The sequence below is a fragment of the Castanea sativa genome, chromosome 11, assembly GCF_040712315.1.
Source record: "Castanea sativa cultivar Marrone di Chiusa Pesio chromosome 11, ASM4071231v1".
Classification (NCBI taxonomy): Eukaryota; Viridiplantae; Streptophyta; class Magnoliopsida; order Fagales; family Fagaceae; genus Castanea; species Castanea sativa.
The window spans coordinates 54,539,178-54,611,266 of NC_134023.1; the positions used below are offsets into that span (position 1 = coordinate 54,539,178).

The 72,089-nt window shown below is 34.2% G+C and overlaps 6 protein-coding genes across 10 annotated transcripts in view; 3 read left to right on the forward strand and 3 right to left on the reverse strand.

Annotated features, from left to right (window-relative positions):
* LOC142614771 (putative ABC transporter C family member 15) overlaps positions 1-1,918 on the forward strand; it is a 10,512-nt gene extending 8,594 nt beyond the window's left edge. For 4 of the 5 annotated variants that reach the window (XM_075787400.1, XM_075787403.1, XM_075787401.1 and 1 more), the window contains 5 exons: positions 1-16; positions 244-549; positions 814-877; positions 961-1,204; positions 1,313-1,918. The exon at positions 1-16 is cut by the window's left edge and continues 199 nt beyond it. In XM_075787400.1, coding sequence (XP_075643515.1) covers positions 1-16; positions 244-549; positions 814-877; positions 961-1,204; positions 1,313-1,436 — 754 coding nt within the window. In that variant the 3' untranslated portion in view covers positions 1,437-1,918. Of the gene's footprint in view, positions 17-243; positions 550-813; positions 878-960; positions 1,205-1,308 lie in introns of all 5 variants that reach the window. The other variant, XM_075787402.1, reaches the window with a different exon arrangement.
* Positions 1,919-3,387: 1,469 nt separating this feature from the next.
* LOC142617375 (uncharacterized) lies at positions 3,388-6,428 on the forward strand. The gene is made up of 4 exons (XM_075790202.1): positions 3,388-3,568; positions 5,202-5,298; positions 5,849-5,903; positions 5,994-6,428. Exons 1-4 carry the CDS (start codon positions 3,410-3,412, stop codon positions 6,184-6,186), a joined length of 504 nt encoding a protein of 167 aa, XP_075646317.1. The 5' UTR covers positions 3,388-3,409; the 3' UTR covers positions 6,187-6,428.
* A 1,345-nt stretch (positions 6,429-7,773) lies between these two features.
* On the reverse strand, positions 7,774-8,232 carry LOC142616737 (putative mitochondrial protein AtMg00310). The gene has a single exon (XM_075789527.1). The coding sequence runs from the start codon at positions 8,230-8,232 to the stop codon at positions 7,774-7,776; it is 459 nt and encodes a 152-aa protein (XP_075645642.1).
* Positions 8,233-11,123: 2,891 nt separating this feature from the next.
* On the forward strand, positions 11,124-16,907 carry LOC142617212 (histone-binding protein MSI1). Its single transcript, XM_075789978.1, has 6 exons — positions 11,124-11,693; positions 11,968-12,294; positions 12,691-12,843; positions 15,382-15,506; positions 15,649-15,744; positions 16,394-16,907. Exons 1-6 carry the CDS (start codon positions 11,349-11,351, stop codon positions 16,617-16,619), a joined length of 1,272 nt encoding a protein of 423 aa, XP_075646093.1. The 5' UTR covers positions 11,124-11,348; the 3' UTR covers positions 16,620-16,907.
* Positions 16,908-29,407: 12,500 nt separating this feature from the next.
* On the reverse strand, positions 29,408-36,500 carry LOC142617666 (ent-kaurenoic acid oxidase 2-like). The gene is made up of 8 exons (XM_075790620.1): positions 36,060-36,500; positions 32,676-33,153; positions 32,141-32,404; positions 31,040-31,129; positions 30,870-30,948; positions 30,476-30,582; positions 30,264-30,385; positions 29,408-29,668 (listed from the first exon to the last, which is right to left on the reverse strand). Exons 1-8 carry the CDS (start codon positions 36,290-36,292, stop codon positions 29,563-29,565), a joined length of 1,479 nt encoding a protein of 492 aa, XP_075646735.1. The 5' UTR covers positions 36,293-36,500; the 3' UTR covers positions 29,408-29,562.
* Positions 36,501-63,764: 27,264 nt separating this feature from the next.
* Positions 63,765-72,089, reverse strand: part of LOC142617257 (serine/threonine-protein kinase BSK2-like) — a 10,495-nt gene continuing 2,170 nt past the window's right edge. Inside the window, exons 3-11 of the mRNA XM_075790036.1 lie at positions 71,884-72,089; positions 71,652-71,787; positions 70,278-70,411; positions 67,461-67,566; positions 66,594-66,679; positions 65,521-65,709; positions 65,240-65,398; positions 64,744-64,857; positions 63,765-64,284 (exon numbers count right to left, since the gene is read on the reverse strand). The exon at positions 71,884-72,089 is cut by the window's right edge and continues 30 nt beyond it. Of these exons, the coding sequence (XP_075646151.1) occupies positions 64,033-64,284; positions 64,744-64,857; positions 65,240-65,398; positions 65,521-65,709; positions 66,594-66,679; positions 67,461-67,566; positions 70,278-70,411; positions 71,652-71,787; positions 71,884-72,089 (1,382 nt within the window). The 3' untranslated portion in view covers positions 63,765-64,032. The remainder of the gene's footprint in view (positions 64,285-64,743; positions 64,858-65,239; positions 65,399-65,520; positions 65,710-66,593; positions 66,680-67,460; positions 67,567-70,277; positions 70,412-71,651; positions 71,788-71,883) is intronic.

Consider the following 72,089-nt stretch of genomic DNA (forward strand, 5'->3'; position numbering starts at 1 on the left):
CTTTAAAAATTTGCAGGTGAGCCTCTATAGCAAGGTTATAAACTATGAAGAAAGGTCTGAAATTTTTATATTGTTTTAGATATCAAAATACTTTTATGAACACTTCATTTTTTTTCATCCATAGTACACATAATTACAAGAAGTAACAATATTGTATCCATTGCCTCAAAGTGGATGTAATGAAAGTCCTTAGCCTAACATAACAAGTTGTTGCAACATACAACTGACTTGACTGTATTGCAGGTCCGTTATGCTGAACATCTGCCATCTGTCCTGAAAAACATTACTTGCACATTTCCGGGAAGGAAGAAAGTTGGTGTTGTAGGAAGGACGGGGAGTGGTAAATCAACCCTCATACAGGCCATTTTCAGGGTTGTTGAGCCCAGAGGGGGAAGCATTATAATTGATGATGTGGATATTTGCAAGATAGGACTTCATGACTTAAGATCAAGGCTTAGCATCATACCACAGGACCCAGCAATGTTTGAGGGAACCGTTAGAACAAACTTAGACCCACTACATCAGTATTCTGACAGTGAAATATGGGAGGTAAATATTCTTATCAAACACCTCTTATAGGGAAATATTGGTGGTGAAACCTTATATCCAATTAATACCACCAAGAACCTAACCCCATTCAAGAAGGGTAGTAGATTATGTGTCAAAGACCAAAAAGGAAAATGCAAAATTTCCATACTAAGTTACATGAGATAATTTTATCATTTATAAATCTAAATTACCTAGAAGTACAGAGTCATCATTACCATTTTTTTTCTATCCGACATGTGCTCATTTAAATTCCAAAATTTTCAGGCTCTGGATAAATATCAACTAGGTCATTTAGTGCATGATAAGGAAGAGAAGTTGGATTCCACAGGTCAGGTTTATCAACTTGTTGTATTGACATAATTGATTGAATGCCCTTTTCTTTACTATCAGTAACATGCATGCGTCTAACAGTGGTTGAAAATGGAGAAAATTGGAGTGTGGGCCAAAGACAATTATTTTGTCTTGGAAGAGCCTTGTTGAAGAAGAGTAGCATTCTTGTACTAGATGAAGCGACAGCCTCAGTTGATTCCGCAACTGATGGAGTATTACAGAAGATCATTAGTCAAGAGTTCACAAATCGGACAGTTGTCACTATAGCTCACAGAATCCACACGGTTATAGATAGTGATCTTGTTTTGGTTCTCAGTGAAGGCATGTATCTCTCTCTGTCTCTCTTTCACACACACACACACACACACACACATGAAAATTTATCATGAAAGTATTGAAAGAAAGACTGAAGCGCACTTGCTGGAACAGGAAGAATCGCAGAATATGACACGCCAGGAAAGCTACTAGAACGACCAGATTCATTCTTCTCTAAACTCATAAAGGAGTATTCCTCAAGATCACAAGGTTTCAACAACTTAGCAAATACTCATAATTAACTCCTACTTCAAAGATTCTTCAGATATTAAACTTGGTGGAGCATAAATGCATTGAATATTCTCTCGGTCATGACTTAGGAGGACAAGCGATGCAAAAGAGTTGCGACTCCGAAGATTATTTTAATTTAGTTTTGTTTTATTTTTCAAGTCAATTGTATTTTTCTTGATTAATTGTATTTTAATTAGGTCCTAGTATTTAATTAGGTCGATTAGTATTTTTATTTATAGTTAAGTTTATTTTTGTAATGAGTCATTTAGCGTATCCTATGGTAGTTTTTTATTTTTTGATAGGTCTATCCTATGGTAATTAGAATTAGAATTTCTCTTAGAATTTAGTACTCCTAGTCTCCTATTAGAGGAAGATTATTTTGATGTAATAAATTTTCTATGAAAATTGTCTCCATGGTCTGTGTCGACTACGGCCAACCCTATGTACCAACTTCGAGTGATTTTTCTTATGCTTAATGCTATTTTCCAAGCAAGACTAAGTGCTGATTCCTAAGCTCCTTATCTTTATTTTCCTATCTTTTAATCTTATTGCTGCATTGTTCTGGCTTAACCAAACGGCAATGCATCAACAAGGATCAACTGCCTTAGGTGTTAGTAATTCTATAACTATAAATTGTACGATTAACAAACAGCACTAGTGAAGGCATTCTTGTTATTCTTCTATTTGTAATGTAGCATTCCCAAACACTGGAAAATATGCAAGAACATGTAAGCTTATTAAGAAGTAGCATAAATTTAGAATCGTCTAGAATTTGGAATTTAGCTCCATTGTGCTTAATATGGTGTCTTAGGAGGGAGCGAAATATGAGAATGTTTGAGGACATGGAAAGTTCGGATGACCAGTCATTGGCTTCTTTCAGTGGCTCTCTGTTTGACTGGTCTTAAGCTTGGGAACTCACCTCTAGTGATTCTCTCCCCATGTTCCTTAGCTTTCTCCTTTATAATTAGTTTCTTTTCCTTCTCTTTTTCTCTCTTGTGTTTCTTATCTCTATGTAATTTTCTCTCTGCCTTATGTTTTTTTGCATAAAGTAGTGTTTTTTTAATATACTTCTTTATTACTTATCAAAAAAAAAAAGAAGCATAAATTTAACTATCACTTGGTCTAAAATGGGTTTTTTTCTTCTGCCCATTAAGCTAATTTTGCAAACATATTAGTATTGTGGCCACTTTTGGTCCTTTGGAACTCAGAGACTCGAATTTCATGGAGAAAAATCATGAGATGATTTTTTTTTTTTTTTTAAGTTTTTAGTAAAACTTAAGTTTCAAAGACTCGAATTCTTCACATTCAAACTAAAGTCTTAAATACTCGAGTTTTTAAAGTGGTAACATAACTAATATATTTGCAAAATTAGCTTAAAGGGCAAAAAAACCCAGCTTAATTAAACAAATACTAATAATGAAAAATACAAGAGTCTTGTAGTTCAATGTCATTTTACTGATCTCACTTATGGTAAGAGCTTCAGGATTCGAATCTTCATTTCCTGACATAAGCAACAATACAAGAGTGGATGATATGACTACTAATAGTAGTTTTTTGAAAGCAGTTGCATCTTCCTATAACCATGTGTTAATATGACCTTATGTCCAAATATGATCCACATTTCCATCACTGATTAAAAAAACGCTACTAAATCAAAATAAAAAGAAGGAAAAGTAAATGACAGAACATGAAAAATTAACACAAAAATTAGCAATCTGGGTTATGTATAGAGAGAGAGATTGTACCTAATTTTTTTTTTTTTTTTTTTTTTTGAAGCTCAGCTCTTCCCTCAACTGTATGAAAAATGAAGTCTTGGATGATACGAGTAATAACGGCGGCTCGTATATAAAGGGAATAGTTAAACGACACGTCGTTTTTTTAATTAAAAAATAAAATGCAATTGTGGTGGAGTTGTTGTTACTTTAAAACTCAAAAACCCATAACAGAAAAAAAAAAAACATTGTTTTGATAGGAGAAAGAAAGAATGGCAGGGAGAGCGGTGGGTTCAATAGCAGCCGCCGTCCGATTGGAGGCGGCGAAATCCAACGGCGCACCAGCTCCTCCTCCTCCACGGAATCCGAAACCCTCGCCGCACTTGCCTTATCTCTCCTTCACTAAGCCATCTTTGGTCGTCACAACTGAGGCAAGTTCTCTTATCCTAACGCCCCTGTTGGGTTGCCCTGTTTCCTTTCTGTGCTGCTTTTCAAACGAAAATAAAGAGTAATTTTTTTTTTTTGAAATTCAAGTTTCAAGGTATTAACCAAACAGTATATCAAAAAAAATAATAAAAAGATGGCTCATATTAAATTTTTTTTTTATGCGAGAATTTCTACTCTAACCAATTTAAGCACGTGTGTAAAACTTCTTTTTGGAAACTTAAATTTTAGTTTTTGCCCCATATTTCACAAGCAGTTGTACTTATGAAGTAACCATCGTACCATATAAGTAATCATCATACCAAATAATGCGGTGGTAAATTTTATTTTTGAATTGAGCAATGTTTGTTTAGTTAATTTGCCACGTACCCGTTTATCTTTTATTAAATACAAAATGATGCCTGGTCTTCCAAAACTATGAACTCAGTTGAGCAGGTTCAGATAACTCAACGGTTAACTTTCTTGTCATTAAATAAGAAAGCTAGGGCTAGAGATTAAGTCATTTTTCATGCATACTCTCTTTGTTTGGAGTGTTGTTCTGTCGCATTTTTCTTGTTTTTTCTTTCTATTTTACTTGATTATTGTAATTTTGATTTTTGATTATTGTCCCTACAGTACAGTACATCCCAATGTACTTGGTTGGCTAGTTTTTTTATTAATAACTTTTTTTTTGTTACCTATAAAACAAACAAAAAATAAATAAATAAAGAGAGATTTGAGGTTAGAGCGGATGCCATAGGTTGAACATCTGTAACCAATTATGTCATTATCTACCACCCTTGCAGTCACTTCTCCTTTTTAAGTATATCAAAGCAGTAGCCATATCTGACTGTTTAAGTGTTAACTTGTTTACACAATCCAAACTGAGATAACAACATCCTGTCCTAGCTTGGAAACAATTACACCCTTACTTAGAACAAGCCACCCAGACACATATCTATCTTGCACTCAGGCTTCTTTTTGGAGTATTGAACTTCAAATTATCTAGACATTGTCCACAAAGGTGTAATTTATTGACTCCTGAAAAGTATTCATTTCTTGATAATTGACGAGCACGAATGCTCTACCTTTTAATGGAGTTTAAGTGTAGCTTATTTATATCAGAATGAGATATATAAAGGATATATGTTTTGATTAATTCAATATTTACAACAAGGGAGGGGGAATTTGAACCTTAAATGTCTTTATTGAAAATAACAAAAGATACTAGTTGAGCTACAAGGCTCTCGGTAGAGTTGTAAATTAACGTAAATTTTCACCTATATTAAGTAATTGCTCTATGTTGTTTGGGATTGCGGGAGTGGTAAGTTCTACTCTGTTATATCTTGGACAGACGTGCAATATGTGTACATTTTCCTTATCCTCAAGTCTTTTAAGATAACTACATTTCATCTCAATAAGACCTTAGTCCCTACAATTTCAAGAGCCTATGTTATGATAAATTCAGTATTTATTGTAGAATACTGACTAGGAAGTTTCTAATTCAGCCTGTTAATATTTCAATTCTTGTTGAAATGGTGTTTTCCGTGATTCATCCTAAGGTATTGATTATTGAATGCCTCTTGGCTATTGCCTTAAAGTTATGTCACTAATCGTTTATATGCATCTTGGTTGTTGCAGTCAAATGTTCGTAAAGAAAAAAGAAAGAAGCCAGATCCACCTTGTGTCGTCTGCCAAGGGAGCGGAAGGGTTGATTGCCACCATTGTTGTGGAAGAGGTCTCTCTCTCATGCACAAACACATACATTAATTCAGTTATAGGTCCATTTCAAACATTAACTCATCTTGCCTTTGAACAAGGACAATTCCAAAATTATCATTTAAACATCTCAATTCCCTGATTTTAATTTGACATGAGAAATGCTGACTTGGCTCAGCTAGTGTTGCTTAGGTGCTTGTGCGGCTGTGCCTATTAACAGTGTGCTTAGCTTTTATTTTTTCTTCAGACTAGTGTTTGTTGGAATTAGTCCATAAAGTCATTGTTTGATCTCAACTAGGGACTAGAACATAGGTTTGCATTGTTATGCCATTATGCTTTATTAGTTCTTGGAATCTCAAGTTATAGATAGTGAACATTTTTAATTGGAACCTGAACTCTCATAGCACAACAAGAACCTTGAGTTTTTTGAAATTTAGGTTACATAAATCATGTTGAAAGTGTGCCATTGAGTTTTTACATCTCAACTCATCAGCAATTTTTTTTTTTTTTTTTCATTCTTTTCTTTTTTCCTAAGCTGCTAATTTTATTCTTTTCTTTGGATATCACAGGAAGGACAAACCATGTTCGTTTAGCAATGCTTCCTAAAGGGGAATGGCCAAAATGGTGACATATGTAACTCTTTTTATGAGTGCATTTGATGATTACTTCATCCAATTTTGGCCTTCCATCAACTGTCTTGAATCACTATTGCAGGTGCAGGACTTGTGGTGGAAGTGGTCTCGGCTACTGCTCTCGCTGCCTTGGGACAGGAGAGTATAGGTATATAATGGGCTTCCATTTTATGAAGACGGATAATGATAACACCCAAGATCAGAAAAAGTGTGAGGTCCAAGGTGACCAGAAACGCCGTAGTGCAGCTGATTTACTTCTAAATGAAGAAGAATAACCAAATTGATTTCACAAAATCTGATGACTAAATGGACAGTTTTATTCCAGCTCTTCTTTCCAAAAGGAAGTTCAATTTCAAGCTTGTAAGGTTATGTTTGTAACCTTGCTGTAAATATGTATTATCATAAAATTTTCTAGAATTCAAGAAGCCCATTTTATAGCATGAGTGAAGAGAATTTTGCACAGAAAAATGTGTGCTATTTCTATTGATATAATTACAACTTGAGAAACACTCTGCCCTCTTCTCTCTTTAATGCAAATCTCTCAACTGACTAGTTGAGCACCAGATAAATCCATAAAATCCTTCGCTTCACGATGTATCTATTTCAAAATTTTATTGTTATAAAATTTTTTCTTGTTATAAAGGTAGTTTTGCAAGAAAATTCCATCGTAATGAGTGTAAAATTTTTTCCATGCATCAATTTCTTGAGCTTATAAAATTTATTACCATCACTTTTTTTTTTTATGGTGAAAAACTCAGCATTTTCATTACTTAGGACAAATTGTCCTCACAATTTACATCCAACTGAACTTGGGTTGCTATTACAGGGGGGGGTGTCTTCCACCCAAATATGACAATCATGTATTCGTCTAGCTTCCCTAGCCAAAATATGTGCTACAATGTTAGTCTGTCTGCTAGCATGGCTTACCGACCAATGCTTGAAGGAACCCAGCCCCATTTTTATCCCTTCCACCACCTTCAGGATAGAGATTGGCCTCAATACTGCATCTGCGATTGCTTTGACTACCACTTGAGCATCAATCTCTATCTCCACCTCCCACAAACCCAAGTCACGAGCCAAGTTAATCCCCTCTTCCATTGCATTCGCTTCCACCTCCAAAGCTTCTAAAGGAAGGGGCAAATTTCTGCTCAACGCGCCCATAATCTGTCCGTCCTCCTTCCTAATGACCACCTCGATTCCACAGCTTTTCAGGCTTGTGAACACTACCCCATCAACGTTAACTTTGAAGCTCCCATGTCGAGGTGGACACCATTTAGTTCTGGCAGGGCTTGGCCGCAGCTAGGGGGCAGTGACTCGTCTGCTACTTTCTTCGCATACTCCCTGGCATCCAGTGCAATTCTCTTAGGATCCTTGCATATCCCCTCATGCTTGAACGTGTTTCAATTGTTCCATACCATCCACGATGTTATGGCAAATAGCTCCCAATCCAAGCCACCCTCCCTCTCTTTTAGCGACCACACCACATCAATAAAATTCTTCATGGGTTGCTTCAGTTTGGGCAAGTTGATGCCTACTTCCTTCCAAACTTTCCCCGCAACAATGCAATCCCATAATGCATGGCCAGACGATTCATAGCCACCACAAAAACCACAACTACTGTCCAAGGTCACTTTCCTTGATGCTAGGCAGAAGTTTGTCGGAATTATGTTCTTACACGCCTTCCATAGGAAATGCTTAATTTTGTTTAGGCATCTAAGCTGCCAAACCAACTTCCATAACCCTGCAATCTTCCCCTTATTTGAGCATTCTCTACCTTCTTTAGCCGAGTGTTCTTTTTTAAGCACCTTGAGGGCCATATTGTATGCACTCTTCACTGTGAAGTCGTCGTTCTTTGACCAAGCTCAAATCAAGGAGTCCTCTGGCATTCTTGGACTTAATGGAATTTTGAGAATAACTTCAGCTTCATAGGGAAAGAAAGTCTTCTTGATTAGGTCCACCTTCCACATTCTAGTATCCCCGTCAATAAGTTGCGCCACCTTTACCAGCTCCACATTCAGTCCTTGGGGGCTAATTACCTTAAAGTTGTCTGGGGTTGGAATCCACCTATTCTGCCAAATCTCTACTGTTCTGCCATTGCCTATACACCACCTTGAACCCATTTCAACCGTCTCCCTTGTTGCCAATATACTTCTCCACACATAGGAAGACTTTCTCCCTACTTGTGCTTCCATAAAAGAATAGCCCGCAAAGTACTTTGCTTTAAACACTCTATGGGTGAGAGAAGTCGGGTTTTTACTTAGCCGCCAACCTTGCTTTGCTAGAAGAGCCAAGTTGAGCACTTTTAGGTCCTTAAACCCCATTCCCCATTCCCCCTTTCGATTTGGGTTGGCACAGATTTTCCTATGAAGTCCATGCCATCTTTCACTCCTTCTCTTACTGCCCCCACCAAAATTGACTCACCATTGAATTAAGATCATGGCAAAGGGAATTCGGGAGTTTGAAACAGCTCATAGAATAGGTTGTAGTCGCTTGTGCTACTGCCTTAATCAAGTTCTCATCCCACATTCGACAAAAGTTTTCCTTTCCATCCCGCAATTCTCCTCCCAACTTGGTCCTTAATGCGACTGAAGGCCTTTTTTTTCCATTTCCCCACTAGAGTAGGCAGCCCCAAATACCTTTCATGCTTGTGGATAATCTAAGCCCCAAAGATTCCTTTGATTTCCTCCCTTATTTCCTTGTTGGTATTCCTACTAAAGAAAAGTGACGTCTTCTCTTTATTCAATTTTTGACCTGATTCTTTTTCATAATCAGCCAACACCTTTAATACTCTATTGCCTTCATCAATATTAGCTTTTCCAAAAATCATGCAGTCATCGACAAACAAAAGATGAGAAATTTGTGATGCCCCTCTACAGACCGAAACTCCACTGATCATTCCCTCACTTTCCTCCTTTCTAAGCAGGGCTGTCAACCCCTCTCCGCACACAAAAGGAAGATGTAAGGCGATATAGGATCGCCTTGCCACAATCCCCTTGTTGGTATGATCTTTCCTTTTGGCTCCCCATTTATAAGCACTGAATAGTAAACTATCTTTACACACATTATCATCAGCCCAATCCATCTGTCACTGAAGCCCAATTTCCTCATCATCACCTCCAAAAAAGCCCACTCCACTCTATCGTATGCTTTACTCATGTTGAGTTTTATAGCCATTAGCCCTTTCTTTCCTTTCCGCCTTTGATCTATGCAATGCATTGTCTCAAACACCACTAACACATTGTCTTTAATTTGCCTACTGAGAACAAAAGCACTTTGGGACTCACTAATCACCTTAGGCATAATTTTCTTCAACCTATTTGCTAGTAATTTTGACACTATCTTGTATACTACATTGCATAAGCTAATTGGGCGAAACTTCGTAATCTTTTGTGGGCAATTCACCTTAGGGATAAGGCATATGAATGTCTCGTTTAGACTATCAGGCATCACTCCGGTTCTAAGGGTTTGGAACACTTTGTTTACTACACTCAAGCCGACTATATCCCAATACTTTTGGAAGAAAATGAAAGACATACCGTTCGGGCCGAGGGCTTTGGTAGGGTGCATCTGGTTCAAGGCAAGCCTAACTTCCTCCACTCTGAACTCACATAGCAAAGCTTCATTCATTCTTGGCATCACCATCTGCCTCACTGCCCCTAGACTTGCTTCAAATAACGTTGGGTGGTCAGAACTGTATATGTTAGTGAAATAATCCAGAATTACCCTTTCAATGTCCTCTTGACTGTCCAACCAAACCCCTTCATCATCTAGCGCTTCTACCTTGTTCGTTCTCCGTCCATACCATCACTTTTGGTGATTACTTCTTCACCTTAATTGCCAAATTTACAAGGCTAAGGAAATGATTTTTATAACCTAGCAGTTGGAAACTATTGCTACTTGTGGCTTGCAAATTATCCTTCAGTTGCAGACAACTAAGAAATTGCACATTGCAATCTCCCCTTTAACTGATGCATGGAAAAAGAATCTGTTAGTCCATTTTGTTCTTTACAGTTGCAATTAGACCTAAGACATCAATTTTTTCAAACAATGTATTGAATTGAAAATTTATATATATTAAATATATAGAATTATGTATTTTTTATGAAAAAAATGAGTACTTTGAATATATAAAATTGTGTACATTTTTTGATAAATTATATGCATTGAATGCACAAAATTGAAAATTTGTGTATATTAAATGTACAACAGAATTGTATATTCTTTGAAAAATTAGACACATTGAAAGCATAAAATTGAAAATTTGTGCACTTTGAATATACAAAATTGTATACATTTTTTGAAATTTTTTTTACGTTAAGTGTGCAGAATTGTGTATATTCTTTGAAAATTTACATATATTGAATATACATACTTGTATACATTCTTTGACAAATAGTCTATATTGAATGCATACAACTAAAAAATTGTGAACATTTAACATATAGAATTGTGTATATTTTTTAAAATTATGTGAATATTGATTATACATAATTGTATATATTTTTTGAAAATGAGTGTACTTTGAATATACAAAATAGTGTACATTATTTGAAAAATTATGTACATCAAATGAATAAAATTGAAAAATTATGTACATTGAATACACAAAAACGTGTACAATCTTTAAAAATTGTGTACATTGAATATACAAAATTGAAAAATTGTGTCCGTCGAGTGTATGCAATTATATACATTCTTTGAAAATTTATCTACTTTGACTATTCAAAATTCTGAACATTCTTAGAAAAATTTTGCATATTAAATATACGCAATGGTATACATTTTTTGAAAGATTGTGTACTTTGAATATGCAAAATTATGTAAATTGAAAGCATAGAATTGAAAAATTATGTACATTTTTTTTTTGAAAATTATGTATATCGAATATACAAAATTGCATATATTCTTTAAAAACTCGTGTAAGTTAACTGTACTTTTTTATTTTGAAAGATTTTTTATATAAATATACAAATTATATATGCTATTTGAAATTTTGTATTAATTATTAATTTTTTTTTTTCAATTTCTGGTGCCAAAGATAATGAAAACTTTATTTATTCATTTTTTAATTTAAAAAAAAAATATTGTAGTTTGTTTACTTTGTTACGTTATCTGAAAATCGGGTTACATTTGACCCGACCCAAATCACCATTAATTCTCCAAATTCCAAGACTATAAACAAAAGTAAGAATTATTTTTAAAATAAAAAAAAGAAGCTCGCACTCCGGATTGTACTACAACAACTCAAAGCTCTAGGGTTTCACTCACTCACAACTCAATCCATCTCCTCAACCCCCCGCTCAATCTTTGGCGGGAACCCTCCTCACCCCAAAAAAAAAAAAAAAAAACACAAAACACAAAACCCCCAAAACAGAGAGAGAAGAGATAATTCACAATTCCAACACAAAAACGCAGAGAGAGAGAGAGAGAGGGAAAAATGGGGAAAGACGAAGAGGAGATGAGGGGAGAGATAGAGGAGAGGCTGATAAACGAAGAGTACAAGATCTGGAAAAAGAACACGCCTTTTCTCTACGATCTCGTCATTACGCACGCCTTGGAGTGGCCTTCTCTCACTGTCGAGTGGTTGCCCGACCGCGAGGAGCCTCCCGGCAAGGATTATTCCGTTCAGAAGATGATTCTCGGCACTCATACTTCCGAGAATGAGCCCAATTACCTCATGCTTGCTCAGCTCCAGCTCCCTTTAGACGATGCCGAGAACGACGCCCGCCATTATGATGACGACCGCTCTGATTTCGGCGGTTTTGGCTGCGCTAATGGCAAGGCAAGCGCCTCTCCTCCTTTTTGTCTTTTAATTAATTATTATTTAATGTTCGATTTTAATTTATGTGATTTTAATCAATAAAAGACCTGAAATTTAAAATTTTTTTTTAAAAAGCATAAAAAAGAAGTGAAATGAGGTTTTTTCAATTTATTTAATCATGCTCATGGATTGAGGCGATCTGCAGGTGCATTTCTTTGTATACTGTGTTGTTGGAATTGGTTAGTTATTTTGTGGTTGTTTAAATTGGATTTTTTTTTTTTTTTTGGGCTTGCAGGTGCAAATAATTCAGCAAATAAATCATGATGGGGAGGTTAATCGGGCACGATATATGCCTCAAAACCCGTTTATTATTGCTACTAAGACAGTTAGTGCAGAAGTTTATGTTTTTGATTATAGCAAACACCCATCTAAGCCTCCGCTAGATGGTGCATGCAGTCCCGACTTACGATTAAGGGGCCATAACACTGAAGGATATGGTTTGTCATGGAGTAAGTTCAAGCAGGGTCATTTACTGAGTGGCTCTGATGATGCTCAGATATGCTTGTGGGATATTAATGCGAATCCTAAGAACAAGACCCTTGATGCCTCGCAAATTTTTAAGGTGATTCTTTCATTTCTATGTGAATTGTTCAGGAAAAAAAAAAAAAAAAATCTAGCTAAGCCTGCGTGCACCCCTGTATGTAAAATTAGTTTGACGAAATCTTTTTAAGGGTTTAAAGCATGATTTGGAGCTGCACCATATTCACATGGAGCCAATAATCTCATGCTTTGGTACATTTTCAATTTAGAAGCACTTTATTGACAGACTGAAAGTATATTATATGATGGATGCAAAGAACTGTTTTGGTAGTTTGAAGTTGGACAACTTCTTAGACAGAATATATCCTATATCTTTTACTTCTTTTCAAATTTTTATCAAACATCTGTAGTAAAAATTTTACAGCTAAATGCTTTGAGTTCTTACTTTGACATTGGTTTGGACTTGTTGCTATATTAGGTTCATGAAGGTGTTGTAGAAGATGTAGCATGGCATCTGAGGCATGAATACTTATTTGGCTCTGTTGGCGATGATCAGCACTTGCTTATATGGGATCTTCGGACTCCATCAGTGAGCAAGCCTGTCCAATCTGTTATTGCTCATCAAAGTGAGGTATATATTGCAAATACTCTCTCTGTCTCTCTCTCTCTCTCTCTCTCTCTCTCTCTCTCTCTCTCTCTCTCACACACACACACACACACACACACACACGAATGTGGGCAAATTGCTACTGGTGGTCTATGTTGCTACATTCTAGTTTACTAAACAATTTTGGGCTTCAAGGCCAAAGTATGCACTAGTAGATTGCTTTATGCAATTGTTAGGAAAGGGTGGGGTGGCAAATGGATGGGTTAGAATAGTTCATAGATGAGTAAGGTATATAAATACCTATTTAAATTAATGAATAATAACCATACCCAACCCAACTGGTTTATTTAGGCCAATTCCCTACCCACACATACCGAATTTTATATGCAGGCATGTATAGAATAGATAATTATAAAACTAGATATTTGGGAAACCAGGCTTGGTTGAAATGCTACTGAGGGTTTGTGCTTCCGGCACAGTGGTGTACGATAAACAGTGTTCTAAGCTGATAAGAACACATTGGAGAAAGCTTAATGAGTCAATGAATTTTTATTTTTGTAGTTTCCTTTCTTTATACACACACACACACACACACACACATATGCATATATATTTGATAAGTAATGCAATTCTTATTGATATAAGAAAAAAAGTCACCCAAATATATATAGAGTATACAACAAGGGGCCATATAATCAATTACACTAATTACTTCGATCCATCAAATCAATAACAGAACATAAAGATAGACTAGGCAAAACTGACATCCTTTCCAACAAAGTTCTAAAGAAAATGAGTTTGAGATTAGGCATAGTTCTCTGTGTCCCTGAAACTCCGATTGTTCCTCTCCCTCATATACACCACATCGAACAATGCAATCCTTTCTTTGAATTTACACCCAAAAGACTAAAGGGGAATTGTGTTTATTGGACCAGATTTGTCCTAGTCTCATTTGAAAATGAAATAGGGCTTCATAGTTTGGGCCACATTAATCTGTGTTTTTAGGAAACAACAGGTTGGGTGCATCTCCTAGCAAAAACAGAAGAAAAAGGTTAGCAACCTAGGGCAACACAAAATTGTACAGCGTTTGGATCTGCAGGTTACTTCACCATTTCTCTTTCATGTGGTTAAGCCAACTCAGCTATTAAGAACCATAGAATCTCCAAGCTACTCAGTATATCATACTGCAATGATGTCATTTTCTCCTCAAAAATGCTTTCAAATCTAAAAGCATTTCACAAAGATCCCCAGCCCCATCATTGTAAGTGAATAACCAAATTTAAAATATAGAGGGTGCCAGTTTGGGTTGGACCTAGGGGTAGAGGGGCAAAGGTTGAAAAACTTCATGCCAAAGGGCTAGAGACAACTGAAAGCCAAAATCCAGAAGAGTGGGGTAGTTGGGCAGGTGAACTTCTATGTTTTGGGGGGCATATGGCCATTTACCTGCTCTATATAAATGGGTGACAAATGTTCATTATCCATTTGTAGCCATTTCATAAATGGTCTACCTATTACCCATTTATAGATGGAGGTGAAGGGTAGGTAAATGTGTACAGGTAACAATTGCCACCACAGAAAAGTGCCTATGACTATTGTAGGGGCAATATTACACCTATATTAGAAATTTATATGCAAAATTAGGCATCATTGTCAAAATGAAGTCATTCTATCATGTATTTGAAAGTGTTAGCTTAGACCCGATACCTACCTCACATCAATGTCTCTCTCAATATGACCTTAGGGAGCAGGCACTTCGGCGTGGACACCAGATTTATGTTGATTGTTTTATTGGTCCAGATTATGGGATTTGAATTGTTATTGAAATTATTTTCATTTTGTGGTTGAGGGATTTGATTGCTATCTTAATTATGATTTGATTTCCCTTAAGATAGCAATCAAATATCTAGGTCCAGATTATGATTTGATTTGATTGTAGCTCCCAGTGGAAACATTATTGGCATGTTTAGTTTGATTGATAATATGGAATCCAAAATTTTTCTCTCTAGCTTGGTGGTGATTCCAACTTTCAAGAAGCCTTAGGCAGTGGAGTCTAGGGTTATTCTGTGTTTTCCTTTCTTGCTCTTGCAACCTGTGTGCATCACACTTCTATAGTATTCCAAGGAGACAAATTTTTTGTCATTATTGCTTGATAATATAACTCAGCTCATGTTATGATGTGATATTTGATTTCATCTAATCATACCATCTTTATTGTGGAAGATGGCAGAATGAGGAGGGGGTGGACATAAGTTATGCAAGAGAGCAAGAAAAATTATTTTTCTTAATCCCTATCCTGCATTATGAATATCTGCATGATAGTGATTCTCAAGAAAGCTTTTATTATCTTGGGATGGTTGAGATTCTTAATTTGTCTATGCCTTGTAATAGATCTGTGTACAGCAACATCCCTTCTATGTTCTTTTGATGCTTTTAGTGCTTAAAGTCCAATAATTTTTGTTATATGACATATACTTGGATATTCTTCAGAAAATATGCTACTTTTTTTTTTAATGTTTTTTGGTCAGTTGATGAAAATGTATTATTTTCATGATATTGTGTCAGGTAAACTGCCTAGCTTTCAATCCCTTTAATGAATGGGTTGTTGCAACGGGGTCTACTGATAAAACTGTTAAGTTGTTTGATCTGCGCAAGATTACCACTGCGCTTCACACCTTTGACTGTCACAAGTAAGAATTCTCATCTGATATTGTGGATTCAACTATATGGATATATTTTTTGTCCTTGAACTATGTAGACATTTTTTTTAACATGGGTTATTTGAATGTGCTACTATTCTTAAATTGCATTTTTTGCTATGATGTAAAACAGGGAGGAGGTTTTCCAAGTTGGCTGGAATCCAAAGAATGAGACCATATTAGCATCTTGTTGTCTTGGTAGGAGACTTATGGTGTGGGATCTTAGCAGGTATTTGCTGAACCAACTAGTTATTGTCTTTGTTGAGGATTGTGTTTGAATCGGTATTTATTCATGTGTGAGTATTGAATCTAATTATCCTTTGCTTTTCTTAATTAGGTTAAATTGTGTTTGAATTCATTGTAATTTATTGCACAGTGACAGTGTGAGTTTGCATGGGACTCATGCTGGTTTTCAGCTCATTATTTAGTAGTTGCTAGGAAAATATTACTGGACAAGTCGTCCTAAGAGAATGCTTTTAGATTTGGCTGTTAGTGAATATGCACAAGTCATTAAGTGTATGAAAGAAGTAAGGCTCTCTAATGGTTACTGAAGTTGAGGGAGAAGATGGTGTAACCTCACAATATCCCTTTTCTGCAGTGATTACAATATTCAATCTAGGGAAGAAACTAGGAGCATGACAATGCACAATAAAAATAAGCATTGCCTATAAAACTGTGCTTGTTTCAGTGTTTAGTGGCGTATATTTTGCTCACAGCCGATCACAATCCTAGAAAAAAGAAGGGTTGTAGGTTGAAGGCCAGCATAACATTTAGTCACTTCAAATGGATTGGATTAGAAGAATAGATGCTGCTGATTGAGGATCTATAGTTGATTCTTCAAGTTCCAGAACTAAGACTTTTTTTTGGTGTTTTTGCAGGATCGATGAAGAGCAAACACCAGAGGATGCTGAAGATGGACCGCCAGAGTTGCTTTTTATTCATGGCGGTCACACGAGTAAAATATCTGATTTTTCCTGGAACCCATGTGAAGATTGGGTTGTTGCTAGTGTAGCTGAAGACAACATACTTCAAATCTGGCAAATGGCAGAGAACATCTATCATGATGAAGACGATTTACCAGAAGAATCCACAAAGGCTGCTTAGTGTAATTTCCTAGTATCGACTTAGACAAGTAGCCTGAAAAGGAATTAGGAAAGGAGCAACTAGGTATTTTCCTTATTTATTTGTTATTGGTTTCCCGTGTCTCTCCTTGTAGTCTGTCTGTGAGATTTTGTGTTTTAGTTCGCTGTTAAACTGAACTGTCCATGTATCATCCATGCATAGTTCTCCTAATTATTTGCCAGACTCAGCTTCGTTTAGGGACTGCATATGTGACTATTTTCATCTTTTATGATTATAATGGAAAATGTTTATGATTCATTAAAAAGAAAATGTTAAGAACTGTTCTGATCAAAAAAATTTTAAACTTCGATCGCAAATTCCCAATAAAAAACCTTTCTTGTAATCTTATTTTGAGAGCAGAATTTCTCACTGCCCCTGATGTTTCCCTTCCTTCTTTAAATTTTATTCTTCTCATTCTTTTCTTTGAACTTGTGCTAGAGCAGTGGAAAAGTGGGAGGATGAAAAATTGTGGGAAGATGAAAAATATTTAGTTTTCTCTCTCGTATATTTGGTTGCAGGAGTGGAAAGTGGGAGGGTGAAAAACTCTTTTGTTTGGTTGAAGAGAAAAAGGGAAGGATGAAAAATATAATTTATATAAATTGACTATTATACTCTTGTTACATAATATGTAAGAAATATATTTATTTGTACTCATTAAATAATATAAAATTTAACACATCATATATAGAAGTTTTTATTTTTATTTTTATTATTGTAATGTAAAAATTATAATAGTGTATATATAAATTTCAATGGGCAAAAGATTTTGTAAGCAACAAAATGGTGGTTAGCAAATTCACACTACATTCAGCCCACAAAAACAATAGAATGTATCAACTTGATTAGGTCACTACATTCAGCCCACAAAAACAATAGAATGTATCAACTTGATTAGGTCACATTGAAAAAAAAGAGAAAAGAGAACCTAGATCGCTGGACGTTGGTGAAGGTAAGATGAGAAGAGAAAAGTGATAAGGATGATTAGCAAGCAAAAGTCATCAGGGGGGTAGGTGAGAGGGTCATAGGTAATGAATGAAGGTAGGTGGGAAAGGGCATTTGTGTAAAAGTGCTGTGAAAGCACTTTTCTTCCCAAATTTTCCTTCATTTCTTGCCAGATTTCCTCCCGATTTGGGAGGATGAAAAATGTAGGCTCGAGAGAGAAAACTTTCTCCTGGGTTTTCTCTTCTTCCTATTTTCTTTTTCCAACCAAATAGTGGAAAACAACATTTTTCACCCTATTTTCCTCTTTCTATTTTCCATTCTCCCTATTTTCACCTCAAAAGAACACATCTTAAAAGTTCCTTCTTGTTCCTTTCTCTGAGCTTAGAAGAGGCCTATCTCTAGGAAGGGTACTGGGTATTTAGAGGGCTACGAACACAGCCTAGTTGACAGCCATGAGGGCCAACATTTGGGCTTGAAAGTGGGCTTCGAGGCCAATGAGGGGCGCTTGGATTTAACTACGGTTGCATTGATGTATGGATCTCAGTGATCCAAGTCAACCTGATGCGGTTGCCGGATTGAATCCAAGAGATGATGAAGCAGATGAAGGAGTTGGGTTGAGGCTCAAGTTGGATTCTAATAAAGTTTTGATGGAATCTTTCTCTAATGGGAAGTAGTTTTTAATATATTGCATACTTCCAAGAGAGTAGTTGTAATTGCATTCTTCCAAGAGAGTAGTAGTAATTGCATACTTCCAACAGAGGTTTAGAATTAGAGTTTTTTGTATTGCTTTGGAAATTTCTGTGTTCAAATTTATTTTAGAATTTGAAATTTTCTTTCTTGTTTTGAACTAGTAAACAAATATATTTTCAATATAATGGAATTTTGGGTTGCTGCTAGCTTGTTGTATACTTTGTGTTTTCTCTCTTTATGATATCTATGTAATGGAATTTTGAATTGCTGCTAGTTGGCATTTTTGTGCCTTTCTTGCATTTAACAAATTTTCTTAATGAACAGAGTTTAAAAATTATTCTTCATATATGATTATAGTTAGTGCAACATTGAGGCCGAAATCAGAAAAGTCAAGATAACAGTGCATTCTTGATGAACAGAAAGTTTAAAACTTTAAATCATTCTCAGATGTAGTTTCATGATCTTCCCTATTCTCTTCCCCATCTCCTTCTACATTCTCACAAGGCATGGCAACTACAAGTAACATTTCATCATTCTCTACATAAAATATGATTGTTAGCCATCCAACACGTAACTCATTCAGATATACCATTTCCTCATCTCCAATAACAAATCTATAACCTTGCTCTAAATTACCTTTAGGGATCAAGTAATGAAACTTTGTAATAGTAGGTGCCCTCATTTGAACACACATGCCATGTATTTCAAAGTAGCTCAAACCGTTAGGATCACAATCTTTGACTAAATTCAATTTCCCACCTTAATAAGGTAGTTTTGGTTTGCACACAAGAGTACCACCGCTATGAATCTCAAGTGTAAATAACAAATCAATGGTCTTCAAATAAATGAATTCTTTTGGGTTGCGTTTGAATACTTGAATTTGGATGAAATGCCTTAATTTTTAATCTACAAATTTTAAAATTCTTTGTTTGGACGTGTTTTATACCTTTAATAATTTGAAATTATAAATTTAATTTCTATTGAAGTATGTCTTAAAGATTTCTAAATTTCTAGGGTTTAGAAGGTATCTCAAATTTAAAGATTTCAAGGTTTAAATTTTTTGATAGATTTGTCAAATTCTAAATCCTTAACATTTTTTAAACTATCCAATTAGGCTTTTTGGATTTTAATCATTAAAATCCAAATTCGCACCACAAGTTTCACCTCATAGATAGATTAACAACATAGACAGTGATAGTAGAAAAAGCAATAATGTACATCAATCAAAAAAAAAAAAAAAAGCAATAATGTATACCATGTTAAAGACTAGCAGACAATTGAAACTTATAAGCACAAAGCAGCTAGAGGACTAGCAGACAATTGAAGCTTATAAGCACAAAGCGGCTTGAGGACAAACCTTAAACCTAGGGCTGGGGAGATATAGAACATCAGGGACCACAATCAAGACATGCAAACACAGCAAAAAGATTCCAAAAAACCAACTCCAAACCCTAAAAATTCCAAGACAAAATCGCAGCTTTTACAAAGCAAAAACATTCTTCGGTACTATTGTCATCATGGTATCTGAAAGGCCCTTAGGGTGTGTTTGATAGAGTGGATTTAAGGGAGGATGAAAAGAAAAGAAAAAATTAAAAATGAGAGAAAATAAGGAAGGAAGACATTTTGGAGGGTGTTTGGTTGGGAGGGGGAGAGGGGAAAATAATAATGGGCTCCTGGTGTTTTCTCCCCAAGCCTACCAAAAAGTTTTCTCTCCAAAATGAGGAGAAAACTGAGTAGGGGAAGTGTGATCATTAAGCGACAAAAATGTCTTCGTACTCTTTTTTTTTTCCTAGGGCTGTGGGTGCTTTGTTCCGCTCTTTTTTGGCGTAAATATACTTTTAGTCTCTACATTTTGACGTTTTTTCATTTTAGTCCATACATTTTATTTTTACCATTTTTAGTTTCTAAACCAATTAACGTTTGTTATTTTCGTCATTTCTGTTAATCAACCGACGGAAATAGTTGAGGTGGCAGCTGGAGACATTAAAAATGCCATGTTAGCATCTTTAAAAAAATTGTCAATTTTAATTAAATAAAAAACATAAATCAAATAAAAAATCACTAAAATCAAATGCCTATGAACACAAGAACACAAACCCAGAAAATCAAACAACACAACCTCAACCCCAGCCACCCCAATTCAAGCCACCCCAACCCAACCTCAACCCCAGCCACCCCGACTCAAGCCACCCCAGCCAATCTCAACCGACCCACCTCAGCCGGCTCACAACCGACCCACCTCAGCCGGCTCACAACCCATCCACCTCAACCTAACCTCAAACCCAGCCACCCCGAGCTCAACCCTAGCCACCCTAGTCGGTCTCAACCCAGCCACCCCAGACCAACCTTAACCCACCTCACCCCAATCTCAACCCATCCACCCCACCCCGATCTCAACCTATCCACCCCAGACCACTCCAATCTCAACCCATCCACCCCACCCCGATCTCAACCTATCCACCCCAGACCATCCCGATCTCAACCCACCACCGCCACCACGAGCCACTGCACCACCAGTTACCACGAGTGAGAAACACGAATGAGAGAGAGAGAGAGAGAGAGAGAGAGAGAGAAGAGAATGAGAAAATTTGAGAGAGTGAGACACGGATGAGAAAGAGAGAAGAAAAACTAATTTAAGAAAATGAGATGGAAGAGAAAACACCAGAGAGAGTCAAGATATTTTTATCTTAATTTTAGTGATTTTTTGTTTTATTTCTGTTTTTTATTTAATTAAAATTGACAATTTTTTTTTAAATGCTGATGTGGCACTTTTAATAATATTTTATTGTCTCCGGCTGCCACCTCAGCAATTTCCGTCGGCTGACTGACGAAAAGGACGAAAATAACATGCGTTAATTGGTTTAGGGACTAAAAGTGGTAAAATTAAAATGTAGGGACCAAAATAGAAATCGGGCCAAAATGTAGGGACTAAAAGTGCATTTCCGCTTTCTTTTTTTCCTGGGGTTGTGGGTGCTTTGTTTTGTGTTTTTCTTTTTTTGTTTAGATGTGATTTTTTTTTCTTGGACATGATTTTTTTTAATAATAAATTTGGGTGATTGCTTATTTTTTTGGTTGTTTGTCATTTTTTTTTAATTGGACACTGTTTTTTAAAAGATTATACGAGTATTTTATATAAACTCACTTTTTCCATCCCTCCACTTTTCCATTCCCAACCAAACAAAAATGAGAAAAATTTAAATCTTTTCTATCCTCTCATTTTTCCATCCTCCCATCATTTTCTATTTTCTCACTATTCCACCCCTCCAACCAAACGGACCCTTAGACATTAGGGTCATAAGACTGAGAAAGAAAATGAACAAAAATGGCAAAAATGCAAAACTGACCCTCTAACTTTCACCATTTTTCATTTCAGTCCTTTAATTTTCAGTTTTGTCAATTCAATCCTCAAATTTTCAAGTTTTGTCAATGTAGGGTTCCATTACAACTCAATTAGTGGCTGCCGTTAGAACTGCTGAAACGACGCCGTTTTGCTTTGTTTTGTTTTTTTTAATAAATTCAAAATTAAAAGAAAATAAGAAAAATTTGAAAAAAAAGAGAAAGAAGAAATCACAATCCCTAACTTAGAGAAATTGGGGAAACGATTTGAGAAGGAGACTGAGTCCGTTTGAGAGAGAAATTGAGTCGGACTGAGAGAGAGATCGAGTATGAGAAATTGAGTCAGACTGAGAGAGAGAGAGAGAGAGAGAGAGAGAGAGAGAGATCGAGTAGGAAACTGAGTCCGTTTGATTCGATTTGACTGTTCGAGACAGATTTGCAGAGATATTATGAATCAATTTGATTGAATCGGTGATTGAGTTCTGATGAAGACCGATTTGTAGAAATTGAGGCCGAGATATTTAGATCGAGAATCCCTATATTGACTGAATCGGTGATGCAATTTTGAATCGATGATGGGTGTACTCCGTAGCTCCAGCTCCGGCCAAGTTTTGGGTAAGTGATGAAAACCTAGTTTTTTTAGTGTTTTTTTTTTTTGGGTATAAGTAGTAGCAGAACAATGAATTGTTGTGGGTTTGGTGTCTTTATCTGTTGAGTATTAAAACTTACATTTTTAGGATCATCAAACGTTGAAAAATTCATAGAAGCTTAGAGGCAAAAAATTGGACTAATTTAGCTAGGATTTGGTTTTGTTTAGTTGAGTTGTGTGGCGTTATTTTCACCTCTCTCTGTTAGAACTCATTGACAATGTTTTCATCTTTCAATAAGGAATGAAGACCCCTTGCATGAACAACTCTATTTGCTATAAGAGCAGTGAATTGCTGTAGTTCTATCTAATTTACTCTCTATTTTAAGATGAACAATTCTCAACAAGAAAATGGGTATTCTTCTTAATTTGAGTTAACTAGTAACTAACACTCTCTGTTTCAGACCCTCTTTATGCACATAAGCTTCGGTTGCCTCTTGGTACAATCTCTAGCAATCAATCATACAATGGTTATAGTAGTGAGTACGAGAGTGTAGATGCAAACTTCCAGCAATTGTGATCACATCAAAGACTAATAAGAATCCAGGAATAAAGTTTTGGAGATGTCTAAATTATAAGGCAAGTAGTTTGTATCCAACTTATTGTAATCTCTCTCTTTTTTTTTTTTTGGTGTGTTTTGAGTAATATGTTAACCATATTTGTTATTTGCAGAGGGAGCACAAATGTGATTACTTTTAATAGCTTGATATTGAATTATGTGACAAAGGGCGGGATATTATGAATGGATTAGTAAGAAAAATTCTGAAAGTATCCCAAGAAAGTCAACATTTGGAAGAGATGAACAAAATGAAAGATTCCATTGTTGCAGACATGGAGAAGACAATCAAAAGACTGAGACAAGAAAACAATATAGGAAAAAGATATATGACAAAGATGCAACAATGGAAGAAAACTACTATATAGTGCTATAGATGTGTTGTGTGCATATTTTTTATTTCAATCTTCATACTTCGTGCATACATGCAAATTAGGTCTGACGAAAAATTGTACTTGCCATAATTTTATAATCTTGTTATGAAGAAATGTTTATGGACAAGTGATGATGAAATGTTTATGTGATGGTCACATGTGATGGCAAAATTCTATGCAAACTATGTTTGTACAATTCTGTGCAAATTGAGTGTCTATAATTGCAACTGATTGATAAATTAACTATTTCTACTACCAAATTGATAAATTAACTATCTCTCACAGGCCCTATATCACCTATTAAATTCTCCAAAAACCATGTCCAAGTCTCCTTATTTTCTGCCTCAACAGCAGCATAAGTAATTGGGTACATACCATCATTTCCATCTATACCCACAGTGGCTAGAAGTTGGCCAGCAACTACACCCTTCAAATGACAAGCATCTAAGCTTATCAATGGTCTACAATGTCTAAAAAATCACTCTTTACATGCAGCTAAGCACACATAGACCCTCTTAAAATTATGACCAGAGACGACAATTGTGACTCTAGCTGTGGTACCTGGGTTAGATCTTCTTAACTTCGCACAATAGCGTTTGACCTTGGTGTATTGCTTACAAAAGTCCTATCTTACCATGCCTCTAGCAATGTCTCTAGCTCTATATGCCTTTGACAAGGCAAGCTCCACAGTAACATCCCGCCCCATTGCAGCTACCAAATCTTTAGCTTTAAATTCAATATTAGTCTAAAATTGATCAACTTACTTTTCTGCCACCCAATGTGCAGAAACTTGCCTACTATGGAAAGATCTAACGCATGTATGAGTATTATACAGTGCATTAATTCGGAAGTTTGCCTCCTTATCAATGCTTGCAAACACTTTCCAAGGACAACCTTCAATACATTTATACCTCACCCAAGACTTCTCATTCTTTGACAACTTGATGCCATATCCATGCTTCAATTTGTAAGCTCTTGCAAACTCTTTGAACTGCTTGTTGTCCCTAAATGACATCCCCAACACAAACTTAGGATCCTTTAAGTATTCACTTCAGACTTTAGGTAATTTTTTCTTTTGATCACCATCAGAATTGTAGGGAGAATGCAACTGGTTCGAGGATGCATAGTCAAATCCACTTGGAATTTCGTCCAACGACCAATTAAAAAGAGTTGGAACTAGATCTAGGTGGGATAGTGATTGGTTTGCAAAATTAGGTGGGTGTGACAATGGATGGATGGCATTTGTAAATTCTTGTGAGGGCTGATTGTTATGGGTTATGGTGGGCTGAATTGTGTAGTCATCAACATCATCCACAGTAATTTCATATAATTGTTCATTGGCTAGGTCATCATAGTCAGAGTCATACCATTCATAATCCACATCTCCCATGGCACCATTCCCATCCTTGCCCCTAACATCATTCCCTTCATCAACCACATTACCACCCTCCTTAAACTTATCATCAGAAAGAGCCTCATCCCCATCCTCAACATCAACTTCATCAACATCCCCATTCTCTACATCAACTTCATTATCATCACAATCACCATCAATGTCATCAACACCCACACCCTCCACACCAACACCACAACCAACCAAATTTGCAGCATCAACAACACTGACTTCCCTGACTAACAATCGTTTCTGAACAGGGGTTGCACGTTCTACATAAATGTCTATTTTAGGATCAATGGGGTCAAGACACTTAAATAGTTCATGAGTATCAACATCAATAGACAAATATCTTAGGCCATTATTAAGGTCCAACCCAGGCACAAGATAATAAAACTGGACATAATCCAATACCCCCAACTCCACACAATAATTCTTAACCTCCGGAACAGAAAAGTAGCTTGAATCCATATTATCATAAACTTCCTCTTCTTAACTGAGTGGTGCAATACTCTGTTGTAGTGAAAAACTAACGTAAAATTCTGACCAATCATCTTCCCTCTGAAAGTTTTAAATAAAAAAGTCAGCACACAACACAAGTATTTTGGCCGACAGACAGTGACAAAGACAATTTCAAATAACCCCACACACACCATTAGCTCAAAAGAAAAATAAAGTGCTGACAACTAAATACCCCACACAGCAAACAATTCCTCCAAGTGGGGACAAGTTGTTTCGAAACAATAAAATTGCATGTGAATATGTTTAGCAAACAGACAAAAAACAATATTATCCATACAGCAAACAATTCCTCCAAGTGGGGACAAGTTGTTTCGAAACAATAAAATTGCATGTGAATATGTTCAGCAAACAGACAAAAAAAAACCATACAAAGTATATTCGTCCAACGCATTTAATCTCACCTATCGGTCAACAAAGTCCAACATAAACAAACAAAATGTAATAAAAATACTCTTCAATTGAAAAATTCACTAGCTTTATATAACACACAGCTCATTGTTCTGCTACTACCTATACCAAAAAAAAAAAAAATTGGGTTATCATCACTTACCCAAAACTATTCTTGGTCGGAGCTGGAGCTACAGATGTATTTGTGAGAGAAGTGTTGGTGGGGTGCTACAGCTAGTGATAAGTGAGAAGACTTCAGTTACCTTCAAATCCGATTCAGTCTAGTGAGAAGACTTCAGTCACCTTCAAAACCGTTTCAGTCACCTTCATCTCGGTCTCTCTCTCATAATCGGTCTATCTCAGAAAACTGATTTACTCTCTCTCTCTCTCTCTCAATCCGACTCAACCTCTCTCTCAAACAGACCTGGCCTATCTCTCTCTCTCTCTCAAACCGCCGACCCCAAATTCTCTCTCTCAAATTTGACTCAGCCTCTCTTCCTTTTCCCCAAATTCTCTACGTTAGGGATTTGGGTCTCTCAATGTTTCTCTATTTTGATTTACGTTAGGGATTTGGGTCGGACAATGTTTCTTTGTTTTGTTTTGATTTCAGGGGAAGGGGAATGACAACATCGGTCCCCTTAATGTTTTTCTTTTCTTTTTCTTTTTTCAGATTTTTCTTATTTTCTTTTAATTCCGAATTTATATAATAATAAAAAATACAAAATGACGTCGTTTCTGGAGTTTAATGGCAGCCACTAACTGAGTTGTAGTGGAGCTTTACATTGACAAAAGTTGAAAGTTAGAGGACTAAATTGACAAAACTGAAAGTTAGAGGGTTGAAATGAATAACGGTGAAAGTTAGAAGGCCAGTTTTGCATTTTTGCAAAAAAAAAATCATTTCTTTTGAAAACTTTACCCAAATTTTAAAAATAAAAAATTACAAACAAAATAACCAATTTCACATGTAACCCACATCAATTTTCACACAATTGAAAACCCTAGGTAAGGAACATACTATGCTATAGTGTCACGAACAACAATGGGATCTAGGATCTTGCTACTCGCCAATAGAAATCCCAAAATCTTTTGTTAAAGAAACAATCTTAACACTTCAATCAAACGAATTTTTTGAGAATAATCTTTGATCAAACAAAAATTTCTAAATAATGAGAGTTTTTCCAGAGAAGAACCTAGAGTTCTTTTAATGTTTTGATGTGTTTCAATTTTTTGTTTAGGGGTAAACAGTAAAGTGGGTTATGACTACCTAACGGAATTAACCTTAGGTAGATAAACATTCTTAATTACATATAGACAAAGTGTAATAGCCCCAAATTAGAAGTAGGGCAAAAAATTGTTTCGGGTCCAAAATATATTAAAAAATTGCTCTTGATTTGAAGAGGAAGATACGAACACCCTCCCACAGTCCCACTACATTCTGTAGTTTTTTTTTTTGAAAGCAAACACTACATTCTGTAGTTTAAAACAAATGTCTTTAGTATTTTATTAGTATACACTTCAAAATGTTAAAAAGTGGCATTTTTTATTTTTTGTATTAAGCCCATGTGAGGGAGCGCTTGCGGCCCTTCTCCATTTAGAATTTTAGATCTCTCATATAATGATTTTTTTAGTATTTTGCACAATAATCGTCCCCTTACTTTAATGTAAAACAGATATGATAGGCTTTACTAGAATGGAGAGATCATTAGAAGTTAATCCGCAAGAAATCCTGGAAGTAGAAAAATGCAAGAAATCCTGAAAAGTAGAAAAGTATTAGTAGAAATTATCGGAGCCAATGTTGAAATTGCATGAAAATTGGTGACATAATGAGAATCGTTGCAAGGATCAAAACTCATTGCCTTCACAACTGATGTCACTTTTCAGGAAAATTCCTTAGTTTACACCCTTAATTAACTGTTTTTGCTATTTATAGTAACTAGTCATGGTCCCGCGCGATGCGCAGATTGTGCTTTAAGCTATTATGTGAAAAAATTATATAGAATATTCAAAATATTTTAAAGTAATAACATGAAGTAATGTTGTAATAATATGAAAAGATTTTTGTTAAATTAATGATGTAATACAAAATTAAGGGATGGAGAATTTAAACTATAGAGAAAAAGTTACATAAATTAGAAATTAGTTATGATGTGGTGTAATATCTTCTAAAAAAAAATGTGGTGTAATAAGTTGATTGTTTTTTTAATCATTTATTATTTGCTGAAATTTTAATCATAATTTTTGTTTCTACATTGGCTTGGAGTTAGCATAAAAAATTTGTAATTTCATGTAAATGTTTAGTTTTTTTTTTTTTTTGTTGAGAAAAATGTAAATGTTTAGTTGGTTTATGGAAATATCATCTAAAATTTATGATGTCACGTTTTATGTTATTGAAGTATGATAGTGGTAAGTTAAACACTCAGTGAAAATAGTAATATCCTATTAATAGAATTTTATTATAATCCAAATATGTAAAGAAGTTGAGGTGTAAAGCTAAATAAAAAATTATTCTTACAAATCGCTAAATGACAGAATCGCATGATCTCTTACATGATGTTTTTTCTTTCTTTTATATATATATATATATATATATATATATATATATATATATATATATATATAATTAGTGCATATTTACAGATAATTAATGTGTATTCACTTCATTAACAAATTCAATGAATTAAAAGTTTTACATAAATTGATAAAGTGGAAGCCTAAATGAGAGAAGCTCAACAAATGTGCCACTTGGCAGAACCTCATGCTCTCCCATATGAGATCTCTGCTTTTATATATATATATATATATATAGATTTTTATTCTTGTTATAACTTTTTATTTAAAATTGAAAGTAAAGACATGTCTCTAGGGCGTCTCCTAGAGATCATAGAATTTTTTTTTGTAATTTTCTTAATTTCACATACTAGATAATTTTCCCAATTTTATAGCCTAATTTCGTGCCTAATGCAAATTAGAGTTTTTTAGGTTGTTCCTAAAGGCCTTAGGAATGCAGTTGGTACCCTAGGGTTCTTTTATATCTACTTAAGAGCATTGTGGCCTCAAAGGCAATGCATATTTCAATTTTATAAAAATTTAGAGACCTTTCTTCTTTATTTTCTAGTGGATTCCAGGAGCTCTCTTTGTGGATTCAAGAAACCCCTTATGGATTCAAGGGCTATTTTCTTAAAGACATGCATATTCTGTTTATTGTGGATTTTTTCTTGCATCATACTCTTTTCTACTAGTTGCTAAAATGACCATCCCCCCACCCCCTTTTTTTTTATCAATTCCTTGCTAGAATCATTTGTTGAAGCCTAATAGTATTGCCATCAGAATTATATAGATTAGCCACAAAATAAAGCATGGATGGGTTTCTCTTTCTCCTTTTCTTTTTTCTTTTTTTTCTTTTTTTTTTTTCGTTCATAATCTTCAATTTTATTCAAACTAGAAAGAAAGAACAACAATCGACCTCACAAGTAGTCCGTAAGACCTTTGGAAGACTGAGTTTATTAAAACAAAAAGACTCAAACGATCTAAGGGAGAATTTAGCAGCCACATGAGCAACGGAGTTACATTCTCCTTTGACCCAACAGAAAAGACAGCTAAGAAAAGATTCTTTGACACAGAAAATGTTGCTAATTATATTCGCAACAGACCAGTCAGGGGAGCAGTCAAAGGAAGCAAGAGGATCAAGCAAGCTTTCACATCACCCTCATGGATGGTTTTTCTTGATTCCACTTCCACCCGCTCAAATAGAACCTAAGTTTAGGTATTTGAAAGTTGAAACATGGCGTATTGTTGTTTCACACTTTCAGATACGAAATGTTTCACATGATGTCCATAATTTCACATCAAGTGTCTACATTTTACACATGATGTGGAAGAGGGTAAACATTGTTAGATGTGAAATAGTCAAAGAACTTGAGACGCTTTGTTCTTAAGTTAATCAGCCTTTTAATTAACTCTATAAAATAAGCATCAAGGGACATTTGAAAAGAACTAAGATAAACTTGAAAAGAACACTACTTAATTCTAATTCCGTGACATGAACATGTTTTATTTTTGCTTCTACTCTCCTTTTGTCCTTAGAGAGAAGAAGAGGGACATTTCTTGATTCTGGCCAAGCAATTATCTACTGGCCTTGTATGTGGTAAGTACATCGATGGGGATCCAGGATTAAGCCGTTCAAGCCTGTACCATGACAAAACAAAAAGAAAGGTCAGAAGATGAAGAAATATTTGGCAAATGTTTGTACATGCATTCTACTAGATCACACAGTAAAAATTCTCCCTTGTTTTTTTTTTGTAATTCCTGTTTCACACAGTGACACACTGCGTGCAAACAAAAATGCTTGTGCATGTATACTGCTAAATTACACACAGAAAAATGTTTTTTTGGGTTTTGACCTGAAGCAACTTAATAGGACATCTAGAGATCTATTTTTCTGATTTCTGAACTCATACATCTAGAATTGAATTATGTACTATGTACAGGTACATATGCTGGAGGTGTATGAGATGCTACACTTTCTGGTATGAGCACTTTAATGCAGTTGATTAGTTTGATAATCCTAGGGGTTAGATTGGTTCCTTAAATTCCAAACTTTTGAAGTTTTCTTCTATCATCTCAGCCACCAAACAACATTTTGTTTCATTCTCAAGCCTTTAAAGATAGATTTTATTTTATCCATAACTAATCCTCTGTTTCTGTCAAATTAAAGAACAATCATTAACATGTTACTCAGGAATTTAAAGTAGCATAAAAGAAGAAAAGAAGTTAAACTAACTGGTAATTAAGGAGAAAATGATGAAGGAAAATAGAAATTTCCAGCTTAGCAAGATCATTTCCCGGGCACAATCTAGTTCCCGCTCCAAAGGGAAGGAAGGCTCCTGCTTTGGGTGTAAAATTCTGCATTCAATATAAAGCAAATCAGGATACTTATGAAAGTCCATTTGAAGAGGGTGGGCTGGGGGGGTGGGAAGATGATGGTTTACTTACATCCCATCTGGAAGGCTTAAATTCCTTTGGATTCTCATAAATTTCAGGATCTAGGTGAACACTTCTAAACCACACCAGGACTCTCCAACCTTTGGGAATGGTATAACCTGAAAAAATTCTCATTAATAAATCATAACATATTGTGTAGTTGCTACAAATGAACTCATGTTCATGCTGGAGGCGCTGCACTATCCTCTATCCAATTCTGTATGATAGATTATTACAACTATTTATTGGCATAACAAGAAAATAATATTAGTCTATGCAATGAATGCACAAGTCATCTTTATACATCTATAGTAATATTTTTCTTTCTATATTCACTTGTTATGCAAGCACAAGATCTCATAGCCATATCTTACGAAAAGAAAGAAAATCCACTGCATACACTGACCTGCTATATTGACATCTTTTTTTGCCTCTCGGAAAACTGTTAGGGAAAACGTTATCACACGAAGTGTTTCGTCAATCACCTGCCAAAATTCTAAAATCATAAGATGAAAAGGAGAAAAACTACTTGGTGCATTCCAAGGGAAAATGAATTTTATCACATGGATGTTGTACCTTAGAAAGATATTCCATTTCTCGAATTTCTTTCAGTGTCAACCCCTTCTGCTCTGGTAGCCTCTTCCTTACGATTTCCTCTTGCTCTTTCTGCAGTTGTGTGGAAACAGAATTTGAAAAAATAGAAAAAAAATCAAAACTCAAGCCACAATGAGTAGAACTCTGATAAAAAAGGTGGAGAAAATATAAAAAGATTAATTGAGCTAGAGAAATCAGAGAAATGCTTGTAACACTCCATGTGGTGTTTTTCTTGTTTTCTTGGGACATCAAATTTCCAATCCATTCATCCTCTCAACAGCTTGTCCAGGCAAACTGAGAAAAAACTTGGCCCGGTTTAATATTTTGACAGCATAACCCAAGTGTTGGTGTTTCCCATCTGATTGCCACAGCTTCAGATCACTGCCCTATAATCTTGGATACTTGTTTGGAAAAGCAGCATTATGCCAGACCTTTCATATTTTTAATTGCCTGGATTTGGGATAGCTCTTGCAAAGAGGTTGTAAAAAAGGCTTGGAATTTTAGCTTTGCAGGATTGCCAAGTTTCAATTTAATGGATAACTTCAAGTGGCAAGGAAAGAGCTCGGCGATTGGAACAAGCAAAGTTTTGGGTTATGCCAATTTAAAATCAAGGAACTCATGAATAAAATTCATGAACTCAACAAAAAAAGAAAAAATTGCATATTCATGCCAATGGAGTTCCTAATGGAAAGTTTAAGACTTTCTCCAAAATCGACTCCAATCTTTTGACACATGCATCTCTGATTCCTAAGAGAGCTGCTCTTACTCATATCCAATTTTATCTCCTACAGTCCTAAGTGACACATGCAGTACATGATCATGCAATGAATTACTACAAACTTGCCCATTTTAGTTAATCAAAAGACTATGCTATGATGCAGTAAACACAATTTCTCAATGTTGACAAGGTCATAAGTGGAATGCAGGTGGATGTAAAGTCTAATATGAAACTCATATGAGTGATGAGTTAAGGTTGCACTTGACTTGCCAAAGTGGTGTAAACTCTCGGAGTCACCAACTTTTCAGACATTGATTTTAAGAACTAGATGTTGATGCTAATGAGCAATATTTAAACTCTAATACCTTTGCCTTTTGAAGATATTCTGGGTGCTGGTTTAGGAAAATGGTAGCCCACATTGCGGTATGTCCTGATGACTCATGACCTGCATTCAAGTACATCACTAGAATATCTATGATTTCCTCATCGGTCAATTTTCTACCATTTTCGTCTTTAAGGTCTATCAAAGCGTCCATCATATCTTTCTTCTTTGTGGGAACGGAAACCTTCTTTTGATTTCTTCTATCATCCACAATAGATTGAAATGTAGCCACAAGATTCTTTCGAGCCTGAAATAGCCATAAGTCAATTTGAGTTACTACACAAAACACAACAATTGGCTTCACAAGTAAGTCAAATTTGCATATCTATTTATTCAATCCAATGTTAAATCATGTTCCACTTTTTATCCATGGTTCAAACATGCGCATGTGATCATACATATGCATAAACTTGTCTACCATGGAAAACATAAAATTAAGCCCAAGAATATCTTTGAATCCTATTGTGTTTTTTTTGGATCGACTGAAAATAGAACTGAAAAATGTTACTTGGACTCGCCTTGAGTGCTTTATGATAAGCAAATCCTGGAATATTAATTGCCATGGCTCTAACTCCATAATTAAGTGCTGTATATTCCCTCTCCAAGGCCGTCATTACTGGCTCACTCTCTGAGCTAAGAAAAATGTACATAATTATCCTAAAAGTAAGCTTCCTAAGTTCAGTCAAGAACTCAATTTCTCCCATTGTTGTCCATTTGTCCAAGGAAGATGTTACAATTTCTTCAATGTATTTAGTGTACATTGACAATGCCTCATAACCATTGACTGGAGCAGCTGTTAGTCGCCGGAGACGCTTATGCTCTTCAAAAGAAATGCCAATAAATGACTTCTTTCCAATGAGTGCAACAGTGGACTTAGGCCAACCAGGTTTAAAGCAATCATCATCTGACAATACTCTTCTGCATGCTTCAGGTGAGGTAACTATGACACTTGGATTCCCAAACATGAAGACCTTGTAGATTCCAGTTCGTCCAAATCTGCATATTGTTGATAAAAACATGGTTGTGTCATTTTTTGAACTGAAAATGACTACATTTGCCAATTTCTACAGACTTTTTAACTTTTAAAATACAATCCAAATCTTCAAGCAAAGTTAACCATACTACTAAAAGGCAGGGCATGAAGCAATCTACCAATCACATCCAATTTAGTATCCATATGAAAATATCAACTAATAATTCTAATAGTGCCATGATTATAATCAACCACTGTACAGATTTTCCTGCCTCAAAATTATGAGAACCAAATACATTATCAGGCCATAATCATGCTTTTTTGTTTGTTTGTTTTAATCAATCCTTGTTCCTAGTTCAGATTCACTTCAGGAGATTTAACTTAAGAGTTGTGGTATGGACCGTAGGTGGTGCCTACTTGACACTAAGGGTACCAATGTGTGAGTCGTGGATGTATATTCTTTTCTGCTAGGGTATATATTTTGGCTAAATCTTGTTACATAATCCTCATTGCCCATTCCCTATACAATCTGTGAAATTATGTTTCAAAAACACGATCTCAGCCCACGTGGCAGTGTGTGTACGGTGAATGTGCAATAACTTGTATGATAATCACTACCCACAAATTTTTTACATCTCAAAGATGTATTATATTTTCCATGCATCTTCTTGTTCATGAACTGTCAAAGACTCTTGAAGCAAAGGTAGAATGACTTGATTTATATGAGGATAAAGCTGTAAAAGAGTAATGATTCTCTTTTTCTTTTTGAAAAGAGGAAGGTAAGTTGTGATGATCCTATATACTTATTTAGGAATAAAGAAAAAAAGTTGATCAGATGGATTTGGGCCACAACCTGAACTCAACCTTAGGTCCAATGATTTTAGAATGTTACAGATAATTTCATAATAGTCATTGAACCGAATCACATTCACTTTTATACAGATATGATTGTCTTTGATTTTATGCCTCCATTAGAAGTGCATTATTTGCTTTTCAACTTTAAAAATGGAGGAGCAGTCAGATAGATAAAATAGACCGTTTAGCACTAAAATGATAAACGGTTGAGAAATTTGTTGCCCAGTTTTTCTTTTTGTGCCTCTTTTTCTCTCTACCACTTAATGGACAAAGCATGTGTTAAATTGATGGCCATTAAACTAAAATTAGAAGGAAAAAAGGATGTGGGTCCTTCTCTCCTATTTTTAGTGTTACAAAATGATTGCACTTTCCCAACTTAGAAGAGTAGGTCAAGTTTATGAGACCACATGGGACCTAGATGATAGGTTAGAGCAACTATTATCAGTAAGGCTTCCACTATACAACTATTCCACCAACTTACCAAGTTATGCAAACATCAAGAACTTCATTCCAAAATCAAGAAAAATCTACTTTACCGAATTCCCATATCTCAATTAACAGAGAAAAATATGTTATCCATCATACCCAAACTCTCCAAATTCCATAAATTCTAGTGGTTTATCATTGTGGTGAAGTGTTGTTTCTTACACCTCTTCATTATTATTTTTGGTCTTAACACCCTCTTGTATTGCACACTTATAGAAGCACCCATTTATATTGAACATTTTTTACGAGCACATCAAATTTGAAAGTGTAAATGGGGTACACCAAACACTACAATAACATATTTCATATCTCAAATCTTTTCATAATACCTTTTGATTACATCTTTACAAACACATCAAATTTTCAAGTGTAAATGGGGTATACCAAACACTACAATCACATATTTCATATCTCAAATCTTTTCATAATACCTTTTGATTACGACAACAAGGGGTAAAGAATTGGAACTTAAATTCTTTCATGAAATAATAATAGGAAATGAATACAAGAGGGTCCATATAATATTTGACAAATTTTCATAATACTTTAAGAAAAAAGTATGTGAATCTTTGGGTCTTTCAATATAAAATGGGCCCATCATGAGATAACCACCTGATGACGTGGACTAAAAATGCAAGAAGCGGTTTGAAATTAACGGCCGAAAAAGGCCCAAAATAAAAATTTTTGGGGGGTGAATCAAAATATTGGCATTTTCACACAAACCTGACGGTGAAATTTGGAGCATTCCATCATCGGTGATGGCGCCCCGCCACATCATAGATTAGTCCATATTTTAATGCAAAGTATATATATAAAAAATCTATGTTTTCTACAACGTAGCATATAAAAAATTGATAAATAGTATACTTACAAGACAGTGAAAATGACAAAAATAAGCCGGCACTTCCTCGAGGATGAACCGTTTTGGACCTTTTGGTGTCGTGTTGTGATCCATGAGTGCATGAGATAAAGAGTTAGGGCCTGTTTGGATTGTGAGGGAAGGGAGTTTTCCAGCCAACTCTATTCTTTTCTTTTTTTTTTTTAAGGGAAAGGGAACCTAAAAGACTCCTAAACACTGCCTATAAACCATAGGTGGGAGTGTTTGGTAATTCAAAAATGTTGATACTTATTGACGTAACACGTAAGATTTTGTAATTAAAAAATGTTGACACTTACTTACGTATCACATCATATTATTAGTAATAGAAAAAAAATGATATTAATGGTAGATCCATATAAAAACTGGTGTAAACTTGTTAATACAAATAAGTGGTATGACTTGTTCAAACGGTATGATATAACATGTTTCAACTTCAAAGTACAAAATTGCCCTCATATGTTTATGGTGCAGTATTGCAATAATCCTTGCAGTGCAGCATAAAATTTGCTAAGCAGAGAGAGAGAGATGGCAAAGCAGTTTAATTTGGTACATGTTAGCCTGAATAACAATAAACTAGAACATGACTTAATATTCAGAGGAGAGTCGCGATCTTTCGCTTGCATGAATAGTGGGTCCTATGATGAATTTAATTAACCGTACTCATTTTATCAGTGAGATATGATAAGAATACTAGCAAGAGAGAGAGACCTGGAAACAAAGGAGGAGACGAAAGAATCAGGGTCTTTGGACTTGAAGGCAGAGAGAAAGGACCACATGTTCCCTATGAAGGGCCAACCCAGATCACCTGGAGGAAGAGAGTACTGCTTTTCTCCCAATTGGGTTTCGTACAGCCACCAATTTGCATTCTTCACAACCCATTTCAGGACCACCAAAACTCCAAATATGCACAGCAAGACGTTGCAGATAGGACCCAACTCCATTAATACTTAGCTAGCTCGCTTCTTCTACTCTTTTTTTTCTTTTTCTTTTTCTTTTTTTGAGTAAACTTAGATAGCTAGCACAACCAGTACTACTAACTATCACCACCAATATTTTCAGGTACTCTCCGAGCGAGTGAGGACTCACAAGCAAGCACACGTATCCCTCTCAGCTTCTTTGTTTTTGCAAATTCCCTCTCTGTTTCTTTCCATATGTGAGTCTCAAAGTAAATATATATACTGTATTATAGACTGAATAAAATAAAATAAAATAAAAAAGTCTAGAATATTAAATCCGTAGAAGGCTGGTGTAGAAAAAAAAAATGAAAAATACAAACACTAAAATACAGAAAAATTTCATAATTCTTTTCCTTGCTGCTAAGTAATTATGTGTTGCGATTGAATACAAATTTTTTGTACCAAGGTTTTTATGTTTCATATTAATCATAATTTACCTTTTTTTTAGAATAAGGTAAGCCAAGTTTTATTAAAAAATTAAGATAAATCAGATTGAAATACATCATCCGAATCCTCAAGGTGTCTGCAAATTAGCTAATCACAACTTATAAAATAGTCAAAGTTTAAAATAGAAAAAAATAAATAAACATATGACAAATTATAATTAATAAAACATAAAATATGATACAGAAAATTTGTATTCGTTGCGATTCGTGTGCAATAAAAGTAAAGTCAATAATTATTCTAGGTGCAAGTTATGTTGCGTGTAATTGTTAAAAAAATTATGAAATTTGTTATGTGTAAACAATTGTTAATTGAAAAAAAAATGGGAGGCTAGGAATGATTCACAATGAGCTTTCGTCAAGTTCTACCCATTACGAGATCAGGCCGGCATATATTTTTTGGGGGGTTATTTGCTTTTGTCTTTTTTGAAAATGGTTCTAAACCGTCGTTATATATGAATATACTTGATAGTCACAACAAGATTAACAAAATATTTACAACTATGTAGTGAACATGTTGTTATAATGGTAAATAGTGAATTGATGTTAATGGTAAAGTGCAAACGAGATGCAATAAAAACACATCAATTTAAATTTTGTGACACAAAAATTGTGTTGACAGTGCACTCAGAAAAAAAAAAAAAAAAAAACTGTAAATAAATATTCTCAATCTCTCCCTCTCATTACTCAGAGCTGGCACACGATTTGATGTATTTTTGTTTTTCGTGACAGCACGCACATATAACAAAGCAAACAAAAGAAGTAAATACATTCATGTGAATTGGGAAGGCAAATTTGGATACAATAAAATACAGCCATGTATTTATTTGGGCTTGACCGTATTATATTAACTAGCGCTAAATCCACACAATGTGTGGGATTATATAAAGAGAAATACTAACGAATGCACTTAAGGTATTATTTAATAATCTATTTAAAGAAAGTTTTTATGGGAAAAGAAAGAAAAATAATTAATATTTTAACAGTTTTTTTCATTTCTCATAAAAGTGATGTCAAAATTTTCTTCAAATGGATTGTTAGCATGATCCTTATATAAATATTATATAACGGGTGTAATAATAATTACTTCAAGTATTGTTTTTTTTTTTTTAATATTCTTCAAGTATTTTTTATTTTTTTATCTTTACAAATATACCATTCTATTTTTTTTTACGATTAATATTTTTTTAAGGTGTAACTTCTGCCTAGTGTGTTATATTTGCCTAATAGATAACTAAATTCTATAAGTTTCAAATTTATTATTCAATTTCTCACTTTTTAAAGAATAGGAAGTTATCATAATAATCAAAACCCATCACAAAATTACAATGTTATCTTAATTAAAATTAAAATGTAACCAAAGGAATAAAAGATAGATTTTATAATAATTTATTTCATAAATAATTGGTAGGCATATTTAAATTCAAAACCATGTAACCATTGCACACCCTTGGTGCGGCGGGATTCAAGTTTTCAGGAGGGAGTTTCACACACATATACACTTAGATTAGGCTAGAGTAGAATTCTATCTTGTATAAAAAATAATAATTCATAACCATGTACGTTGTGTTTTGATATAAACTCAAATTCCTATTTCCAAAAAAAAAAAAACAAAAAAACTAAGTATTAATCCAAACCAAAATTCAAAAAAAGTTATAAAAGAGAGAGAGAAGACTTGATGATGATGAGAGAGAGAGAGAGAGTACTCACAGTGTTTTTGTGGGAAATATATGGTATAGATTGAATAAGAGAAATGATATCAAATTTATACAAATAAAATGGAGAGAAAAAGAGTCAACATCTAAGAAAAAGGAAATGATGAAGGGAGTGTAATGGAAAAGTAGAGAGTAGTTAGGAGTTAGAAGAAGTAAAAATGAAGGGGAAAAGTTAGAAGAATTGTAACAATAGGTGTGGACTAATAGGGAGTTGAATAGTTTTTATTTATTTTTAGAATATGGAGAATAAAAGTTTAAAAATAGAAAAGAAGAGGTAGAAAATAAGTGGGTGATATGGTCGCTAATGTGGCTTAGCAGAAGTGTAATAACAATAAATGCTACATTTCAGCTTTTAAATATATATAGATATAGATTACCACATAAAGAAAAATCTCATTTTTATTTAATGTGTGGCTTCACTTGCACTTGCACATGTATATTCAATAATCTTCTCATTGCATATGAATCTTTTCCTCTCAATAGACTTCTGGAACACTATTTGGGCCAATAAACAAGTCCTACTTGCTCCCTATTATCTATGAGATTTTTTCATCACCAACGTGTCATCCATGTGCCTCTTGTAAACTCCATCCATGAGAATTGACTAGTACAACCGACTAGTATGTACATATTAATGGGAACCTCATGTCACACAGTGATTTAGTACATTTATGGATAATTGGTTAAAACTAATAGCAAGCCGTTTTACGGACTAAATAGAACCAATAGTTAAAAAGTGACAAGAATAAGGATACGTGTATTCCTTTAAAAATATACTAGCATCATCACACGCACTTAGTGCACGCGATGAGACTTTTAATTTTTAATTTTTTGGGTTTACACGTTTTACTTATGGTAGTTTTATTTTATTTTTTATTTAAGAAGAAGTTGTATTAGTATTTGACTACTAACGTGAGAGAAATGTGGAGGTGGGAAAAAAACAATTTTGCGATAAAAAAATGGTACGTTTTTGGAAAAAGCAGTTCTGTTTTTATATTTTTTTCAAAAAGAAGAAGTTGTATTAGTACTTAACAACTAATGCGAGAGAGAAATGTGGAGGTGGGAGAAAAAACTGTTTTTCTTTTTTTAATTTAGTTAAAAATTAGGAGTTTTTAAATTATTAATTTTACATGTCTAAACCTATGATTTAAGCTTTAGCTATGGATAAATTTGAGGGTATTTTGGGTATCTAAAATGAGAATTCCAAATAGGGAAAGCCTTTTAAATAGTAGTATAGATATATCAGCAATTCAGTTAAATGATTTTCTTGTAGGATTTAAAAAATAAGTTTCAATTTCAATTTCTTGATGAAATAACCTGAAAAACCTTCAAATTAACTTGGCTATATATCTATCTATACTATCTACTAGCCTCATCACACGCTTTTTGTGTGTGTGATGAGGCTTTTTTTTTGTTTGGTTTAGTGTCATAATTTCATTTTATTTTATAATTTTGGATAAGTTTGTTTTGAAGCCATGGACAAGTAGGAGAGAGTTCTATTTTGTAGGCATTTTAAATGGAGTTTGAGATATATTTTTGCCAAGTCGTCCTTAAGTTTTTTCCCCGTTAAATATAAGGTTTAGAGGTATTTCTAAACCATATAAAAGTCCAATCCAAAGAGAAAAATCCTCTTAAATCCTCTTATAAATAGTATAAATAAGAGAATTATCCTCTTTAGACTGGACTTTTATATAGTTTAAAAATATCTCAAAACTTTACGTTTAACGGGGAAAAAACTTGAGGACGACCTAGTAAAAATATATCTCCAGCTCCATTTAAAATGCCTACAAAATACGACACTTTTCTACTAATCCATATCTTTAAAACAAACTTGTCCAAAAAATTTTATAAAAAGAAAAATAATGACACTAGACAAAAAAAGAGCCCATTGTACGCACAAAGCAAATGTGATGAATCTAATTTATATATATATATTGTGGGGAGATGGGCCTAGAGTGTACATTTATGTGCATAATGGGCCAGATGCCCAAGCCGAGGACATTAAGTAGTTCGAGGATGAGTAAACATTTTACTAAGGGTCTATGTTAATTTATAAAGAAGCAATGTTTGATCGTAATCATCCGAGAAGTAGGTCCGAAGAGGAATATCTCCTCAGATCAGCTAGGCCGAGGTCGAAATGAGTTATCTGCCATCCAGAGACAATGTCCTATGAGACTCTGATTGATAAGGATGTGCAACACAGGGGTATAGGACAAAGGAAAACCATGAAATATCTAAAGGAAAAGCTGTTGCCTCCGCATTGAATGCTCTGCAGCTAACTCTCTGGCCACATTAATGAGGAAGTGATGCTTGAGTAGCAGGGCTCAGCCTTATAGTTGTCATCAGAAGTTTCAGGAAAGGGCTGATGGGACAAGTATCTTGCCCGGCAATCTGATCCATACGTGGAGGTTAGAGAGAGGAGAAAGGGAAGTATAAAAGGAAGAGGAAAACCCTAAGATAAGGAATAGGGAGATAAAGAGATAAAACACTGTAGACTAAATATTTTTGTAATCTGCCTTTAAGAAGAAAGAAATATAAGAATCAGTTCTTTGGCTTGAGTCCGAGGACAATTTCTTGTCATACAAACTAGTCAATCAATATTGTTTTGTGATCTTGGGTCATTACCGTTGTTAGCTAAGCTCATAAGAAACTAGATTTCAAACTCACTTTCTACAAATTTATTGTATTGAGTTCTTTGAACTTATACCCTTTCTATTATTGGGCTTAGGTACAAATTGTGACTTTATATATATATATATATATATATATACACACGCGCGCGCGCATAAAAAAAATGTTTTAACTAGAATAATTAAGGGGCAGATCTTTTTTCTTTTTTTCTTTTTTTTAAATGGGTAGTACTAAAAATGCACATGGCCGCTTGAATGATTTTACTTTGTTATAAAAATAAAAAATGAAAAACCTAATTTGTAGCCTTTTCATGCATGCTATGCAAGTGTCATACATGCGTGGCACTTACAGAATATGCATTGCATTTTAAGCAGGTGTCACACATGCGCTACTGTCATACGTACAGCAATATGATGGCTTACAAATGGTTTAACAAAACGGCAATGGCGATTGGGTTCGATCACGTGTTGTTATCATCATCTCTTTCCTCTGCCTTTTGTTCTGAGTATTCTGAAAAGCTATTTTTGAAATTCAAGTTTGAAGATCTTTTCCACCATTTGTATCCTATACTCTGTTTGGGATTCTTTTTAGCTTTTATGCATATTCTATCAAAGTCCATTGTAATAATATGTACTTGTTTAGAATTCAGATTAATATAAATCTAGTCCAAAAGTATTGTAGATTAACTCGCTAGCACCTCTTAATGTGTTTGTGACATTCAAGATTCAAAGCCTTTCTTTCTGTACTCGTTATTGATTATTTTTTTTAGAAAAAAGAGATCAAAATATATATATCTAAATGTGACTTTCAAATGTCGAAGTGTCTCGTGACTCATGTGAGTCTAACCTAAACATTTATTTGGGGGTACACCACTAATGGTAAGGTTTGAATGAAAAGAAGAGTTACCACTTTGTTTAAGTTTAAAAGCCATTTGTTTGGCCAAAAATAAAGTTTTAAAAATCATGTGTCATATATAATGCACATTTTATCTTGGTTTTCAAAAATCCCCCCCCCCCCCCCTCTTTTTAATGTTAAAATTTTAAAATATTGAGTAAATTTTAGGTGATGCTCTCTTTCATTTTTTTTTTTAAGAATAAATGCTCTTTAATTTATTGTTGTCTCCTTTATTTTCCTTTTAATATTGACTTTTTTGTCAAATATAAGTTATAATTTTTAGGAGCATTTAAAGTATAAGTTAATAAAAATATATAAGTAAATCTCTTTATCAAAAGATATTTGTTGTTTTTCAAAACTAAAGTCATACGCATTTATATAGAGAGTTAAAGCGGCCAGAATACAATGATATATTTGGCTTGGCCCCTTTCGAAATTTTTCTGGCTCTGCCAGTGTTTGGGCTCTTAATATGTTTGGAATCAAACTTTGTCCAACCTGTAGGAAAAATTTTGGCATTGACCACTAATAAGAAAATAGCATGTGTCTCATCATGTGCAATGTATATAATTTACTTGGGGTTAAGTGAACTATATGCATTGCATAAGACAAGTACTAATAATATCTTTAGGGTGCGTTCCAAACATGCAAGGAAAGATTATATAAAACAAATAAATTAAAAAAAAATATTATCCAAGTGAAAACATGTGAAAAGCAATCATTTTGATAAAAATAATAATTTTGCCCGATCTGGATTCGGGGTCCATTTTCTTTGTAATCCATGGGTGCCCCATTTATTAAAAACTATGAAGTGCAACTAGGGCTGGCCAACCCACCCGGCCACCCGCCCAACCCGCCCAAACCACCCGTACCCGACCTGCTTCCACCCGATCCGACTGCTCCGGTGGTTGGACGTGGGTCCCGTTCTCCAAAAACCGACTCCGGCGGGTCGGTTTCGAGTCCTCTCCTTCAAAACCCGCGAAACCCGACCCGCCCAAAGAGTATGAACGTTCTGCGAATTCTCCAGCCTTCCGACGAGATTCGAGGAGATCCAAGTTGATTTCCGGCGAGATTCGAGGAGATCCAAGCTGATTTCGGTGAGATCTCGACCATATTTGGTGAGATCCGGCGACATTCGAGGCGATCCAAGCTTATTTCGGCGATTTTCGATGCAAATGAACTGAGTTTTTGCAAATTCCGGCGCGTGTTTTGAAGATTCCGGTGACGTTTGCAGAATCCGGCAATCCTCTGAACCGACCGAAAACTACCCAAACCCAAACCCGAAACCGACTCAACCGATTGACGCCGGCGGTCGGTTTCGGGTCCCTCCGCCTTCCAACCGACGCCGGCGGGTCGGGTCCGGCCTGGATCGAAAACCGACCCAGCCCGACCCGTGGACAGCCCTAAGTGCAACTCTAAAACTAATTTAGTGAAAAAATGATTATTAGGGGGAAAAAATGAGTATTACTTTACAATTATGGGAATGTGTTAAACATCCCAATCCGCTTGACTTATGGGCCGGCGTCCATTATGCGTTGATTGATCAAGTTTAAATAAATACATTATTAAAAGAGCCATAATTCTAATTTTTTTTTTTTTTTTATACAAGATAGAATTCTACTCTAGCATAATCTAAGTGTATATGTATGTGAAACTCCTTCTTGGAGACTTGAACCCTAACCCTTGCCCCCCACACCCCACAAACACTTATACTTGTGGAGTGACCATCGCACCAAGGGTGTGCGGTGGTAATTCTAAATCTAAACATACACAATACATACAATCCATTTAATAAAATAACACATAAAACATGTCAAGTATCACAGAGCAACATAAACGGAAACATATTAAAACTAAATCAAACAAATTATTATTAAAAAGGACAAGCTAACCTTTAAATCAAACATGCAAGGAAATATTCCATAAAACAAATAAATTCAAAAGAAAACATATTATAGCAAAGTTGATTAAATAAAATAAAAGAAATAATTAATTAACCTAAAACATGGTTAAACATAATCATATAACATGTGAAAAAGAATCAATTTGATAAAAATAAGAATTTTGCCCAATCAAGGTTCGAGGTGCATATGCAGACTCGACCTTGCGTATGCAACCTCAATGATGATTACACATCCTTGACACGTAATCATGAATATTACATATCAGATTTAATCAATTGCATATATAAGTCTAAACCAAAGAGAAGTACAAAGGAAACACCAAAACTAGATAAAAACTACATCATGGTCATATTAAAGTCATCAAACAAATATCACATTATTTAACCAAAACAAATAATAATCTTCAAGCTAACATCAAACAAGAAGCATGTTAATCTAATATAAGAACGAAATAAAAACACAAAATCATTAAGAACTAAATATAACCAACTCATAACAGATTAGAACAAATCATATTAAGCCCCACCATGTCAAATAAATGTTCTAAATCAAATAAACAATATCATATTATTCTAGTAAAAGAAAAGTCATGGAAGATGACTTACCTTGCTTAAAGATTACAAATTTGAAATTCATTTTACCGACCCTTCAGTGTCTACATCACAAAGATTAGATTGAGAGAAAAATGAGAATTAAAAAACACAATAAAATTTAGTAATCACAACTTAAGAACAAACTTAAATTGAAAAAAGGTTTTAAAACGAAATTGAGAGCAAGTTTATGCCTTATGTTTGTACTAGAGAGAAGTTTTGGAACACATAAAAATATGCAAAGGTGCTATGTAATAGATTAGAAGAGAGAATTAGGGTTTTAGAAACATGGAGGCACCCTCTCTAGTTAGCTTTTTGAATGCAAGCATAAGGTGAGTATATATATGAGTAAACTATGGTTTTCGGAACCTTTTAGAAGGTTTTGGACGTTTCTAAGGGTCTGAGGGCAGCCCAACCCAAAGATTGAAGCTTTGGGGACATAAATATGAAAAAATAGGTCGTGAAAGAGAGGCTGCATATGCAACCTTGTGAGTTTGTGTACGCAGCCCCCGACGCCGCATATGCAGACTCACCAAGAACACTAATTTTTTATTGTACTAATGGCTCAACTTCAAATGGCCTAGTTTTCAAAGCGATTTAGGGCAATTTTGAGTTGTGATTGTCTCTAGACTATTGAGAACACTTCAACTACCCTTGGCTAATGTATGTCAAACAAAGCATTTTGGCTAAGAACTTGAGGTTATTAATGGGTACAAAATAAAGCGTCTACAATTAATATCTTGATACTCGTTTGTTAACTACAAAACATGTCAAATTAAAATTTCTAGAGTTCAATTTCTTGATGAAATAAACCTGAACAATCCCTAAACTTGGCTTGATATACATAAGTACCTTAAAAAACCCATTAACTTGTATGGTTGACATATTATAACTCAATTATAAGGAATTGAATTTTTTTTTTTTTATACAAGATAGAATACTACTCTAGCCTAATCTAAGTGTATATGTGTGTGAAGCTCCCTTCTGAAGACTTGAACCCCTGCCCTTGCCTTCCACACCCCACAAACACTTATACTTGTGGAGTGACCATCGCACCAAAGGTGTGTGGTGATAAGAAATTGAATTTTGACAAATAGATTGTAAGGGAAATAATAACATGTGGATATTAAATCCATTACAATTTACCATGCACACATCAATTAACAAACAGAATTGTTCAATGAATAACCTTTGTTCCAATGGTATTTAAGAATTTTCTTCTAATCTAACAGGTCATTTATTCTCTCTAAAGACATCCAAAAGATTATTCACTTTACACTAGTGCTAACTAGTATTTCATATCAATCGAGTCAGATCATACTAATTGTGGTAGGAAATGTCAATGTATGTAATGCGTTTTCCATGAGTTTAAGTGTTAATTCTTATTAAACAAACAGGAAAAAAAAATGTCCTCCAAAAAGATGATATGATCTCTACATGAAGGAATCATTTCTAATTTCCAGATTTGATGCTTACATAGGTATGAATGCTTTACATGGTGCTACCGTTGCCATATACCTTTCATTGCTTCCACTGCCTTCCACTAAAACTAAAATATCTTACAAAATTTTCACTCATAAATGCCTTTGACCTTTTCTTGTAGTTTTTTACAGACAAAGGGTGTGTGCTTAGTTTCAAGCTCAAAACATTATTAATGGCAGTGTATATAAAGCTTTAATCTTTCAGAGGTAATAATATGGGTTTAGAACTAAAAGTCAGTATGTATTAATCTGTGGGCCTCTCAACAAACTTCCAATTCTCTCAACCCTCAGGTGGGTGCTTAGGGTAAAATTCGTGAGAAATGAGTGTATTTATAACAAGGAGGAAGGTAAAGAAAATAATTTGAATAATGTCGGTTTGGAAACAACTTATTTAGCTTTTTGCTGAAAACTTTTTGCTGAAAGTATGCTAAAATATACTTGTATCTTAAAAAATTTTGAAAAAGTGAAAAAAAAAAAAGTGGGAAAATGTGATGTCTTAAAAAAACTATACAAAAGAGTTAAAAAAAAAAAAAAACTAAAAGTTGCGGTTATAAAAGCTGATGCCAAACACCATTTTTTTTTTTTTGTAGAAAGGCAGATTTCATTAAACACTAACCAGAAACAAAACGATCATAAGTCACCCTGGCAGAATCAAGACTCAAGCAAGGACACTTCCGCCGGGGGGTCTAAGAAAATTACAAAGTCTTGGGAGAGCAAAGCTCCCCTTCTAGCAAGCGCATCGGCGCATCTATTCGCCTTGCGATAACAATGATTAATTTGGACTCTAGGAATATTTCCTAACTCAATTTTACAGTCACTTACAAGAGCATCAATGCAGTTCCGGTGGCCTTTAGATTTTTGCAGAAGATCAACAATAAGCTTGGCATCTAGTTCAATGATCACAGTAGAAAGTTTGAGAGCTATGCATAATCTGAGACCATCGCGTAACGCCCATAGCTCCACAGCCACACTAGTTGAAAACCCCACATTCCTAGCATAACCTTTCAGCCACTCTCCCTTATCATTTCTTATTAGACCTCCACCACCCGCCTTCCCCGGATTACTAATCAAAGAGCCATCTGAGTTAAGCTTGAACCAGGTAGAAGGAGGGAAACGCCAATTGATAGCAATCTGCCTTCGGGTAGAGGACTGATTAGCAATGATGCCAATATAGGCAAATTCCGTTGCTTGTGCAAGAACATCAGACTTCAGATTTCGCTGCCCATTCTCACGTCTAAACACTACACCGTTCCTATTCAGCCAAAGCATCCATATACCAAAACAAAAGATGATTCCCCATCTGATACTCAAATTAGGAGAAATGTTAGAGTTGCAGCAATTTTGTCTAAGCCATTCTGAGGAGTTTAACCCAAAGAAAATAGATTTAGCCATAGGAGGAGATAAAGAGGTCCAAAGAGTGTGAGCTACATGGCAATCTCTAAGAACATGAACAATAGACTTTGAGCCTTCCCTACACAGCTGGCACACCGTTGAGACTTCCATACCTCTTGCCGCAAGAACCGTGCTAACCGGGATGCTCTTATGTAAGCACTGCCACACAAAACACTTTATTTTTGGGATAGTGGAGGTCTTCCAAATCCAGTCCCCATCGAAGCACCCTATGTAGATACCTTCCTCATCCAAAATTGCAATTTTATAAGCTTCTTTCAACTCAAAAGCACCACTTGGAGAAGAAGAGCAAGTGATACGATCCACATTACTAGCATTAAAGGAAATGGGGGTAGCCTTGATTTCTGATATCAGTCTGTCAGGGAAGGAGAAAGAGCACCCACTCCAATTCCAACCCGAGAACCCAGTTACATCTTTTAAAGCAGTCTGCTCTTCCCCCTATTAAGGGTTCCTGCAATTAAACTCCGCAGCGGTCCTTTATCTAACCATTTATCAAACCAGAAGGAAAGCTTGCTATTCTTGCCAACTACCCATTTCGCTCATTTTTTGAAGACTAATTCACCCTTTCGGATAGCTGCCCAAGTAGTAGAACAAGGCTTGGGTGACAAAGCATTGGGCAACCTCCTCGAGGAGCAATACTTATGGGAGAGGACCCTAGCCCAAAGAGATGAAGGCTCCGTATGAAGTCTCCAATTTAACTTAGCTAGATTGGCAACATTTTTAGCTTTGGCTGCTTGAATGCCCAAACCCCCATCTTTCTTAGGCCTTGTAATTTTCTTCCAACTCACCAAATGAAGCCTTTTCTTGCTCTCCGACGAACCCCAGAGAAAATTGCGACTAAGTCTATCAATGCAATTCAGAATCTTTGCGGGAAGAGCAATGCATTGCATGGCATAATTAGGAATTGTGGTGGTCACGGCTTGGGTTAAAACTAGCCTACCCACAAATGAGAGCAGATTAGCTTTCCACCCGGCTGGCCTGCTTTGCACCCTCTCAATAATAAATCTGAAGTCTTGGGGAACAGCCGAGTGTTTAATAGGGAACCCCAGATATTTCCCTAAGGAAGGAGTAGAGCAAAAGCCCAAAATGTCACTCAAACACCATCATACCTTATGTTCTGGGCATTTTACAGGTCATTATTCCGTGAATGTCCCATGAAAGCCTTCCTCAACTGATTTTAAAATGAAGTCACTTGCCATTTCACTGGTGCCAATGTCTTGGAAGTGTCCCACAAAAATGTTGATCCATAGTACTTCAATGGACTTCTAAACCCAAACCCAGAAATACAATGAATTAAGGTTGAATTACAAAGAAATTTACATGGATTAAAGCTAATACAAATTAAAAGAAATTACAACATAACAATAAAGAATACACTCCTTTGTAGACAAGTATTTAACAAGGAATAAAATTTCGCTCTACACTAAAAAAGTCCAAATCAAGTCAAATTAAGAATTTGAGACAATTGTTAACAAAACATGCTCTAAAATATAAATGAAATCTATTTGAAATGAAATTGGGTCTAGCACTAACCCATGCGATACTTCTCTGACTCGGAAAGATAGATACAAGCATTACATTCAAGGAACCAATGACTTTCCTACTCTATTGAAATAATTTTCGGGTAATTAAGAGCTAGAATAATAGGGCTGGAGTAGATCATAATTCAAATCTTGTCAATGTTTAGGGGAAAAGAAAAATATTGATCCTCATCATTAGAACCACTTTTTAGGTGGTAGATTGATAATTTTTTTCTTTTTTTTTTTTTGGTTGAAAATTTGCTGATTTACATTTCTTTTGCATACAAATAGTACTTGAAAACAAATGATTAATTAGAAAGAATGACAGCGGATTTTTATTTTTATTTTTATTTTTATTTTTTTCCGTAAGCCATAACACATTGGACCCTAGAAAAGGCATTATATATAGGTTATTGTTCCCCAAAGTGACAACACGCAAAAATGGATTCATTGTAGTCCAAATCCTTCCCCGAATCATGTTTTTTCCATAAAAACTAGTGATTTTGATTGATTGGTTATTCAACCACACTCAGATGCAATATCTTAGATATTGCACCTGATGTGATTACAATAAATGGTTGAGATTGAAAGTTGGAAAAACAAACTTTTAATCTTAACCATTAAATAAAAAAATATTAAAAAGAAGTAAAAAGTTAAAGTTAAAAATGTAAAAATTGTTTGGAAAGAATGGAGTTAATTGCAGCACCGGATCTCAATCTCGCAAAAGTCCTCTCCAACTCCTTAATAGTTAATACCATGGCCAACAAAGACCATCCCTTGATGATGCATGCATGACCATCTTGAGTCGCTAGCATAGATTTTCTCTTGTTAGACTTTTTGCAATGATCATTCAAATTTTATTATCGTATATAATCTGAATTTCACATCATAATTTTTTCAGTGAGGTCATTCAGGTTCATAACAAGTTTTGCCACCACATATATGTATATAGATTTTGATTGAAAATAATTATTTTGAATCTTTGATGAATGAGTTGAAAAGGATTTTATGCCCGCAAGTATCAGCCAATGGCATAATAATCAAGCAAGTAAGGTGAGCAAGGCAGGTCCACCCTGAGCTTAATTTCTTAGACAATGTGTCCCCCAAGATAGGATAATGAGATAAGTCAGATAACTGGTTGCGGGGAAATCAGAAGACATTAGCCTCAAGTTTTCGAAAGAAGGTCAATAATTTGGGCCGGGAGGGAGGATTTGGATGTATTAAAATTTTATTTGTTTATTTATTTTTGAGTTATGTTAACTGGTATCTTTAGGACAATTGTTAATAAACTATAGTAGGAAAGTTTTGACTCCACTTTTATAAGTAATATTAAAAGTTGCTAACAAAATTAATTACTCTATCATTTTTCCATAAAACATTTCTGTTTATTTTTTAAAATAATTACAATATGCTACTAACTCCGCAGCTCGAATATTTTTTCTCTTAGATCTCAATCATTTGTGCATGAGAATGTGTCAATTAAGTTACAGGATACAAGACTCTTGGCTTTTAGAAATTTACTTGATGTATTTGTAAATTTATTTGTGTTAATTTTATCACTTTAAAATCAAATCCACCAACTGCACGTAATGCTTATGTGAAAATAAAAATACAAAATATTATTAAATTGGCCATAGAAATATTAGATAAAAGTATGACATAAAAGTAACATTATTTAATACTTTAATAAGATACTATCTCCTCTTATATAAATGGTTCGTAAGTTTTATTTAAAAACTTGAACATGTAGTATAAAGCTTATAAGTAGTCACTCTCTACATCATGAAGGTGACGTTTGGATCACGTCCACATTTGGGACGTTTTGCGTTTCAGACCTTTTTTTTTTTTTTTTTTTTTTTAACCAGCGCCTATTGCACTGTTCATGGGATATTAATAGTGCCAGTGCAATAGGTAAATGAACAGTGTTTTTGGTGTAAACAGTAATCCGAAAATTATTTTTTATTGTTTTTAGTTTTCAGCAAAATAAGCGAAATCCAAATGCACCCGAAGTATAAAGCTTATAAATAGTCTCTTGGAGAGAGAGAGAGAGAGAGAGAGAGAGGGAGGTGAAATAATAAAATATGATCTCCTTTTTGCTGGGAAACATGTAACATGGTATGCAAAAGAACATTGACCAACAATGAACTTTCGAACCCAAAAGAAGATTCTAACTTCTAAGTTCTAATTCAAATCCTCCCCACCTTTTTCTTCTCAAAATTACATAGAAAATAAAATTGAAAAACTAAAATGTATAGAGAAAAAAAAAAAGAAAAAGAAAAAAAAAAAAAAAGGGTTATTGGAAGTCTATCTGGAGACAATGAATTAGTATCTGGGCATGGCCATCACCCATCATCACATCTGATCTTCTTCATCGAGCTGTAAGTACAGTGACAATGTAGTGGAAACCCAAGAGATCAAATGATGTGATTGACATCTCATCAGTCTGTCACCATTTTCCACCGACCCATTAAAAACAAAACAACACAACACTGCTCAGAATTATTGTGATAAATATGCTCCAGATAGAAGAAACTTTATCAAAGAGTACAATATATATTTTATCCCTATTCCCCTATTCCACAGTCGGCACCAATATTATTTCCAAGCAAAATCAGCCATGTTTGCTCAGTTGGGGATGGCAAGAGTTGTTTTTGATTCTGCTATGAGCCTATAACATGTATGTGTTCTTTTTAAATGAGTATGCATTTATCACTGCCCTTTATAGATAACCAGGCCGGACATCGTGGGGTGAGTGTGCTACTATATTTTCAAGAATGATTTTATAACATTTGTTTTACATTTTGCTCTTACAATTTTTTACATTTTTTTATATCTTAAGTTTCATTGAATATATATATATATATATATAGCCTATTATATAAAGATAGTTCTTAGAGACAATAAAGATTTAAATGTTTTATTTAAGCAAAAAAAGAAAAAAAAAAATTACTAAAATTGTTGTTACCTTTCAAACCGTGTTATGAATTTAAATTCTTCACTTATTATTTTTCATAACAATGTGTATAAGTAATAAAAATTGGAAAACATTATATGATAAATTTCATAAATTGATATTGTTGTCAAATTAAACTCTATAATTTGATAATAGGGGCCAAATTAACTACTATTAAATGTAGAAACCAAAATAATATTTTTGCTATAAAAAGAAATGATTTTAAAAAGAAGGGTTAAAAATGCACTTGACTCCCTACAATTTGGCATCACTTGAATCTTTCTAACTTTCAAAATTTACAATACATTCTAAACTATTTTATAACGATGCCAATGTATCCTTTTTATTATTACCCTAAAAATGTCCTCTCCTTTTTTCTTTTTTTTTTCCTTTCTCATTTCAAAACAATGTAGAGGTGTGTAAATAGTAAAAAAAAAAAGTAGATAAACAATAAATCTAAAGCCGACTAACCGGTCAAAGCTTCAGTCATTTTAGGTTCTGAAATTTTCTAAAACCTTGAATATATCAACTTTGCATCATCAAACAATGAAAATTGACAACCACAATAGACTAAAGTAGGATAAAGCCATGCATCAGTTCCAACCAAATGTAACTAAAAGACATGATCAGAAACAAATGCCGAAGGACGCATTCCAATAAGCCAAAAGGAGACGAAACATATTATATAGTTTGTCACAATGCCTATACAATGCTATATATATATATATATATATATATATATATATATATATATATATATATATATTTTTTTTTTTTTTTTTTTTTTGTGCTTTCGGTTCACTTAACCACAGGAAGAAAATTAAAAAAAAAAAAAAAAAAACTGGGTATACTTTAAACTAGAAACCAACACTTGGAAGCATGACATTATTTCAAATAGCAGGCTCCAATTTCCACTATTATGAATTTGTGCATTCAAAAACTTTTTTTTTTTTTTTAATACTATTTTGGTTAGGAAAATATTCATGCATCTTTCGAAAGTACCTTTTGGCCCAAAAGCAATTGGTGTGCGCATTCAAATATTGCAAACATATGGCCTCTTAGGCAATATGGATAGAGCAAAAGCTAAAAACACAACTTTTTTGCTACATAGTAAGGTGACCAATTGTGATTGGAGAACATCACCTCCACATGATCCCATCACAAACATTAATTTTATCGTACCCAAATCACAATAGACCATGTCAATAATTGTGAGGAAAAAAATTATATCCTTAGATTATTGATATGGACAGCTAATTAAAAAAAAACATGATGCACATATTTTTAACTAAATAAATAATCACACTACACTCTTTGTGACAGTTTAAGAGCTATAATTTTATTTATTGAAAAAAATAACAGAATACTCCTTCAAAAACCTTGCATATATAATGTATTAAATCCCCAACTCAATCTGAAGGGACATACCAAAGGACAAAGCCATTGCAGCAAAAAGAAGAAATTTTATAAACAATCGCCAAAATAAAAAGCTCCAAACAAAGCCAATGAAGTCAAGTCAGGATCACAACACATCAACAAGATAGAAAAAAGTCACACTCGGGAGACAAATTATGGAGCAAACAACAAGACAATGCCCTGTACTTTAAAGCATCAACTGTGACCTTACTTTTGAGTCTGTATACTTTGTCGAACTGGTCTTAGATCTCTATTAGTTTAAACCTTAGTAAAAGAAAAAACCCAGTATTTCAATCCGGCCAAATATGATGAATGATCACAATAAAACAACCAGCCTTTAGTGATAGACTAAAGATTTCAAAGATTAATGAAGGACTTCTTATTTCAACCCTGCCTAATATGATAGATAATCACAACAAAATAACCTGCCCCTAGTCATAGATTTCAAAGATTAAGGAAAGACTTTATTTCAACCCGGTCATATATGATAGATGATCACAACAAAATAACCAGCCCCTAGTCATAGATTTCAAAGATTAAGGAAAGACTTCTTATTTCAACCCTGTCATATATGATAGATGATCACAACAAAATAACCAGCCCCTAGTGATAGATTTCAAAGATTTTCCCTCAGCATACCAAAAGCCCAATCAAAACCATCTTGGAAAGTTGAAAGCGAGACCCTTGTAATTCTAACACAAATTCTACTAAAAAACAAAAACTCCAACCTGGAAAGATCCATCCATTAACTAGTTACATCCTGAGTATTGGATTTTTCTATTATAGCCCACAAGGCCACAACCACAATTTTTAGCTACAAATTTTCTCCCAGGTACAAAAAAATATGGAACAACAGAGACCAATTCTTGCTTTATTGCATTTGCAATGGTCTATTTTGTCTACTACTTATATAAATCAAATTACAACATGAAATGGGAAGTCTAATATCAAAACCACTTGTAGGCGAAGAGGATGCCTAATATATATGGTTTCAAGTTAAGATCATGTTCAACTGGTCTAATCCTTTTTCAATGTTACACTTGTTAATAATAACTGTTGGATTATACGAACTTTATGTTCTTAACACATATGCCTAAATTTCATGTCAATATATATGGAGAATATTAAATCTTCCCTCTTTCACAACTCGGGCACCTGGTTGGGCCAACCGTTCCTTTAGATTTCAGCTTCTCACTAGTAACAGGTCTGTCATGAGCAACAAGCCATATGAAGTTGGCCATAAGCCTGACATAGATATTACTTAGAACAAAAGAAATGAAACTGATAATAGAAACCAAACAAGAGATGGAATTCCAGATTGAACAGATGACCTACCTACAATAATAAAAAAATCTAATACCTAGAACTTATAAGAGGTGTCAGTTGAGCTAAAGCTCATTGGCAAAATTTAAGCATTTTATAGATGTAATAGTTTTTAATCTATTATCATCTGACCATGGAAAGTATAAAGAAATAATGTAATTCATCAGTAGATTTGTCAAAACACTCATCCAATAGAAAACTATTAAGTGTTGTAACATTGACAAAAATTTGACCAAATGTACACATAGGTCCCAAAGGGAATACCAATTGTAAATATTTGCACCGTCAAAATACTTTACTTAGACAAAACCAGAAAATGAAAAAAAGAAAAAAGAAAAAAAAGACCCAAATCCAAACTAATTCAAATTACAGGGCAGTGTGCAGAGCAAGCTCCTATACACCAAAAACTCACTAAAAAAAAACCTACTTATCACCTTAAAAGAGCAGCTGTTTAATGAGGCATTTAAACAGACACACCAAGGACAGGATCAGACATCTTGAGCTTGTGGATTCAAGCATTTACATTTTGGAGGAAAAATTAAAAAAAAAAAACTAGTAAAATGAATATGGAAATTGCAAGGAAGCTACAGATTTTCATATATTAGCCCGAGTTAAGCTTCCTCACTCAAAATGGTGTAAAATTCTGTCTGAGGTTTATTTTACAATAATGTCAACTTCCAGAAAGACACGAAGAGCATTACACGTAGACCAGAAATCCATGCACTTAATATCACCACAGTTCAACAACACAACATACCACAATATCCATAAGACGGAACCCACTGTCCGGCTAATCCTTGAGTTCTCCAGGTGAAAGTGAAATAGGTAGACCCCCAGTTTCAGGTGACTCTGTGTAGGAAATAGAAATCAGCTCAGACCTGTACTTTTCATCCCCATTGGAATCAACCCTTCCAAGATGATTCTCACTGTTCAATTTTTCAGTCGAGAGTTTTGAAGTGGGAACCTTATCTGGTTCAGAATAAGAAATGGAAATAAGCGACTCTCGAGTCACCTCGTCGGGAACCTCCTTGCCAGATACTGTCTTATCCATAAAACAACAATCTGCTGGGCCTGCATGTATATAGAGTCCATTAATGGAAATCAGTGATCTCAGAGGGAGAAAAAAAACACCAAAAAATAACAAGTTAGCTATATTTAAAATTAAAAGGCATATAGCAAAAAGTACAACTATCCATTTACACAGAAGTAAAAAAAAAAATCTCAATTTGATCAGAAAATTTTATTTTTGAGTTGGTAAACTCTGTTTCAGTTTACTTGCATTTCCTTACAGTCAAATAGATAATCAATTTGGACTGGCACTGCCCAAGCACCAGATCGGGAAACCCCCATCAACTAAAGATAAGAGAATCCTTGATGCTTCAAACTCCTTCAATTTTTAAAGAATCTCAAAAAACCCAAGCAACTAATTCAGGAAATATACAAGGATTTGGCACCAAATGATGCATTTTCTACGCCTATTGTAACATCTTGTAGCCGTAAGAGAGAGAGAGAGAGAGAGATGAAAGAAGCTTCAAAGCTTCACTACAATCTATTTTGCCAACCACTCCAGGGCCGCATTCTGCTGATCACTGCTACCATCAGCTGCTTATTCTATGTCACTACATTAAATTCGATTTAAACAAAGAGAACCTACCCAAGAAACCAGACTCAACCCATTCCCATAAAAAAGCACCAGATATTACAAACATTTCCAACCAAGCTAGAGGGATGAAATCCTTCATATCCATCAAGCATCAGCCATTTCTTCTTCAGGGTAAAGTGATGGAAGATTTCTATGCCCCCTCCATTCTTAGACCACTAAGAAGTTCCATCCATATATTTACTAGCACCCAATGACTTCCGCAGCATTATTGTAAATATACAAAGTGATGTAAAACATGGTAGGAAAATAGAGAGAAAGGGCAAAAAGATAAACAGAACAAACCCTAGGCTTCACCACCCAGAATCTGCCCGCAAGCGCTAGGCATCACCACCAAAAAAAGAGAAAATCACCATTCTCAAATCATCACATCATTCTTATTCAAATTGTCCCTTTGCACGATTACAAGATCACTAATTTAATAGGATTTAGGGATGACACCAATATGGTAAGTACTTCATTAAATCCCTTAAAACCCTCAACATTAAAAACCAATAATTCATAATTCAAATTCAAATTCAAAAACAAAAGCAAAGCTAATTACATATTCATAAATAAAATCTTAGATAATTTTGGTGCACCCTGCATCACAAAGTATTCAAATTGTCTCTTTTCACGATTACAAGATCACTAATTTAATAGGGTTTAGGGATTACACCAATATGGTAAGTACTTCATTAAATCCCTTAAAACCCTCAACATTAAAAACCAAAAATTCATAATTCAAATTCAAAAACAAAGCTAATTTCACATTCATAAATAAAATCTTAGATGATTTTGGTGCTCCCTGCATGACTAAACCCTTGGCCCCTTTTTTTAAGATTAAAAAAGTTATACCAGTTCATCATTCAGCTTTCACTGACACTTTCTAACAAGACAATCTTCAAAATACATTTTCTCACTACCTTGACTTTCATCCTTTCTAGTCTAACCGTCACCGTTGAAGCATCATCAAGCTAAAACCGATCACCCTCACCAATGCATCAACCCATCTTTGAAGCAAAATCCAAACCATCATAACCGATTTTCTCTCAATTCTGGTGCCTTATAAAGGCTAGCCCAAACTTCTCATGAATGTGTATGTTCCTATTATGTTGCTGTTAATATTATCCACCTAAACATTGAGAATGTTCTAACACACTCATCTACCGAATGTGACAACCTTAAGATTTGTAAATTAAGTATTAGACAATATAATACATTATGGATCTCACCCTCCACATTGTCAACTACATTCCAGAACAGAAAACTTTAGAACAATTTAATTCAATTAGCAACAAGTCTCCCACCTGAGGACAAAATTGAGCCTAGATAATGAATCTGACCACTCATGGTCATATGCTCATGAATCTTTAGTTTTCCATTAATTCTAATTGCAAAGTCACTGAACTTGATTGAGGCCAAATCAATGAAAGAAAAGGTCAGGGTCGGTGGTAGCTTAAAATCTAAAAGATAAACTATTAAAGATAGACGATGTTGACAAAATCAGAAAAACTAGACAAGAACAATCGTTGGTTTTGGACTCAAGAGAACTAATTCAAAATCCATAAGGACTTTACCAGAGGGACGGTTAAAAGCTAAGAAGCATGGATACTAAAAAACATGCCGTAACCATATCTAATAAGATACATCAATATAAAATGAGGTCTGCATTGGGTAGGTATCCTAACTAGTCTTTTTATTTCATGGATACAGCATAAAAATGGTACAATACAACACAAACACAGTGTGACATGGCATAGATATGACATGGCTATAGCAAATATATGTTTGGGAGTAATAAATTGAATTCTTACCCAAAAAAAGGGGCTTAATTATATATTAATTAGGACAAATTGCACACACCCATGCACTTATTATTATTTTCATAAAATTCTTGCTGCTGTGAAAAGGGGGATTTAAATGTAAAAGATGGGATCTTGTGGCTTAGAAGAACTTCAATATTCCAAATCTATATAAATGTCAAATATGGATTATGAGTTATGTACTTATGTGTTGTTTTGTTATTTATAACTTCAAAACCAGATATTAGCACACTTTTTTTAAATAAAAACAAAAAAATTTAACTATGTATCAACAATTATTATATCCCTGTTGTATCATATCCTAAAAAGTTACCATGCACAGAGAGGAACTTTGTCTGTTCACCAGTGCCCAAGGTGAATATACCATTACTATTCTACATCTATTTCATTCATGACAGGAATTCTTCTTATTCTCAACTATTTGACTCTACAACCATCTCCTCCTCAGGTTTTAAAAGACTTCTAAAAACTGATCTTACAACCACCTCCTCCTCAGACCTGCAACCTCCCAGTAGAAAGTATATACTGCAATTTTCACAAAGTGAAAGTTCTTAACATTCTAAACTCTGTGATACTCTGAATTGGACTGTAGATCATATAGTATAAAACGAACCCATCAGAAACTTTGCCAAACATTAAATATCGGAATATTTTGCCCTTGCATTACAAAAAAATCATAAGTCAAGCTCTACCAAGCTTCTTTTCATATTCAACATTTTAACAGAACCTCTTGAGATGTTTAAGTCCTTAAATGAAATTTTCTTATATCTTTTTTTGTTAAAAAATCAATTCTAAATCATTTCCATTATCCCCCCTTTTGGGGATTGGTAAGCAACTCAAACACCCTATGAGAGTTGAACCCATGACCTTAACCACCAACCTACACATATTATAGGGGTGGAGGTCTCATAACCCATGGCCTCAAGCTAATCCACAACACCAACATCAAACTAGGACGAGGATAGATTAAATCCCTCCTAGGTTTAGTAGATGCTCTAACTTTAGTTTTACAAAATTAAACAACCATTTAGCTTCAAAGAAAATCACGAGATCTTTTCCCTTCAACCTCCTCAAAAGTCCCAATATGATCACCCAAACTGCCTCCGGCCTACCATGTTCTCATTCAATATCTTCTTGGAGAAATTGAAGAATTTCTTGGGAATCCTACAAGATCCACTCATTCTTATTTCTCTGAGAGATTGTTAAAACTCCATGGTTTAACATATAAATTCCCTTCAAAGTTCAAACCCACTCAAATAACTCCTAATACAGGACCCAGCAGAAGCCAAAGCCCCCAACCCAAATGGCAATTATCAAAAACTAATTGGCTTATCACAGTGCTCTCAAGAAGTTAGCTAATTGGAACTATCCCCATATCAAAAGTCTAATCCATTTTTATCTATTTCACATTCCTTGAATAACAAATCAGTTCTTGTTCCTTTTTTTTTTATACTAAAACCCAGATTATGATTCTTTAATATTCCACCGATTCTGTACTGGTAAAGTCTCTTATCATCAAATGAAAGACGGGATCAAATCCCAAAACAAACTGTGATAAGTTCAAATCCTATCATATCTATTCAAAAAAGTAATATATTCCTATTTACAGTTTTTCATACCTCAGTTTACATCATGTGTCCAAAATTCGAACTAACTTAGAAACTAAAGCAAACAACTTGAATTCTAGGAATATATAGCCTTTGAACATATTCAAAAACAAAATGAAAAGAAAAAACACAAAACAAGACCAAAACATAAAAACCCAACAAACCCACAAGCAAATAAAACGAAAGTCAACCTCCTACATATCAAACAAACCTTAAAAACAAATTCTTTTCCAAACCCATGTTCAAAGTTTCTCCAATTATCAAATAAAAATCCCAGAAGACAAAGACTTTTCTTGAAAGAAAAAAGAATTCTAGAGAGAGAGAGAGAGAGAGAGAAAGAGAGAGATTTACCGAGAAAGCTGTTGGTTTTGGTGTTTGTTAAAACTGAAAATAGAGTTTGAGCTGCGCTTTGCATCGTTTTTATATATCCTTTGTTTAGACTTTAGATTTGAGAAAAGATAGAATATTTTATTGTAATTATTTTAGTATTTTTGAAAATTGAGACCGAGTCCGGGTGTTTTGGAAGAAAAGAGCTAAACACAGTCCCACACCATTTATTCTCTTTTTTCTAGACAAAGTACTATTTCAGTCCGGATAAATATCCTAGGTTGATAACATTTTCATGATACAAATTTTAAGTGGAACGTTCTTATTGATTCTTACGGAAAGATAAAAGAGCTAAACAGAGTACCACACTATCTATTCTCTTTTTTCTAGACAAAGTACTATTTCAGTCAAGATAAATATGCTATGTTGACGATATTTTTCCGACACAAATTCTAAGTGGAACGTTGTTATTGGCTATTACGGGTAGATAAAAGAGTAATTTAAATTGTGGATTCAAATTAAAAATAATAACAACTTATTGCGTAAGATTTATTGTGAAAGTATTATGAAAGCCTTGTGAACGTAGTATTTCTCGTTTAGTCAATATACTAATTTGACAAAATTTATCTATAAACTTAGTTATAGTTTAAGACTATAACTCTTACTAAGAAAAAACAACACGGATACATATCTGAAAATCTAACCGTTTCATTGCATTTTCTGTTTGTTTTTAACTCGTATCAAATTTCGTATCAATTGAGTGTTAGTTACTATTCAATTCGTAAACTTATTTTATATGTATAATTTTAGACTATGAAAACTTAAAATTTAAACATTTGATTAATGTCATAGTTATTAATCTTTGATTTTCTAAAAAAATTGCAAGCGTGGAAGATATAAGAAGAAAAGATAATTCAATGGTAAATTTGTTAAAATTCAAATCTAATAAAAAGATATTGATTGGAGTTGTAACTTTAAGCTTCAACTAGGCTTGTAGTCAAACATTGTCAATACTATTATATAGGAGGAAAATTATGAACTAAATTGTTTATATTTTTAAATATAAAATATAGTGTAATTTTTCAAATCAAATTATAAAATTAAAACGGTTATATATTCTTTTCTTTTTTTTGGTAATTAAAAAATTATTAGAAGAGGTGAATAGCATTCCTTCCCTATATATTAACTCCTTACCTATTTTCAGATTAAGACTTCATTTATAAAAAATTGTTATAAATTCAGTCCTATATTTTATAAATTCAAGATCAAACACTAAAATTGTATCAATTTAAACCTCCTATCAAACTTGAGAATTTGTTTTTGAGGGGAATCAAACTTGAGAATTAATCTTGAAGAATTCAAGTTCTTATTAACATAATTTTTAAAGTTCAAAGTTTGATTTGAAATTTTAAAATTTAGTTTATAATAATCTAAAAAAGAAACAGTTTGTAAAGATCTTAAATATTATAAAAATATAATTAACAAAATATATACGATTTTTTTTTTTATAAAAATATATAAGATTTTATTTTATTTTATTTGAAATGACTAACAAATAGATGCTAAAAAAATGAATTATACTAGGACCACACAGATGGCCATAACATTGGCCACAACTCACCCACATGGCAAGTTGTGGTTGGTGGAGGGGTGACTCACTATCACCCCTTCACCAACCATAACTCGCCACATAGGCGAGTTGTGACCAATATTGTGACCATTTGCGTGGTCCTAGCACAACTCTAAAAAAATATTTGGGTGAGTGTAGGGCGTGGTCCACTTGATATCCTTGGTGGGGCCACCTCCACGTCAGGGATAGGGACACCGTCACTGACTGTCAGTGGGAATCGTGTCAGGAAAAACAAAAAATATTCCTTCTCCACGTTTCCTTTGCCATGATACCATCCACCATTTTTTTTAAAGTTTTTTTATTAAATTAAATATTATTAAACAAATATATATATTAGGAGTATACATCTGTACTCTGGAGATTTGGCTGTTTCTGAGTTTTCAATAATAATAATAATAAAAGTTGATATAATTTATAAAAAAAAAAGATATATAAGTTAGCATTGCACCAAATGGTTAGAGATAACAAATTAATAATTTATCCTAGGCAATAGCTAGGGTTTGAAGAAATGAAACCATTAACTTTGCTTTATTTCATTTCATTTATAAAAAATAAAATAAAAAACTTTATTTGCAGTACTTGTTAAGGGTCATTAAGGCTAAATAAACTAAATCATTCATAAACATTTTGGATTTGATTTAATAAAAGACTTGTCTATGTTTATTTATTTATAAACAAAATAAGTTTGAGCCTTATTTAGGTTTGTTTAATAAATAAGCCAAGTTCAAACAAGAAAAAAAAATCATGAATATGATTGTGAACAATAGGACTTGATAAAAAATAAAATAAAAATAAGTCAAGCCTAGACTCATTTGTGGGGTTAGTAATAAGTTTGATATGAACTTGAAAAATAAACTCATATTTTAGTTATCTTTTAATTAATTAGGAGTTGAGACTACTTGTTCAAACCAAATGAACTTGATAGTATGCTTAATATGAGTTTAATGATGTACTTGTGCAATTGTGTTGAATCTTGAGCTCAAAAGCTTACTGTTGAGCTTGATATTGAGCTCGACCTCAACTTGCCTGATGAATCAAACTGAGCTCATGATTTTAAAAAAATTTATGAACTCAAATTCAAACATTATTTGTAGGCTTTGTTTGAAACTCAAATTGAGCTTGAATATTTGACTTTTGGTGCCAAACCAAATTCGAACATTCAATACTCGACAAAACTTGACTCGTTTACCGCTTACCATTTTTCTAGTGCATAAGAAATAAGGCAAATCATAAAGATGTTTATATTTCTTATAATATAAAGATGCATATATGACTTTTGTAGCAAAGTGATAATGTATGTTCTCTTCTTTGTTCTTTTTTTTTATTATTTATTTTTAAGTAACTAGTATAAATCCTTTACAGAATCTGGAGGATCCCAATACTGGTATATGAATCCTAAAACAGCATAATTCTAAAAATAAATAATAATAACAATAACAATAAAAGAATCCCATAATAATAAGATTCTCAAAAAAAGAAAAAAATAGTCCTATAATTACAGGATTCCCTAAAAAAAATCCTATAAATAGCAAATAGATAGCGTCAATATGGAATCTTTTGAGAACTTATCTAAACTTCGTTGACAAAGAAACAAAATCTTCTACCTAAAAGGGTCTTTTCCTATAACAGATTTGGACCTAACTCTTACCGAACATAATTCCATTATTACCAGAATAGTTTGTAATTGACAACACAAAGTTAACAAAAGAAAAAATTTAGGACAAAATTTAGCTATAAAATTGGTTGTAATTTAAAGCAACAAACTAACTCAATAAAATAAATATTACTACATATTTTAAAAATCTAACCGTTAAATTGCATATTATTTATACTTTTATTACACATGTTAAATTTTGTATCAATTGAATATTATTTACTATATAATCTATAAGCTTATATTTTATGTATAATTTTAAATTATAAAAACTTTGCAATTTAAAAAATTTATTGATGACATAATTATTGATCTTTAATATTCTTGAAATTTTGCAAGCATGGAGAATATAAAAAGAAGATATGATATAATGGTAGATTTATCAAAATTCACATTTACTAAAAAGATATTGAGAAAAGTTGTAACCTAAAGTTATAACCAATTTTGTGGCTAAACTTTGTCCATAAATTTATGGTGTGCATAACTCAACTTGGGCAGGACTAATATTTTGCAATTCAATATATAAATCTAAAAAAACTGACTTAGATTATTGTTTATTACAAATGCTTTATACATTTCTCTGTGTGAAACTAATCAAGTGAAGTGGGTGCAAAACTTAAAAATAACCCCAATCAATACCATATATATCAAACTTGTTCTCACATGGATCTTCTTGCAAATGCCCCTTGCAACACAATGGTAAAAATGAGCAGAAAAAATTAAGAGATGAGATTGCCACCACCATTATAGCTAAAAGCCGAAAGCCTATATCCGCCAGCTGTTTTGTTTCTTTGCTTCGAAGGAGGCTCCATCATTAAGCATGTCCTGAGCATCGGTTTCCATTCCAAGCTTTGAGAGGGCAAGAGCTTGCATGTAGAATGCAGTAGGCCACTCGGGCAAGCACACCTGAGATTGCATTGCATCTCTCAAGGCAAGTTCTGCTTGACCAATCATCAAGTATGAGAGGGCTCGCCTCACAAAGATAGTAGCCGAAGGAACAGGCATCATTGATACTAACTGCATAGGAAAAGTGAGCACATAGTAGTTCAAGATGACAAAGATTAAAAAAAAATATATATCTTGATCCAAAGAAGATACCAAACTTGAAAAGTAAGCATTAGCAGAGAAAGTTAGATACCAAACTTGTAAAGTAAGTATTACCGGAGAAAGTAACAAACAACTAACAAGAGAAGGGAAAATGTAACGGGCAAGGTTTCCACAAGTGAGTGGTGAGAAATTGAGGAAAATTGCTGTCATTATTTTCCTTAGGTAGATATACCAATCTCGAAAAAGTCATTGGTTTCCTCATGAATCACCAAATTGATGATATAATAAAAAAGATACTTAAGGTTTTTTCCAACTTATTATAAAAGAAAAAAAGGATGTTGAGATATAGCTTCTGTGGCTGTTATTTTGAGGTGAAAATTCTTTAGATGTATTCTTGACTTTTCCACAAACAGAACTATGAGAACATACCTTTGAATAATATTCGATAGCATTTTTGAAATCCTTGTCTCTAAATGCAATATCCCCAAACTTCTTGGTGTTCAACATATCTTGCACTTGTTGCGTCCACTCTTGGAATGACAGCTTTACATAGAACATATTACAAAAAAAACTTATCATTAATTACAAAAGATTACTAGCCTTCCAACTATGTAAATTAATATGAAGAAAGATGATTAAAGACTAGAGTATAGTAAAATTTTCACAACCATGTAAACTAAGCAGCAGAATGATAATTGAAATATCACATATGTTCAAATTACATGAAAGCAACAATACAGTAATCATGCAAGACAAGGACGAATCTTTCATGAGATGTTACAAACATCAATACTCTTTAATTTTCAAAAGTTAAAGAACCCAAAATTTTGATGATGGAGGGCTGCTTTTACTTATTTTATATAATATCTTTCTCTTGAAAAATTACAACTGCTTCATTTTCTGTAAGGAAGTGAAAGAAACTCACTTCATTTTCTGCACCCTCTTCATCTTTGTAACCAGTTTTAAGCAATATATCATGCACTGCAGTAAGATCCATTCTCACACAAGCCTTTCCAAGGGGGGAGAGCATCGTTGGAAGCACCACCGGTGTCTTTGTTAAACCCAATAGGACATGTGATGCAACCTAGGATTACAAACATGAACAGAAACACCTCAATAAGGCTAAAACACATGCACAGATCAAGCCATCACAGAATGACATAGTGCTCTAATTAATGTTCAGTTTTGAGACACTAAAAATCTCACCTCTTTCTGCTTTTGGAGCGGTGTTACTGATGAAAGAAGAAATTTGATTTCAGGTCGATCTTTAGCCTCATATTGCAAGCATTTTGAAGCCAGTTCAACCAACTCAGTCGCATCTTCTTGGGCATATTGTCCTTCCAAGGACGAATCCAGAAGTAATGCCAAATTTTTTCCTCTTATCAAATCCAATGCCTGGGGAATAAAATAGAAAGTGATGAGGAGAATGTTGCTTAACCTCACCTTCGTTGACATAGGGTTCATCCAAGTCTTGATCAATGTCGTTTAATTAATTCAAAATTCACATGAGAGAGCCAAAAATAATTGTTCACCATCATGAACAAAATGAAACATCAAAGATTAGTCAATCTTAGGCCTCCTTTATTTGCTAAGAACAAAGAAAATGTAAATTATTAAGCAGATAGATAAGTCCCCTAATAGAGAACCAAAATATTTTTCTTGTCAGTACCTTTTATACCACAGACACCAACGGTTACCATAAATTATGTTGACTTATGAATTTCATTATTAATATAGTTATGCTACTCTCTTTTTTTTTTTGGTTCATTTCTTAAAAGTTTTATTTTATAGATGTTAGATATTAGCCTTATTCTTTGGCAACCATGAATATTACCTTCTCACATACAAAGGTTCGCCCTTTTCTGTTTATTTTTTTTATTTTTTTTATATATATATAATAATTTAAAATAAAGATATTAAATCTTTTATTATCATAACTACATTCATAATGACGGATAAGAATACATGTGACTGACCATGACTAGTGTGTTGAGGATTCATAGCCAGCCCCAAAATTTTGGGACAAAGGCTTGGTTATTGTTTGTTGTTGCAGTATCTAGCCACATTTACTAGCAATGGAAGGGAATATCAAGGATATCTTGTGACAGAATTTTTATCTGCCCAGTTTAATAATTCTCAATTATAATGAATGATGCCATGACAAATGACCCTTGAAGACGGTCATTTACACAAAGAGCAGATAATTTAAGTGCAGGATACCGTGAAGCATGATTAAGAAGAGAACAAACAAGTTGATATATGGGATAGACTGTTCATACATGGCTTGGAGGGATATGCTTTCCACTTAAAAGATCCAGAAGAACAGTTCCATAACTGTAGACCACACTCTCTGGGATGACCCTGCCTGCAAAAATTCAAAACATCCGTATCACATTGAGTGGAGTACTTAACTTTCAACCACCATCAGCAACAAGTTATATATCATGACCACAAGTGATGACTCCAACTACTAAGCAGATAAAAGGCAAGGGAAAGTATTTAGCACATCCATGATACCAAGACTATTGTGCAAAATATTCTAATTTTTTTCACCAAGTCTTGAATTTATATTAAACTGAAAATTATAAGCACAAAATCAGCATGTTAACAAGGAATATAGTGCACTTTTTACAAATTTTATTCAAATTGTCAAGAAATACCAAAATTTATTTCTCCTTGTAGGCTTGCACAATGAAACTAGCATCGGTACAATTAGCCAACAAAAGACACTTGCTGAAACCAGATAGGTCTCGTTGAAAACAAAATTTCTATGGTAATACATTGCACACCTCTAGGGTGATACTTAATCGAGTATAAACAAGTACACCATTATCAAGTCTAATGGTTCTTCTCTTCTTGTGGGATTTAGCAGACATTTTTCTGACTGTCACGCTGCTTAACTAGAGGTTCATTGCAGCTTTGTTTTGGATGAATTTGAGTGCTTGATTTCATGATCTCTTTACCTTAAGAAGAATTTCACATCCTTCTCCTATTTTTATAAGCTTCTGCTAGTAAATATTTCCTAATTCAATAAATTAACTGGCCTAATTAATACTTGACATTATTGTCGAGAGAGAGCAAATAACAAAGCCTAAATGCAGACTTCTAATATCCATAGAAATCTATGTGAAATCATATTGGTGTACCTGTCCGCAAGAACTCAGGAGGAGTATAAGCCAAGTTAGTGCTATAACTTTTTCCATCTCGGCTATTCTTCATAAGACCAAAACTAGATAATCGTGGGTCACCATCCTGACATAAGAACAAAATTAGGTTTCAGAATAATACTGGAAAGTTTACTAACACAGTAGCACCAATATCACAGCTAGTAAATGAAAAAACACAAATGCGTCTATACCAAGATGAAAGAGGCAAACAATAATCAATTATCATTAAATTTCAGATGTTTGAATGGAAGATTGCATTTTAAAAAAAAATTAAGATAGATTCTATTTTCCCACCACTCACAACAGTATTTCTACCCTTTTTTGACAACAGAAATTGACAATAAAAAATTCAGAGTTACCAGGAAATCTGTACCGTTCAAAGGACTATAGATCAACAGGTGATTGAAAGCTATGCAATGGAACATTTGGAATGCACTTTTCACTCTAGATTGAATCAGCAAGATTAAATTAGCATTCCCATGAGAGAGTGGAGGGAGGGGGGGGGGGGGAGACAACCTTTGTAGGGCCAGATTAAAATCCCATATCGCACAGGATGCAATAGCTTTCAATGGTTGAGATTGAGAGTTGAAAAATTAAATTTCAATCTCAGCCCTTGGATTAGAAAAGTTTTGAACTTTTCTGGTTCAAGGGCTGAGATTGAAAGTTAATTTTTTAATTCTCAATCTCAGGATCCAAATCCTGAAGGACCTAGGAACTTCAAATTGGTTCCCAAAGGGAACAGGACCTCTGCAATGCCAAAAAAAAGTAGGAAAAAGAATACTAATCCTAATACAATCAAAAGGAATTGCCAACACTATTACCCACCTCTAAAAAGATTTGAGCTACAGCTCTGACAATGCCTGTACAGATTCTACAAATATTCAACACTTTAATCATGGGGACTTTTGAAAAAATAGACACTACATGATTTCAACCTCCCATATCATATTCTAACAGCATCGTTCTCTTAAAGAGTAAGGTGGAGAATAGGGATGAGGTAGTGACTTGTGGGTTCAAGACACATTAGACGAGCAATTAACTTACTAATATAAAAAGTGTCCAAACATTCATGTCCATAGTGGTTCTAAACATATAGAATAAAATTCAAAATCCAAAATTTCCAAATTCCTATGCATGAAAAAGAATATCATAAAATCTCATCCAATTTCCCTTCCTTAACCACTTCAATCGCTTTTTCAAGAAACACTCATCTCAGATGTTTGCTGAACACTACAATGGTGAGAAGAGGAAGGCTAAAGTAAATTGAGTCCTATCTGTTAAAATTTTCACAATACTTACCTAAGAGATCAATATTTATATGCAATGTTGGCCTGGTCTCAAAGGACCCATTAAGTCCTAGATGGAAACGTTATCTCACTTTACCAATTCTTCAACTCTTTCTGTTCCCCTTCCCAGTTCAGACTACATCTCTTATATTGTCTTGATAGTGTGGCAACCACCAAAGTTAACCAATCCCTAGCACACTTCCCTGGGATACCTTCCAAAAAGTTTCATGTGTTTGCATAATGGTTAAATTCTGCAAAGAATTGAGCTTAAATTGAGACCCCAAAAGAAGCCTTATATAAATGGGAGAGCCCCTACTCAACAATACTTAAAAGCATTGTAGTCTAGCTAGATTAACATGCAGCCCAAAAACCACTTTAAGAAAAGTCATAATAGAAGCCTGGGAAGTGGGGCACTCAGGGCAGATAGAATGCAGCCAATAGTGTATAGCATAAAAGAGAGCAAATATTTATGTGCTGTAATAGGGTGACTAGAAGCACCCTGGGCATTATAATAAGACCCTCCGCTGATGCTCTTAGCCTACTCAAGGCAATCGTCCAAGCAAACTCTTTCCCCAACCATAACCAGATGGATCATCTAACAAATTCCATTGAAGCTTTGAATTACACTAAAGTATTTGCAGTTGCAGAGAGCACAATCAAATAGGAAAAAGGATATGACCAGAAAATTGTACTAGTGTTTGGGGTCACCATGAAAATTTTAACAAGATCTTCTAGTGGTCCTCCTTCCCTACTCCTAGAAACCATTCAAACACTTTTTCGCTACAGTCTACAGATAAGAAAAGGGTCACCCTGCTAATCCCTAAGGAGCTCTAAACAGAGCCCCAAAAAGTCATTGATACAAAAATAGCTGCAACAACACAGAAAATATAAAATGTCCCCCAGTTTTTCTTTTTTTCTTTTTGAAAAAACTTTAATCAATATTATCTTAATTTCCATGAGTATGATTTTGGATATGATAGAATGGAAGAGAAGAATACATGTGGTCTACTTCAATTAGTCTTTTGAGGATCCATGGCTAACCCCAAAAGTTTTAGGACTAAGGCTTTGTTGTTGTTGTATCTTAATCTATATGAGAGTAATTTCTTTGAGTTCCTTCAACTATCACCCCACCTTGATGCCTAATTTTCTAGAGAAATACATCCAACTCTAGATGCATTCTTGTTTGAGAAAATTTAAATTAGAAGGGAATGTGATAATATCAGAAAAATATTTTATATCATATGTTGCCTCATTTTGGTTATATTAATTGTTCTGTCTTACTTGAAAAAACTACATGATTAACATGCTTAATTTACTCAATGTAGTTTAACAAACACACAAGTCAGATGTAATAAAATAGAACTAGGCATATATTCATACAGTGTATGAACAATCATTAGTATCCACCAATCTTGTGCATTATATTCTAAATTATAAAGTTTATGAAGCACAACTATATTGCAGCGAAGATTAATCTTCATTTTGAAATACTTATTTGACAAATTCTTACCTCATCAAAGAGAACTCTATATGCATTTAAATCATGATAGATTTTTCGGTTTTCTGTGTTGCAATGACCAAGTGCTTGTGCAATATAGTAGGCAACTCTCACACGCATTTCCCAAGGCAATGGTTGTTTATCCCCTAGAATAAATAATCAATGTTTACAAAAGCACGATAAGAAAAGGGCAAAAAAGAACCAAAGAAGCTACATAATAAACCCTAAAACAATCAATAATCATCAAGAAAAGAGAACTTGAACTAGCAACCAGGACAGCAGTTTTTCAACATTGAAAAGAAACAAACTAATGGCACAAACAAATTCTGCATGCTAAGGGATACAAGAATATGCACAAAGTAAATCATGAAGTCCATCTACAATAATCAAATAAAAAACATATAAGTATCATATAAGGGGGCTTAAGATATCTAATTAATTGAAGAAGTTTCATAAATTTGTTAGACTGTGATGCAAGAGAAAGGGCTATGATACCAGCCAAATGATTTTAGCTCAAAGGTAGCTCCAAAGTGAGCTCCTACTTCAAAATCCAATGGATGCCTATGTAACCTAACAAGCACGGACACTTCAAAACCTCCGGCTTGTCCATGCTAGACACGCCAAGAAAACTCCTACATGCATGTCCTTTATGTGTTGGGAGGAAATAAAAAACCTTTTGATTTTATCTATGTTTTTAAAGATTTGATGGTTGTTATTTATTTTAAAATTTAAAATAAACATAAAATGTCAATAAAAAAAAAATGTATGGATTATGTTAAGGTGTCCTTAAGGAGGCTTCAAACAGGTCTTTGCATTAAAAAGTAGCAAAAGCTAATAACAAATACCCTTTAAACTAAAAGTGACTCAATTTCCTATAAAAAGTCAATCGACTATATTATAAAATTCATTTTTAAATGATGCCCTAGCGCACTCATAAGGGGACCCATAAAATATACCTAAAAGACAACAATAAAGACTTAGCTCCAAATTCTCGAGGTCAACTATAAATCCTCAACAAATTAGTTACAATCAGCTACATAAAATATACCTAAAAGACATTAATTAATTAATTAATTATGGTATCTCCACCATATTGTGTCTTAACTTTTCAATCGTGTCATGGCACATCATGTCTAAGTCAGTGTCACCTAAATGTGTCCAAGCTTCTTAGTACCTAACTTACCAATTTTAATTTTTTAAAAAGAAAAAAAAAAGGACTTTATAGATTTACATTCTACTAGTAATAAACAATTTGTAAATGTTTACAACATTTGCCACATTTTTGTAAGTTGACAGTGTAAGTTTACATGGTAAAAATGTAAACTAAGATTTTTCCAAATAAATAAATAAACAAAATAGATTGAAGTGAAGGAGAAAAAGGCATACAGTGAAAGAGATGCTTGGAGAGAGTATCATTAGGCATGAACTCTGCCACCAAAAGCCGCTCATCTCCCTCAGCACAACATCCTATTAAATTCACCATTCTCTTATGCCGAACCTTCCCTACTCCACAAGCCTCTGTCTACAATAACAACAACAACAACCCATTTCCCATTTCAACAAATGAACTTTGAAGCTTGTTTTCAAAAAACACAAGACATAAAAACACAAACAATACCACAAACTGATGTGGGTCAGGCCAGGAGAGCTTGGAGAAGCGCTTAATGGCAACAAGGCCATTGTTTCGAAGCTTCCCTTTGTAAACCACATTGGGAGCTTTCTCTCCACTCTCAGAGACTATCAATTCACTACTGAACCCATTTGTTGCTGCTCTCAGCTCTGCCAGCTCGAACTCCTTGAATGCCGGCACGCCATCGTTTTGCT

Excerpts from the sequence above, each read along its gene's own strand:
- LOC142616737 (XM_075789527.1), bottom strand. The coding sequence starts at position 8,232 with ATGGGGTTTAAGGACCTAAAAGTGCTCAACTTGGCTCTTCTAGCAAAG.
- LOC142617212 (XM_075789978.1), top strand. The coding sequence starts at position 11,349 with ATGGGGAAAGACGAAGAGGAGATGAGGGGAGAGATAGAGGAGAGGCTG. Across the intron at positions 11,694-11,967 it reads TTGGCTGCGCTAATGGCAAG|GTGCAAATAATTCAGCAAAT; the intron begins GCAAGCGCCTCT and ends TTGGGCTTGCAG. Across the intron at positions 12,844-15,381 it reads TTATTGCTCATCAAAGTGAG|GTAAACTGCCTAGCTTTCAA; the intron begins GTATATATTGCA and ends ATATTGTGTCAG.
- LOC142617666 (XM_075790620.1), bottom strand. The coding sequence starts at position 36,292 with ATGGAGTTGGGTCCTATCTGCAACGTCTTGCTGTGCATATTTGGAGTT. Across the intron at positions 31,130-32,140 it reads AATATCTTCAAAAGGCAAAG|AAAGAGCAAGAGGAAATCGT; the intron begins GTATTAGAGTTT and ends ACACAACTGCAG. Across the intron at positions 29,669-30,263 it reads CATTTTCTCCTTAATTACCA|GCTTGAACGGCTTAATCCTG; the intron begins GTTAGTTTAACT and ends GTCATGGTACAG.
- LOC142617375 (XM_075790202.1), top strand. The coding sequence starts at position 3,410 with ATGGCAGGGAGAGCGGTGGGTTCAATAGCAGCCGCCGTCCGATTGGAG. Across the intron at positions 5,299-5,848 it reads CCACCATTGTTGTGGAAGAG|GAAGGACAAACCATGTTCGT; the intron begins GTCTCTCTCTCA and ends TGGATATCACAG. Across the intron at positions 5,904-5,993 it reads AAAGGGGAATGGCCAAAATG|GTGCAGGACTTGTGGTGGAA; the intron begins GTGACATATGTA and ends TCACTATTGCAG.